General features: G+C 36.3%; 7 protein-coding genes and 1 pseudogene across 7 annotated transcripts; 5 read left to right on the top strand and 3 right to left on the bottom strand.

Annotated features, from left to right (window-relative positions):
* Positions 1 to 1,165: 1,165 nt before the first annotated feature.
* Positions 1,166 to 2,128, bottom strand: LOC129505036 (olfactory receptor 52N1). Its single transcript, XM_055317964.1, has one exon. The coding sequence runs from the start codon at positions 2,126 to 2,128 to the stop codon at positions 1,166 to 1,168; it is 963 nt and encodes a 320-aa protein (XP_055173939.1).
* An 8,536-nt stretch (positions 2,129 to 10,664) lies between these two features.
* On the top strand, positions 10,665 to 11,624 carry LOC129504845 (olfactory receptor 52N2-like). The gene has a single exon (XM_055317724.1). It carries the CDS (start codon positions 10,665 to 10,667, stop codon positions 11,622 to 11,624), a length of 960 nt encoding a protein of 319 aa, XP_055173699.1.
* Positions 11,625 to 23,243: 11,619 nt separating this feature from the next.
* LOC129505095 (olfactory receptor 52N2-like) lies at positions 23,244 to 24,205 on the top strand. The gene is given in 2 exon segments (XM_055318035.1): positions 23,244 to 23,268; positions 23,271 to 24,205. Coding segments are annotated over 2 exon segments (960 nt in total).
* A 7,863-nt stretch (positions 24,206 to 32,068) lies between these two features.
* On the top strand, positions 32,069 to 33,058 carry LOC129504844 (olfactory receptor 52N2). The gene has a single exon (XM_055317723.1). The coding sequence runs from the start codon at positions 32,069 to 32,071 to the stop codon at positions 33,056 to 33,058; it is 990 nt and encodes a 329-aa protein (XP_055173698.1).
* Positions 33,059 to 34,639: 1,581 nt separating this feature from the next.
* LOC129504843 (olfactory receptor 52N1-like) lies at positions 34,640 to 46,296 on the top strand (annotated as a pseudogene).
* A 3,860-nt stretch (positions 46,297 to 50,156) lies between these two features.
* Positions 50,157 to 51,331, top strand: LOC129505032 (olfactory receptor 52E4-like). The gene is given in 3 exon segments (XM_055317960.1): positions 50,157 to 50,465; positions 50,679 to 51,150; positions 51,153 to 51,331. Coding segments are annotated over 3 exon segments (960 nt in total).
* A 5,089-nt stretch (positions 51,332 to 56,420) lies between these two features.
* LOC129505048 (olfactory receptor 52E8-like) lies at positions 56,421 to 57,362 on the bottom strand. Its single transcript, XM_055317977.1, has one exon. It carries the CDS (start codon positions 57,360 to 57,362, stop codon positions 56,421 to 56,423), a length of 942 nt encoding a protein of 313 aa, XP_055173952.1.
* Positions 57,363 to 68,661: 11,299 nt separating this feature from the next.
* Positions 68,662 to 69,600, bottom strand: LOC129505051 (olfactory receptor 52E8-like). Its single transcript, XM_055317980.1, has one exon. The coding sequence runs from the start codon at positions 69,598 to 69,600 to the stop codon at positions 68,662 to 68,664; it is 939 nt and encodes a 312-aa protein (XP_055173955.1).
* Positions 69,601 to 72,089: the final 2,489 nt, after the last annotated feature.

Genomic DNA, 72,089 nt, shown 5'->3' with positions numbered 1-72,089 from the left:
AAGGCAACCTACTGAATGGGAGAAGATATTTGCAAATGACATGTCCAATAAGGTTAATTTTTGAACTATATAAAGAACTTACACAATTCAATACCATTAAAAAATGGGCATGGGGGACACCTAGCGGTAGAGCATCTGCCTTCAGCTCAGGGCGTGATTCTGGGATCCGAGTCCCACCTAGGGGTCCTTGCATGGAGCCTGCTTTGCCCTCTGCCTATGTCTCTGCCTCTCTCTCTCATGAATGAATAAATAAATCATTAAAAAAATGGGTATGGGGGATCCCTGGGTGGCGCAGTGGTTTGGCGCCTGCCTTTGGCCCAGGGCGCGATCCTGGAGACCCGGGATCGAATCCCACGTCGGGCTCCCGGTGCATGGAGCCTGCTTCTCCCTCTGCCTGTGTCTCTGCCTCTCTCTCTCTCTCTCTCTCTCTCTCTCTCTCTCTCTCTCTATCATAAATAAATAAAAAAAAGAAACACTCCTCATACTCTATTCAATCATTCCTCAGGCTTTCATTCTCAAAGTTAAACATCAGCTTCATTTCTAACACCAAAATTAGTTTTGCAACCTTGTGAACTTTATCTAAATGAAATCACACGATGCATATTACTTGGTCTTTTTCAGTCAACATTTTATTTGAATAGGCTACTATTATTTATTCAGTTTGGATGTTGATGGAAATACATTCTGGGTATATATGAATATGCTGCAACTTACATCTTTTAGAAGTTTTCTGGTGGACATATGTATACACTACTAGATATACAGTTGATAAACTTGTGAAAGAAAGTAGGAGAAAAGAACTTGGGAAAGAAGAATGAACTCCAAATGGTTTTGGCAGAAGAATGTTGAGATAAATAAATTAGCACAGACATTGATGAACACAGCTCCTGTTTTGCCAGGGATTTAAATTTTTTAAAAAGTTCAGAACTCTAGTCCTAGTGGTCCAACAATTGTCCCCAGTGAGTAAGAGTCTTTTAAGAACACAGAATTTCAGGAGAGAAAGTCTGCCTAATGGGCATAGTGGTACCCTTTAAAGGAAGTAAAAGAACTAAAGTTCCATGGAAGTATTTCCTGTGGCCAGATATCTGTTTTCATTTGGAGAATTCCTTATAGACTTGGTGATTTCAGCCTGGCTAAGAGAATCCAACTTCTCAAAAGATTCTACTTAAATGCTATGAGAATTGTCCTTTCCCTTAAGCAAGAATCTAATAACACTTTCTCGTATCTGCTTGGTTTTCACCCCATACACAATAGGGTTCATTGTGGGAGGCATGAGCAGATAGAGATTAGCCATAATAATGTGTATGTGTGGAGGAATGGTGTGTCCCCCAAACCGGTGGGTAAAGAAGGTGAAGAAGGCTGGGACATAGGTGATGACAATGGCACAGATGTGGGCAGTACATGTGCTGAAGGCCTTCTGCTGAGCATCTGCTGATGAGAGACTCACAACTGCTCGAAGGATCATTGTGTAGGAGACTGTGATGCACAAGATATCAAAGCCCCCAATCAGAAGGGCAACCATTAAACCATAGATGGCATTGATCCTAACATTGCCACAGGATACCTTGGCCACAGACATGTGGTCACAGTAGGTGTGCGGTATGACATTGCCCTTGCAGTATGGCAGGCGCTTGGTAAGGTAAGTGAAAGGGATAACAAGCATTACACCTCTAAGAAAAGTGAGGAGTCCAGCCTTGGCAATGACTGAATTAGTAAGGATAGTAGCATAGCGCAGGGGGTAGCAGATGGCCACATAGCGGTCCAGAGCCATGAGCATGAGTACCCCAGACTCCATCCCTGTAAAAGTGTGCACAAAGAACATTTGGGTCAAGCAGGCCTTAAAATCAATCTCCTTGAGGTTGAACCACAATATGCAGAGTGTGTTGGGAAGAGTGCTGGTGCACATGAGCACATCTGTGAAGGAAAGGAGAGCTAGGAAGATGTACATAGGTCTGTGCAAGGTCTCTTCAGAGTAAATGAGGTACATGAGGCCAAAGTTCCCTGTGATGGCAATGCTGTACATGGTGCACAAGGGCAAGGAGATCCACAAATGTACTTCTTCCAGCCCAGGGATGCCATTTAGGATGAATGAAGCTGGAGTTAGGTTGGTACCATTTAGGAATGACATAACATCTGTTGGAATTTCATGGTACATCAGTTACAAAATTGCTCTGTAAGCAGGAAAAAAAAATGGTTCAAAGAGTAACTGACCAGCAGGATTTTGTTCCTAATAATGGAAAATTTGTCTTTCTTGTAGATTAATCACTAGATATGGTCTTTTATGTTGACTATGTGACATATACACTGATTGGGTCCATGTCTTAAGCATTAGATATTGACAAGATAAACTGACTGAATTTAGTGGGTGTGCTGAATCTGGATGTATCTAGGGTGTTTGGTTATCATGGTTTTGTTATCACAATTTGCTGTCCATTCTCCCAGGTGAAGCTGGTTACAAACTGACCAATTGGAGGATCAAAAATTGATTAAATATTTGCCATGTGCTAAGGGCTCATCATTTTAGTCAGAGATACCCATTCCATTCTGAAATGTTAACAATTTTCAATGCTTCTTGTAGGCTCACCTTTCTAAAATAATCAGTTTTATTAATGGGCACCATGACAAATGATTTCAAGGCATTAATTTTAGCATAAATTTCTCCCCTTTTGGTTTAAAGGAAACTTAAATTCAGAAAACTACAAATCATAGAATGATCTTAAAGGTAAAACAATAATTATCTTATTAATATCATTAAATAGTCCCCTATTATTGATTTTGGATCACTACCACCGTAAATAGTGGGTGAAGAATCACTGGGAATGCAGTAACTTATGAGACATTAATGTTGTTCTAAGGTTAGAGTCTAATCCAATGTGAATAGAGATACTCATCACTTTAAAACAACGGACATTTACTTTAAGCACATAAAACTTTATTTTCTCTCTGTATTACAGTTTTAGGGAGCCATAGAATTGAATATTTCTCAGTCTACATAATTTTCAAAACTTATACTTTTTCTAGTACAAGGGAGATATTCATACATTTTTAACGCCCATAAAAAAGGAAGCTGTGGAAGAATAAGGACTGACAAAAACATTTAAAAATAGTAAGGAGGATAATATTTGGTGTGATAGTATATTGTGAGGAGATAAGAACAAAGTTATGAGCATGTGGTGGATGCAAATAGGATGCAAAAGCCTGATGAAGTGGGATATGTGGGGCTGGAATATGCTAATTTGGAAAAAAATGTATGAGTAGTGAAATAAGAGGGTAGTCCTATCAAGTTGAAGGGAAAATAGTCTCTGAAAAAAAAAATTTATAGTGTCTCCTAAACATATGAGAGGTGACCTCCCTGCCACTTCAGAGGTGTCTCTGTTGGAAGTCTAAGACTGTAGGTTTTTGGCTCTGCTCTCCTCATATGTCTTTTATAAAAATTTATATCTTTATTTTTTTAAAAGATCAAGGCTGAGTATATGAAATCTAGAAGCGCTTAGAGTTGAGAGATAATTCACATATCATAACTATGAGATGAGATGAAAGCAATTTCCTGAAAGGAAAAGTGAACCAGAAACAGAAAACTATGGAATAAGGCTGTATCACTCTTCTGTTTCCTTCCACTGCATCTTGGAAATACTCGTTTTAACTTCCATAGCCAGTGGGACTGATTACCTCTCTTTAGAATACTCCTCACAAGGATTATATCTCAATAGCTGAAACATTCATGTTTTAATCAAAAGTGAAAAAAAAGCAGCTGTATGGTAGGGTACACTGTGTCTTTTCAAAAGTTAGGGGAATAACCCTACCTGACAAATATGTTATGCCTCATCTCAGCTCAGCTATCATAATTTGCTCCCATTCCCTTAATAAGAATGCACCCCAAATTCAGAAATCTGCTCACCCTGAAAGCTACTGGAGTTCTTCAAGGAACTGAAGACATATCCACAGATTAAGTCATATTCATGTCTATGTGATGTTTTTGGTCCTGCAGGAAGGATCTGAGACCTATTTGAGACCATGAGGAGGTAGGAGGAGGGAAGTTTTCTATTCTGTGTGTCTGTGTGTGTGTGTGTGTGTGTGCATGCAAGTGCATGTATGTGTGTGTTAGGTGTGTGATATAGTCTAAAGTTGGGAGCTGGGAAAACTTAATTGCTACCATCTCTTTCTACTATAGTCTCAGAGGAGAATGATTTCTTGTGTGTGTTCATAAGGAAAAAAAAAAAGACTTAGGAATCAGATATATCTGGGTCCTAAGGACCCTGGCTCAGCCATTGGGAATTGTCTTAGGAATTATTTTCTCCCAAATTATAGTCTAAGACTTTTGAGGGAATATTTTTATAGGTACAACAAAGCATATGTATATCTGAAATAATTTAGACTTTCAGAATGAAATCTTTTTGGGAGAAAGACCCTGTCTTCTACCTTTTTCAGAATTTAGAACAATGTCATGCACAAAATTGGTATGGAAAAAATATTTTGAGGGAAAAATTAAATAATCTTGGTATACAAAAATTGAGCTTTATATGTGATCTTGTATTTAGTGTTCTTGATAAATTTACTTTTTAATGTTAACATTTTATATAGATTATTTTGGATTATCTAGATATATAGCATCTCTTTGTGAATGATGAACATTTTATTCTCCCTTTCTTGTATTTTTTTGGTATTTTTTCCTTTCCTTATGACACTAGCTATAACACTCCTCTTGTGCAATATTTAACAGGAGGAGTGATCAAGGACATCTTTTTTTCTTCTAGTACTAAAGCCTACTAGGGCTAGAGAAACCTGGTTCTAAACAATCGTGAAAATTTGAATTTATGCTATAGCTCAAAAGCACAGCAGTACAACAATAAAAGTTATTATAAAATAAAAAGAGGTCACTTGTTTGGAATAAATCTTATTTGACTAACTACTTATAGTAACATACAATAATTTATAATAATGTGCCTGTGCTTGCTGGTTGATAAATTCTCTTGGACTTTCAGGTGTACCCCCATACCCTCCACACACATATACCTTGATACAAACATTTGGGATGTTCAGGAAAGTGTAATTCATTGCTGAGAAGAAAATTCTGGATTAATATCAAATAAATCACCGTCATGAATATCTGCTATAGATTTTTATAGGTATGTTTTTTTCCAGCTATATTGAGATATAATTGACATATTGTGTAAGTTTGTGTAAGGTTAAGGGGTACGATGTGATTATTTGATACAAAATATTTGCCACAATACTATTGTTTAACATGATTAACCTCATATAGTTACCATTCTATTGTTGTTATTGTGGTGAGAACATTAGAGCTCTACTCTCATAGCAACTTTCAAGCATACAATACAATATTGTTGACTATAGTCATCATGCTGTACATTAGATTCTCTAAAACTTCTTCATTTTACAACTGTATAAGTTTGTACCCTTTGATCAACATCTCCCAAATTTCCCTAACCTTCCCCACTGGCATCCACCATTCTACTGTTTCAATGAGTTTGATGTTCATAGATTCCACACGTAAGTGAGATCATAAAATATGTGTTTCTCTGCCTGACCTACTTCACTCAGCATAACGCCATAATCTTGTCATAAATGGCAAGATTTCCCTCTTTCATATGAATGATATTCTGTCAAATACATATGCTACATTTTCTTTACCCACCCATTCATCTCTACACACTTTAGTTGTTTCCATGTCCTGGCCTGTTGTGATAATGCTGCAATGAACATGACAGTGCAGATATTTCTTTGAGATAATGATTTTATATCTTCAGATATAAACCTAGAAGTGAGATTGCTGGATCATATGGTATTTCTATTTGTAATTTTTTGAGGGAACTCTATGCTGTTTTCCACAGTGGCTGCACCAATTTGCATTCCCACCAACAGTGCACCAGAGTTTCCCTTTCTCCACAACCTCTCCAAAATTTGTTATCCACTGTTTTTTGATAATAGCCATGCTAACAGATTTAGGAGGATCTCCTTGTGGTTTCAATTCACATTTCCTTGAGGATTAGTGATGTTAAGCATTTTTTTATGTTCTTGCTGTCCATTTGTATGTCTTCTTTGAAAAACATCTCTTTAAGTCCTCTGAACATTTTTAATAAAATCATGAGGGTTTTGCTTTTTTTCCTGAGCTATATAAATTGCTTATATATTTTGGATGTTAATCCCTTACCAGATATATGGTTTGTAAATACCTTCTTCCAGCCTTCAGGTTGCCTTTTCATTTTGTTGATTGCTTGTTTTGCTGTGCAGAATTTTTTTAGTTTAATACAATCTCACTTTATTTTTGCTTTTGGTGTCATATCCAAAAAATCATTGCCAAGACTTAAGCCAAGGAGATGGTCCCCTACATTTTCTTCTAGAAGTTTTATGGTTTCACATCTTGCATTGAAGTCTTCAACCATTTTGAGTCCATTTTTTGTGAATATTGTAAGATGGGGTTCTAGGGCTCTTGATTATGTCCCTTTGGTCTAGTCTGTTTTTATGCCAATCCCATACTGTTTTGAGTACTATGTTTTGTGACATAATTTGAAATTAGAGAGTGTGATGCTTCCAGCTTTGTGAGTGTTGGTGACTTATTCTTTTTAATTTGCTTCTTTTATATCATTTTATGGATTTATAATTCATTTATTCACTCACTTGCATTATTGGATATTTTTTTGTTTCTTTTTGGGGGCTATTATGAGTAAACCTGTTCCTGACATTCATAGGCAAGTCTTTGTATAGACATATATTTTCAAATTTCTTATGCATATATCCAGGAGTAGAATTGCTGAGTCATATAGTAGGTGCATGTCTAAGTTTTGAAGCTAGAATTGAGGAACTCCGGGAAGTTCAATATGGTTCTAGATTTATACTGCAATGGACACCAGACAGTTCCTATGTTCCATCAGAGAAAGGTTGTTAAAATTTGGAGATAATTATTGAGGATTTTCCCTCTGGCTCAAATATATTCTCTTTTTAATTTTTTTAATTGGAGTTCAATTTGCCAACATATAGCATAACACTTAGTGCTCATCCTCCAGGTGCCCCCCTTAGTGCCCATCACCCAGTCACCCCAACCCCCTGCCCACCTCCCTTTCCACTACCCCTTGTTCATTTCCCAGAGTTAGGTGTCTCTCATGTTTTGTCACCCTCATTGATATTTTCTCTCCTTTCCCTTTATTCCCTTTCACTGATTTTTGTATTCCCCAAATGAATGAGACCATATAATGTTTGTCCTTTTCCGATTGACTTAATATATTCTAAATTCGTGTATCCTCCACTTTTTGAGAGTTTGTGTTATATCACTTCACTTTTACAAAAGATCTACATTAGTACTGTTTTTACTAAATGAAAACAAAAATGAAGGAGATTTTCCCTTGTACCTAAAATGTCTAAAACCAAAACTAATGGTCAGTGTTTGCTGTGCAATGAGGTGTTATAGAGGCAGCGCACACCTGAGCAGCCAGAGCAGCCCCACTTGCTCCTTCCTCAGGAAACACACTCAGCATCTCAGCATCAAGCCTTCATGGCCTTGAAATGTGTCTAGGAGCATCTGTGTTTTATCTCCATGTATTCTGTGCACCCATTAATAAGATGTACCTTAAAGTATCAGAAAAGCCCAAGAGATTATCTCAGGGTCTGGAAATGCTCACAAAATTTTCTATATAAATTAGTGGCAAATGTCTCTTTGTTTTATGCCACTTCATAGAACACTCTATTTTCAGATAACAGGGAAAATTTGTATAGATCTAGTTTCAACAAAGCTAAATTTTATCTCTTGTCCATTAGAAGAGACCCACAGGACATCTATTTGCGAAGTGTCAAAAAAAAAGTTTTCTTTGGCTTAGAAAATCCCCAGAGAAGCCACTAAGTGCTGATATATGGGATTCCTAACCAATGTTGTACAACTTCCTGAACAATACCACTCAAGAATGGAGACTTAAAAGCATCACACATCAGGGTGAGTTTGGGCAATTCAGAGGAAAAGCATATATAAGATGCACAGAAAATCTGCAACTAAATAGCAGGGATTTGAGTCAGAAAGTGACTGAATGTGAAGGACTAAATTATCTCACTCTAGACTTCTGAATGGATTTACAAACTGCCTGGAAGAGGGAGGAGAAGTGGGGAAAAACAAAGTGCAATTAATAGCACCATAGTCTAATGTGCTAAGGACCAGAAATAATGTTACGAACAAGCAAATATCTGCACCATAATAGAAAAACTCTTCTCTCTGTAGATGGAAGAGTCTTCCTTAGGAAGTGCTAAGATCTCTATGAATGAAAATGAAATAGTCCAAGAGTTGAAAGGAATTCCGGTGACTATGTACCCCAACTTCTTAGCAACATTCATGACACATGTTATTCCCCCTTTGCTTGAATACATCTGATGATAGTAATCTTGTTATCTTACTAGAGATGTATGTATGCATGAATGAATAACAATATTTGATCCCAGACCCATTTTCTTATAACTTTTCTTATTCATCATATGTGTGGTTAAAGTGTGGAAAATAATACAAAGGGCAATTACTTGCACTCCATGTACTTGTGTCAGTTTTATCTCCAGTTTGACTAACAGACAAACAAAATCCCTGTAGGATTCTAGATATCTTGAAGTCATATTACCCACCCTCCAGATATTCTGATTTTTCAATATGCACACTAGTTTGTTAAGGTATTTATATTCAATCAAGAAGACCAACCAAAAAGGACATTTTGAATTTAATTCATTCATTTATTCTAAAACTTTTTTCTTGTGCCAGTTACTACATTACATGCAAGAGACAGAGCAGTGAACAAAGTAGACAGAAATTCTGAGCATATAGATTTTATATTCTAGTGAGGGATTAAGTACAATACTATTTGCTGTGGAATAAAGAAAATCTGGAAAGCAAGACGTTATGCCAAGATTGCCAAGATTGGCAGAGGTCTGGGGCTTGCAATTTTGAATTAAGGTAAGGAAAAACCTTACTTTGAGTCTGACACTGAAACTATTAAGGTATGTACCATGGTATCTGTGGAACAACAGCAGGTAGTGAAAGTGGTGAGTGGAAATTCTGAACTGTGTTCATTTTTGCTAAGTTTGAGAAGCCTCCAGTAGGTATGGATAGACTGAGAGGATCAGAGTTAGAGCAAGGGGAGATTGAAAAGAGTTCTAATTTTACGGGATGTTGTAAACAAATATAGAAATGCTGGCTTTTGCTCCGAATGCGATGTAAGGATACTAGAAGTTTTGAGGGGTGCCTAGACATTGTTTTGTTTCATTTATTTTTTAAAGCAAGATAATGTAATATTACTAAAGGTAATTATGGTAGCATTATATATTTTGCTTATTATATTCCAAGTTGTGAAAATTTCCGCGATTTACTTAACTTTTCCAGGGTTTGTGTAATTTACAGTCAAGCAAATTGCTTCAACAAAATCATCAGTTATAATCCTTTTCTGTTTCTTAGAAAAAAATGCTTTTATCTTTTTTTAATATGTTGGTATTATTTATACAGCATCATTTGAAAAGTTTTCCACTTGTTAAAAGTAATGAGTAAAAACAAACAAATTACTTATATAGAAAAACCTTAGGCTAAATTATCTCCTTTTCTCTCTCCCTCACATACACAGACATACGTAAGACAGAGAAAACAGAAGTAATCAAAACTGAAACTACGGTAAAGACTGTTATACAGGGGAGATTAAAATATAACAAAAGAATATATATTTTTGAGAATGCAATAAAATATACAACATAATGTTGTGGAAAATGAATAACTCAAGTTGCAAACAACTTGAGAAGGACTTTTAAAAAATAAAAGTTAAAGAAAGATTTTTTCAAAACAAAACAGAGGAAAAGATCATGGAGTCATAATTTTAATCAAAAAGCTTTCAGGTTAAATCCATACCCCAGAACATAGAAGAAAGGTAGAAAACTAACTGTTAAAAAAAAAAACTAATAAAGAAAGCTTTCACTACATAGAACTTAACAAAGCAATTGGCTAACTGTAAAAACTAAAATCTTTCATGTTTACCAACAACTATCAGATATACAGTGTAAAATGAACATGGCCATGATTTGTAAGTTGTAACTTATTATGTAATTTTTAGCTCATCAACCCCTCTGTGACTATTCTGAGTTGGAAAATCCAGACTCACAAAGCTTAGACTTATATAGTCTAGATCATACTAAGCCCCATAACAGCTGTGTATAATAAGTAGGTGCTCACATTTCTTAATTGACTATAATATAGTAAACACATCTACAAAGAAAGACCTCTTAGAAGAAGAGAAATTATGTGAGGAGTTTAAAAAATCAGTGTTTAAACAGGGCCTATACATTGAAAATCATTCAAGGGGGCAAAAACAAGCACTAGTGAATGGCCTGAGAATATGAACACATACACCGAGACAGTTTACAGTATAAAACCAAGGGAGATCAGGTCTCTATTATAATGTTTGCATCATTTTTAGTATTCTTTTGATTCATTAAGAGGCCCAAGACTACTTAGTAGGATCACATAACACAGTGTGGGTACAAAAAGATTATTTTTCTCCTAAGTTTATTATTTATGTCATGTAAAATATTTGTTCATCTTTGATCTCAGACTGAAATTAATCTCACTACTATCTTCTTGTGTAGGACATCCATCTTTACTGGCACAGAAGTAACATGCTTAGCAGTTGACTACCATGCATGGAGCCAACAGCTCCAGCCTGACACCAAGATACTTCATCCTTAATGGGATTCCTGAACTAGAAGCCTTACACACTTGGATCTCCCTGCCATTCTGCTTCATGTACATCATCACTGTCCTGGGGAACTGTGGGCTCATCTACCTCATCAGCCATGAGGAGTCCCTGCATCGGCCCATGTATTACTTCCTAGCTTTACTGTCCCTTACAGATGTTAGTGTGTGCACTTCATTTGTCCCTAATATGTTATGTATCTTTTGGTTCAACCTCAAAGAGATTGACTTTAATGCCTGCCTTGTGCAGATGTTTTTCATCCACATGCTGACCGGTATGGAGTCTGGCGTGCTCATGCTTATGGCCCTGGACCGCTATGTGGCCATTTGCTACCCTCTACGTTATTCTACCATCCTCACCAACATGGTAATTACCAAGGTTGGGTTTGCCACCTTCAGTCGAAGTGTGTTGCTCATGATCCCATTCACTTTCCTGATTAGGCGTCTTCCCTACTGCAAGGGCAACCTCATTCACCACACCTACTGTGACCATATGTCTGTAGCCAAAGTGTCCTGTGGCAACATCAAGATTAATGCCATCTATGGTCTCATAGCTGCCATACTGATAGGAGGATTTGATATGTTCTGTATCTTCATGTCTTACACCATGATTATCCGTGCTGTAGTGAATCTGCCATCTTCAGATGCTCGGCACAAAGCCTTCAGCACCTGTACATCACACATATGTGCTATTGTCATCACCTATGTCCCAGCCTTCTTCAACTTCTTTACTCATCGTTTTGGGGGACACACCATACCTCACCACGTTCACATTTTTATAGCCAATCTCTACCTGTTGTCGCCTCCCACCTTGAATCCAATTGTCTATGGAGTGAAAACCAAGCAGATCCGTGAAGGAGTGATCAAATTGTTTTTAGAGAGAAATATTTTGAGGATGAGCTAAATTTATGGTATATAATTCTGTATGTAGCATAAAGGTAAAGAAAAAAGTTATGAAGAAAAAGAATAAATGCAAAATTCATAACCATAAGGTCAGAAGAAAACACTTGTCGATAGTCTGTTACAATATTTATGAAACAATCTCAAAGAATTTATAATTCAAGACCTCTAACTTGATAGAAAAAATAAAATATGAAAAGATTGTATTTCCTATATAGTTTAACTTTAGTTAGACCTGGTGGAATGAATTCATAGAATGGGAAATCTAGAATTTGAAGTAAGCTCTTGATGATTACTCCTCTTTGGTCTAGGGCATTCTGAGAGAGTACACAGAAAAGAAAAAAGCAGGTCAGACAGCTGAGAGACTCCAGAGTATTAGAGAAAGCACTTATCCTAACTGTCTTGGTTATTGTAGGGAAGTCAGAAATATTTCCCCAGAATGTTTGTGTTGAATTCCATAGGTCCTGTCATCTTTTTTTATTTAATATTTAAGTGCAACTTGTATAACTTAAGAAAAACATCTTCCTTGTCTGCTCATTTATTTCTGACATTTTGCTGCCCCAGTAATTATTTGTATTCTTAATAATGTAGTCATGTATATTCAAATGAAGCTGGAGTAGATATGATCATGGGAGTTCATCATAATCTGTGAAGTACCCCTTGGAGTTTATATCAAGCAGAATTTTGGAAAACATAGTACATATATTTGATGGGTATTTTAATAAAGGCTTTATGAGTAAAGGAAAGGAGACTTAAAGAAAATTTATATAATTTTCCAAACAAGATGTCTGGGCTTACCAGCTTTACTTGACTTTAATACAGGAGAAGAAATAGTTGAGTGATCAGGGACAATGAAGATTGAATGAAAAGTGAAAAAGAGCATTTTCGCATGTGCGTGTAGGCCATGTCTATGTCTTCCTCTGTGAGATTTCTCTTCATGTCTTTTGCCCATTTCATGATTGGATTGTTTGTTTCTTTGCTGTTGAGTTTAATAAATTGTTTATAGATCTTGGAAACTAGCCCTTTATCTGATACGTCATTTGCAAATATCTTCTCCCATTCTGTAGGTTGTCTTTGAGTTTTGTTGACTGTATCCTTTGCTGTGCAAAAGCTTTTTATCTTGATGAAGTCCCAATAGCTCATTTTTGCTTTTCTCTCTTTTGCCTTCGTGGATGTATCTTGCAAGAAGTTACTGTGGCCGAGTTCAAAAAGGGTGTTGCCTGTGTTCTCCTCTAGGATTTTGATGGAATCTTGTCTCACATTTAGATCTTTCATCCATTTTGAGTTTATCTTTGTGTATGGTGCAAGAGAGTGGTCTAGTTTCATTCTTCTGCATGTGGCTGCCCAGCCATCAGGGAAATACAGATCAAAACCACAATGAGATACCACCTCACACCAGTGAGAATGGGGAAAATTAACAAGGCAGGAAACCACAAATGTTGGAGAGGATACGGAGAAAAGGGAACCCTCTTGCACTGTTGGTGGGAATGTGAAATGGTGCAGCCACTCTGGAAAACTGTGTGGAGGTTCCTCAGAGAGTTAAAAATAGACCTGCCCTATGACCCAGCAATTGCACTGCTGGGGATTTACCCCAAAGATTCAGATGCAATGAAACGCCAGGACACCTGCACCCTGTATGTTTCTAGCAGCAATGTCCACAATAGCCAAACTGTGGAAGGAGCCTCGTTTTCCATCGAAAGATGAATGGATAAAGAAGATGTGGTTTATGTATACAATGGAATATTACTCAGCCATTAGAAACGACAAATACCCACCATTTGCTTCGACGTGGATGGAACTAGAGGGTATTTTGCTGAGTGAAATAAGTCAATCGGAGAAGGACAAACATTATATGGTCTCATTCATTTGGGGAATATAAATAATAGTGAAAGGGAATAAAGGGGAAAGGAGAAAAAATAAGTGGGAAATATCAGAAAGGGAGACAGAACATGGAAGACTCCTAATTCTGGAAAAAGAACTACAGGTGGTGGAAGGGGAGGAAGGTGGGGGGTGGGGGTGACTGGGTGGCAGGCACTGAGGGGGGCACTTGACGAGATGAGCACTGGGTGTTATTCTGTATGTTGGCTATTGAACACCAATAAAAAATAAATTTATTATTTAAAAAAGTGAAAAAGAATAAGAGCATAACACAAGAAGTGATTGGAGTAATAGAATGTGATCAAGAAATAAATATAAATAGAAAATTAGGTAGAAAACTTAATTATATTAAGATTATATTCTTATTACCTGCTAATATGAAGACTATATTTTAATATTATGTTATATATAGTCAAATGACTATAAAATGTATTAATCACATCATATATTTTTGCAATATAATTTCACATTTGTAAGAAAAATGTTTTTTTAATACTAACATTATGAAAATGCCTCTATGTAATGTAAAATTTAAACTTATAATCAGTAAAGTAGCTATATCTTTGAATTGTGTTTTTGGATTTTGTGAATTTTATTCAATTCAGGAATTTTGTTTAAGAAATACTAGCAATAAAATACTAGCAAACAGATCATGAATTAGTCTTTCCTAAACTGCCATTTTAAAATATATTGTGTCAGGTGTTATAATAATGATGCATATACAGTATTGCATTGAATTTTTAAGTTAAAACTATGGGATATCTATAATTATCCTCATTTTATAGAAGAGGAATATGAGCTACACAAATCAAGACTGGGTAAATCTGAAAACATTAAGACTAAAATGTAAATATAATCATGTAAGCATAGACTTATGCTGTAGGATCGGGAGCAACAACAGCAATAGCAACGAAGCAAAACCAGAACACAAACGTAAAAATCTGGAGAAATAAAATGTAATAAATAACATTTATTTAAGGCACCTGAGTAGCAATTCCCTATTAATTTTATGTCATCTTCCCATTACAAACTCAAAAAATGGGTTTCATGGAAACAACAGCAAAACATTAACTTTGAAATCTAAGACTCGCAACCTAATTAGAATGAGCAGGCCAGAATAATTGAGATTTTTTTAAAAATTAGAAGGTAGACTTGATAGAAATAAATTCTATTCAGTATTCATGGGGAGAGAGAGGAAGAAGAGGAGTAAAAGAGAGGAGAGGGGTGCAGCCCGAGTGGCTCAGCGGTTTAGCGCCGCCTTCAGCCCAGGGTGTGATCCTGGAGACCCAGATTCGAGTCCCACGTCGGGCTCCCTGCATGGAGCCTGCTTCTCCCTCTGCCTGTGTCTCTGCCTTTCTCTCTCTCTGTTTCTCATGAATAAATAAATAAAATCTTAAAAAAGAGAGAGAGGAGAGGAAAAGATGGGAAAAAATGGTGGGAGACACTTTATTTCAAATTCCATCTCCTGCCCTAGAGACCGAGTCGGGAGCAAACCTCAATGGGCTTGGTAGAAAGGCCTAGTCCTCCCACATCAACCTCACACAGTTTGATTAGCTCTAGAACCAAGGCAGCAGGTATTAAGTACTCACACTTAGATTTCAATTTAGTTAAATCAAATTCCTTTTCAAACTAGGATATATTATTATTCCCAAAGGAAAGAAAGTAGAAGGAAATTACATGATAATATAGCATAGTGAAAATGAAAATTATTCTGTGCCTGAAGAATCTCCAGAACCTTTGGCCAACCATTTCAGACTGATCATATGTGCAGATGTATAGAGATAAAGACAAGGTAATGATAAAGCAAACCATACAGATGGGGGGACACAGAGTACAGTGAACATTCTCTATGACCCCTTCATAAGACTCCAGTAACAATTGTGTTTCTGTCTTATTGAACTGGTGAAATTAAGCCAAAATATAATTAGAATCTTATCTCATCCTTTCCCTGAGTTCTGTCTCTCCATTATCAATGAACAGCAAATTTACTTTTCCTTGAAAAAAAAAATGCTAAGGACATAGCTTGTGTTTCAAAATAACTTAAAACTAACTAACTAAATAAATAAATAAATAAACAAACTAAAAAAAAAAAACAAAATAACTTAAAACTATTTTCAAAGCAGTTTTATTATCTTTTTTATTTTTTAAAAGACTTTATTTATTTATTTATTTATTTATTTATTTATTTACTTACTTATTTATGACACAGAGAGGCAGAGAGAGAAGCAGGCTCCATGCAGGGAGCCTGATGTGAGACTCAATCCCAGGACCCCAGGATCATGCCCCGGGCTGAAGGTGGCACTAAACCACTGAGCCACCTGGGCTGCCCTCAAAGCAGTTTTATAAAAAGTCTGAAAAATGAACAAGATCGCACAAGATTTGTTTGATCATTTTGTGAGATGATTATACATGAGAATTTTGAATTTAACATTTCTATATTTGAGATAGGAAGTCAAAGGCATTTCAGTCAGTTGAAAAGAGGTTTCATATGGGTATGGAATTTTCCCTTGATTCATTTGGAGCAATAAATATCAGTAGAAACTAAACAAGTATGCACATCTATCTACCTGTTGGTTACTTTTATGTTAAATAATAAAATTTATTATGTAAAATAATAAAGAGTGATTTGTCCAGGCAATGCCATCTTCATGCACCTGAACATACCTGGAACCTTTGGATAACAATAAGGCATAAAGAGTTTGTAGGCTAATGTGCACAGTATTAAAGGTGAAAAGTGATGCCAGATGCACTGTGGAGGAAGAGTCGCAGATATGGAAAGTGGTATTTTGCTAAATATAACTCTCAAAGGTAAAACACTGCAACCTGCTATAGTGATAAAAACTCTGGTTGCAATTAGAGCTGGAAATTTTGTGGTCATAAAAGAGGAAAATCAAGAAGAAAGAAGAGAATAAGAAAGAAGGATAGGAAGAGAAGGAAATGGAGGAGAGGTTATCACAATCCAAATATTGCACAGGAAGACATAGTATGATGAGATAGAGCAAACAGCAATAATCTTAAGGAAAGAAAAAGGAGAGATTAGGAGGAGGGGTGAAATTATTCTCCTCTTATTATTATTTCAAGTTTAGGTACTCCATTTAGAGTAACATCATAACTCATTATTTTAAATCTCATGCCTCCGAATAGGAAAACCTCTAGTTATGTACTTCATAAAATTGTTGACATTTTGGTGTCAATTTCCTTGCTCCTATGTGTCTCAGTTAGCACTGAACTGGAGAAGAAGGAATGGAGTTGTTAAGAATAGACCTTTGCAGGGGAATCAGGGTGGTTCAGTGGGTTAATGTATGACACTTGATTTCAGCTCAGGTCTTGAGTTCATGGTCATGAGTACAAGCCCCACCTTGGGTCCTGTGCTGGGCATAAAGCCTACTTAAAAAAAGAAAAAAAGAGAGAGGAAAAATAGGCCATTGCAAAACCAAGGTTTTAAGATGAAATTAGGACAAGATGGAAAGATACATGAGTAAGATAAAGAAAAAAATCAAATAAAGCAAAAATATAATTAGCACAGTTAATTTTACAGATGCAATGATGTCTCCAGCACAAATTACAAACATAAGATGTTTCCAGAAGAAATTAGTGTCGAAGTTGATGCTGAAGGATAAACTGGTGGTAATTAGGTGGAGTGAGGCTAGGAGGTGACAATTGATCCGAAGAGAAGAAATGGCCTGTATAAAGGTCTGAAAGGAACTATGGACCACACTCAAGGGACTGGGAAAAAGAGTAAGTTGGTTCAAAGGAGGGGCCAGTTCTTTATCAGTTTATAGCATATGAACACTAAAAGAGATCTAATGCATTACCTTTCTGTTGTTAGTTATTGTTTCTGTTTTGTTCCATACAAAACAAAGTCCTATGCATAGGAAGTCAAATGACTTCATGGAGTCATTTTTTAGACTCCATGGTAAAAACAAGAGAGAAAACAAAAGTTCTAAATAGATAACACAGGTTTTCCATTGGGAATAACAATTTTTCTGTGATGCAGAAAGTTGAGGATTTTTTTTTCCCAAAATAAGCTATTGACAAGAGTGGCTAAAAATATAGGAAACATATTAAAATTATTTGTAGTAGGTGCACCTGGATGGCTCAGTGGTTGAGCATCTGCCATTGGCTCAGGGTGTGATTCTGGGATCCTAGGATGGAGTCCTACATCAGGCTTCCCACAGTGAGCCCACTTTTCTATCTATCCATGTTTCTGCCTCTCTCTGTCTCTCATGAATAAATAAATAAAAACCTTTTTAAAAAAGTATTTGTAATAGATATAAATTAAATCTTGGCCTCAAGATTTCTTGTGTGTGGGAAACAGGCCTGCTGTATCATAAATAGATCTAAGAAAAGAGGCTGTTAATATATGATCCTGAGAAATGCATCCCATGGTGTGACAAAGAGAAGTTTCTAAATATAGAAGAACAGTAAGTCCTTAAGGCAGGATGTAACCAACTGGAACATGAGACTGCACTGTTCATCATACTTGAAATGTGTTTGTGCACTCTGTATGGGAGGAATGTTTGTTAGAAGTTATTTTCGTCTTGCCTCTTTGTATTACCCAACTTATCTAATGTAGATATCTCTCTTTCAAACACATAGGGTTAAGCAATGTACCTAATAAAAGCAGCAACCTTTATGAGCTCAGGACCTTCGCGCCTTTGTGTTGGTCCCTCATCCCAACACTATTTTGTATCTGTCCCTTCTTTTATTCCTAGCACACATTGCTCTTTCAGTTCCTGAAACTTCCAAGCTGAACTTGGAAGCAATACTTGTGTATATAATTAAATATAAAATTAAATTCATAAAAAATGGAAATGAAAAACAACTTTATTAAGAATGGTTAGCTCAAAAAAAAAAAAAGAATGGTTAGCTCTGTCAATTCCTAAACTCAAAGAAAATATTTTTTAGCAAAGTGATAGATTATAGGATACCCTATTACATCTCTTTCTAAAAGTCCCCTAGATTTTGATGCAGTTTAGTATAACCAGTTTGAGGACCACAGTCACCAAGTTAGGAATCCCTTCTCTGTAGTTAACTAACATTCATATTAATTCTTCTTTCCCTAAATTTCAAATCTAAAAGGAGAGGATTTATACCGGGACCCATATGTAATTTTGGAATATAGTTGCATCAATTTAAATTTTATCAAAATAATTTTTTGCTTTATAACAAAACCAAACTTGTTATTTAATTGAAATCTGTCTTTCCAAGTAGTGAATTTGAGAGTTTCTTACAGTTGCCCCCCCTTATCCATAGAGGCATGCATTCCAAGACCCCCAGTGGAGGCCTGAAGCCATAGATAGTACCAAACTCTGTGCATACAATGTCTTTTTCCTATACACAGATCTATGATAAAGTTTAATTTATAAATTAAGAACAATAAGAGATGAACAACAGTAACTCATAATTAAGTAGAACAATTATGATATACAGTGATAAAAGTTATGTGAATGTGGTCTCTCTCAAAATATCTTATTGTACTGTACTCATCCTTCTTCTCGTGATGATAGGAGATGATAAAATGCCTACCTGATGAGATGAAGGGAGGTGAATGATGTAGGCACAATGAATTATGCATTGTTAGGCTCCAACTGACCTTTTGAGGATCATCTGCCACTCGACCACAGCTGACAGGTAATTGAAATAAGAGAAAGCAAAACTGAAGATAAGGGAGAGAATTTTGGTACTCTTTTCTAGCAATATTGAGAATGCAAAAAGCTAAACAAAACAATATCAACTATACAGTTAAGGGATGTCCTGGGTGACTCAGCCATGGAGCATCTGCCTTTGGCTCAGGGCATGATCCTGGGGTTCTGGGATCGAGTCCCACATCGGGCTCCCTGCAGGGTACCTGCTTCTCCCTCTGCCTGTGTCTCTGCCTCTCTCTGTGTCTCTCATGCATAAATAAGTAAAAATAAAAAAAAATAAAAACACAGTTAATACACTAAAATTGTGTTAAATGCTTAATATAAGAAAACTTCTGGAAATATATACACCAGAATTTAGACCTTAATAGCATTCACTTTAGGAGTTAGGTGAGATGTGAGTTTTTGGACTAGTGAAACTTTATTTTCTCTGTATGTCATTGCACATGGAAGGGTTGAAGCATAGAAAATTTTTCCTTCAATAAAAGAGAGGAAAGGGAAAACAATTTAATCTCTGTCTACCATAAACAAAATTTTAAGGCCAAACACTATTTTAAAAAAAATGTTTGCAGACTATGACAGCAAATGGGTTTGTGTTTCAATATTGAAGGTGCCTAGCAAGCAATAAAATACAGACTAACACCTCCACTAAAAATGGATAAGGAGGATGAGATGCCTAGGTGGCTCAGTTGGTTCAATGTCTGACTCTTGGTTTCTGCTCTGGTAGTGATCTCAGGGTCATGAGATCAAGCTTAGCAGCAAGCTCCATGCTCAGCAGAGAGTCAGCTTGAGATTCTCTCTCTCCCTCTTCCTCTGATCCTCCCTCACTCATTCTCTCTCTCTTTCTCAAAGTACAGTAAAATAAAATAAAAACTTTAAGAAAAAATGGATAAGAAGGTGAATTAATAATCAAAATATGAAAACAACTACTGAGCAAAATCGCTTGAAAAAAGTTCATAATCACCACAAAAGAAGTTAATTTTAATTGAAGCTAGAATACCAAAGAGATGTATTCTCACCAATCCAGCTGGGGAAACGAAAACATATAATAATCAATAATCAATATAATATAGAGGGGGTAGCCCACTAACACTGTATGGAAATAAAAATCAACACAGTTGTATGGAGATTATTTTTTTCCAACATTTATAAATATAATTAAAATTATCCATGCCTCTGGTCCCACAAATTTCAATCCTATTTCTTATTATCTTTTTTTAAAGATTTTATTTATTTAATTTAGAGAGAGAAAGCATGAGCAGGGGGAGGAGAAGAGGCAGAAAAAAACTGGCCACCCAGCAGGGAGCCTGCCAAGGGCCTCAATGTCAGGACCCAGAGATCATGACCTGAGCTGAAGTCAGACACTTAACCAACTGCCACCCAGGCGCCCCCTATCTCTTATTATCTTAAGAGAGGAAAAATCAGTAATGCAGAATGGATTACAATATCCATAGAAGAATTATTTTTTATAAAAATAAGAGAAATAATTAAATATCCAGGAGTAATGAAATAATTATATTGAGTATAGCTATTAGGTGAAAGAAGTTTAGCTCTTGAAAACTTTGATTTCAAAATATACAGAATGACATAAGAAAATGTTCACAAAATAATATTATGTAGAGAGGAAAAACTATTCAAAAGCCCATATACCTTGAAATTTATACAAAAACAGAATATTACACATAATAATTATAAAATGAGTAAATGCAGTACAGAAAACTTTTTAGAGTGGTTATTCCTCTATGTTGTATTTACAAGTCATTTTCCAACTTTTTATACTTTTCTGAGGTTTGCATATTTTCCACAGCATGAATGTATTTCTTTTGTAATATTTTTTTTTTACATGATGTTCATCTCCACCAGGTTTGGTGGTCATATTTCCCACTTGGGAAAAGGCATTAATTTTAATGTGGTTTGTTTTTGTTTTCTTTTCTACTCAAAAGCTTCTAAATATAGATCTGTTACCACTAGGCTGAAAGTTTCTTCTCTTTCAATGAGAATCCTTCTGAGACATCTACTTCTGGAGACTCAATCCACCTGGGACATCCTGCTGGAGATTCTCCAGGGAAACTAAAAGTCCTATGTAAGAAGATGCCATCCCAGATTTTGAAGAACTCCTAAATATTCTCAGCCATGAATAGAATTGTGTCTAACACTGAGGTGAGTTTGGGGTTCATAACCTTTGGGCAAAAACAGTTATTTTAGGAAAAATAACAATATTTATGGCTAACAATATAATGGCCTAGAATATGCAGGCAGTTTTTTAAAGGCAATATTAGCAAGAGGCAATGTATTTCTCTATCCCTTTCACTTCTGCAGAGGTAATGAGTCTTTTTCTTCCTTGGTGGCTTCCACATGACTTGTTCTCACTTTCCAGTCACCCATTCATTTCACTGTGGCATTCATATAAAAGACGGTGGACACTGGAGATTGTAATCTACATTTCTCTGGTCTAGGATTATGAAACAATAGTTTCTCTACACAGGGACATTTCTGGAGAAGTCTGGGAGATCTCTCTCATAAAGACATTTATTTATATAAGAGGCAATCACCTTAGGAACCAGAAACCATGAGCCTGTGTAACTTGTATTCTTTTGTATCTTCTTTCTGTGGTGACTTCTATGTATCCTGGCTAGTAAGATTGTACACAACAGTGATTTCCAGGTTATTTAGGTGACAGGAACCTAAGGCTGTTGTCTTCACAGCCTTGTAATACATGTCATCACACTGCAAGTATCTATATAGTTCTGCTGGATGGTAGGAATGTTTGGCATTCACCTTGATCCATGGAAAGGTGCCCATCCTGAGCTTTATTTTTCTCAATTGAAAAAAAATATTTTAAATCTTTTTTTAAAATTTATTTATGATAGGCACACAGAGAGAGAGAGAGAGAGGCAGAGACACAGGCAGAGGGAGAAGCAGGCCCCATGCACCGGGAGCCCCACGTGGGATTCGATCCCGGGTCTCCAGGATCGGCCCTGGGCCAAAGGCAGGCGCTAAACTGCTGCGCCACCCAGGGATCCCTTTTTTTTTAATCTTTTTTTTTTTTTGAAAAAAATATTTTAATCATTTGGTGACTTCAACTTTTTTCAAACATCCTTGAATCTGTAAATTCCTTCAACCATCATTCGGTTCTTTCTACTACCTTTACGAGAAATTGCAATCCAAAAATATGATATTGTCTTTTCTACTAATAATATATCCACTTATAACAAAAGAAATACTATTTAAATTAAAGCATTACAGACATTTAGTAATCCTTAGAACTTCAAGGGCTCCTTAAATGCAAGTCTTGCATTGAAAATGGATAGAAACCTAATTTTTAAAAAGTAGAAAAGCAGAGAAGCCAAATAAAAATGATACTACACCTGATTGAATTCACCCCTTTAATAATTTTTTTACTAAAATTCCATAAAACTTGCTAATGATTTAGAAGTATACTTTTTTCTTCTCAAGATATGTCTTTAAAATACCATAGTGTAAAAAAGCATGATAAAGATGTCAGATACTAAGTCCTTACTAATTCAAACATTCATTTATTCATATATATTTTATTGTGCATCTACAATGTATCATCTTAAGCAAGTTATGTGGAACATTACTGGGAAATTTTACATGCATTAATAGCTTTTTCACAATCTTCAAGGCAGGATGACAGTCCTTTGTTAAGGACTGGTCATATTAGGGTGATCCTCTAAATATACACATATGATTTTAGTGACAAGATTCAGGAGGAATCTGTGGGATAAAAATAGAAATGGCTTATTGGGAGGAGGAGATCATTATAGCACAGTTCACTGGAATGTGGAGGAATAAAAGAGATATGCTGGGGGAAATTTAGAAAGTGAGTGTAGTTACTTAAAGAGAATACCAATGAGACATGGAGTACTACTGTGTAATTATTTTTAGATACCGTAATTCAAAGAATCTCCAGCTAGAGTAGGAGGGAAAAAACTATCCTATCATGACCAGGTTCATGGAATTTGTGGGCATTATTATCCAAACCATTCTCTCTTATCTGGTTTTGAATCCCATTTTTCTCCTATGTAGAAAGCAATCACTGATAAAGCATGTAAAATGCCTACCTCCTATCAGCCATTATGTGTGGGGAAAACAGCTCCAGCCTGGCCCAGGATTCTTTGTCTTGAATGGTATCCCTGGGCTGGAAGCTGCACACACCTGGATCGCCCTGCCATTCTGCTTCATGTACATCACCGCTGTCCTGGGGAACTGTGGGCTCATCTACCTCATCAGCCATGAGGAGGCCCTGCATCGGCCCATGTACTACTTCCTGGCCCTGCTCTCCTTCACAGATGTCACCCTGTGCACCACCACGGTACCCAATATGCTGTGCATATTCTGGTTCAACCTCAAGGAGATTCACTTTAATGCCTGCCTGGCTCAGATGTTTTTTGTCCATATGCTGACTGGGATGGAGTCTGGGGTGCTCATGCTCATGGCCCTGGACCGCTACGTGGCCATCTGCCACCCCTTACGTTATTCCACCATCCTCACCAACCCTGTCATCACCAAGGCAGGTCTTGCTACGTTCCTGAGGGGTGTGCTGCTCATCCTCCCATTCACATTCCTCACCAAGCGTCTGCCCTATTGTCGAAGCAACTTTATTCCCCATACCTACTGTGACCACATGTCTGTGGCCAAGGTGTCCTGTGGCAATTTCAAGGTCAATGCTATCTATGGTCTCTTGGCAGCCCTCCTGATTGGAGGCTTTGATATGTTCTGTATTTCTGTGTCTTACACTATGATACTGAGGGCAGTAGTGAGCCTGTCATCTGCAGATGCTCGTCACAAAGCCTTCAGCACCTGCACGTCCCACATATGTGCTATTGTTATCACTTATGTTCCAGCCCTGTTCACCATTTTTACTCATCGTTTTGGGGGACAAAGCATTCCCCACCATGTGCATATTCTTATTGCTAATCTCTATTTGATGTTGCCTCCTACTCTGAATCCCATTGTTTATGGAGTCAAGACCAAGCAGATCCAGGAAGGAGTCATCAAGTTATTTTTTAAAGAGAAAGATGTCTTAGTTATGAAATAGATTCATGAGTTAATTATCCAAAATCAAGGAAAGACAAGAAATGTTTCAGAGGAGATTCTTGAGCATAAGTTCAAAATCAATGGATTCAATGCAGAAAACAATATTTATTGAACACCTATTATAACATTAACTGAATTATTTTTTTGTAAAATTCATCAACGATAAAAATTTGTTAAATAAAAAAGTATCTCCAGAAACTGAGACTTTTTTTTCTAGAAAGGAATTTCACATCAATGTAATTTCAATGTTTACATGCCTAATGTGTTTTACACATGAAACAAATTGTAAATGGGAAAAAAAATCCTGATCCCATGTTGAGGATTCATTCATTCTTGGCAGGAAACCCATAGTAAAAAGAAGCATCAGCATCTGTTTTCTTTTTTTTTTTTCAGCATCTGTTTTCTGAAGACATTTCACACATGTTTTAGTGACTTCATTAACCCCTATTCTTTTCACTGCATAATTTGGTATGACTTGTTTCAGTTACAGAAATTATCTCATATCAAAAAAAAAAGAAATTATCTCATATCTATCTAACCATATTGAATTTCCACCATCAAGGAGAATAATTTTCATGTATTTCTATCAATACTATATAAATAATAGATGGGATGATAAGCAAGGGAATAAACCATAAAATCTTAAGTCAATTTCTTGAGGATAATTCTGGGACACTTTTGAAGCAGACGTAGAATAAGTCTTATAAATGTTGTGAAGTAGTAGTAGAAAATAGAGGGGATTCTCCAGCAAAACTGGTAAGCATTTGGGTTTGGCTGACTTCATAGTTTTTTCCAACCTTAGTCTTTACAGCTGAAAATTTTCTCCTATAATTTGACTCCCAAGTGAAGTTGGTCACTCAAAGAAAGTTTATATAATGGACAAGCCATTTACAAATATTGGCCTTGTCTCTTGTAACCAGGCCCTGTTCCTACACAGTAAAATATGGAGAATTAAGAACCTGCATTCATGTCACTGTGGGGCACTTAACAAGCCTGAATATACCTTGCATATCGGTTTCTGTTCTCTGTATCCTTCTGCACACTAAGTAAATCTAGTTTTGAATGAAAACTTTCAGAATTTTATAAGGTTATTGCCAAATCAAACCTTATACCAACACTGGCAGATGTGAAATGCACATTTATTATTTAAGTGCACGACTGAAAGTAAGCAAAGTATGCTATCCTTCCACTAGAATGTTGAAGACAGTGATATGTAATATGGAGTTTTCTGAAGTTATATTGCACTAAAAATGCTAGTTTGTTATTACATGATACTAAATTGGTAGTTTGAGGGTCTCTAGCCAGAGTGGCAGTTTAAATATAAACAGGAATGTACAGTTTCCCCAACACTCCAAACACAAGGAAGTGCTAAATTAAATACACTTAAGAAATGATAGCAAGTAAAACTAAAATCAAATGAATTAATAAAGAACTTTAAAAGATAAAAGAAAATCACAGAGGCACTCAGGAATGAGAACTCACAGCCAATACAAAGACTTTTACTCAAATGACTTCAGTGCTGAGACCCTATTGCCTGTGTGTAAAGACTGGACAAAGTGAGAAGTCTAGAATCTGGGATAACTACACAATATTTGCATGGGAACTAAAATATCTATGCCTGACAGCCTAAAGACACAGAAAAAAAAGTACTACTATTATAATCTGATAACACACCTGTGCGACACATCACTAGAGATGAATCCAAACAAGATAAAAACATACAAAGACATTTTCTGGCAATAGCCTTTCTCTATACATTCATTGCATCTCTCTTAACTGCTTACCTCCACATGGACAAACATACACACATCTTCAACATAATGAGAAAAATTGCAAATACAGAAAACAATTATATAGGAAGTAGGTATCAAAAGGGAGGGATAAGCATAAAAGGGTTTATATTACATTTAGTCCACAAGTCTTCTAATAATTACAATAGGTGGGGTTATGGGTGTGATGGACCTTGATTTCAGTAACTTCTGGGAATTGTATATTGTGCATTAGCAGAATGGTAAGAGAAAAACGCTCCTTCAAGTCGAGAGAGACACTGATCAAACTTGGCTAGAAAGTAACATTTGGTGTAGGAATCTGTGTATTATCCTCCTCTTCATGTCTACATATGAGAAGGATGAGGGAGAAAGGAAACAAAGATATTTATACTCAATGTTTGTTTAAAAACACCAAGAATAGGGATCCCTGGCTGGCGCAGCGGTTTGGCGCCTGCCTTTGGCCCAGGGTACGATTCTGGAGACCCGGGATCGAATCCCACATCAGGCTCCTGGTGCATGGAGCCTGCTTCTCCCTCTGCCTATGTCTCTGCCTCTCTCTCTCTCTTTCTTTCTGTGTGACTATCATAAATAAATAAAAAATAAAAAAACACCAAGAATAAACACATCCAGTTGAAGATGAATAAAGAGAGGAAAGCAGCACCATCATAGACAACAATAATTTTATTGTGTCTATAGTAACATCCTGGTAAATAAGAGGAAATGACAAGAGTATCATAGTTATCTAAATTCTTTACTATTAGATTAAAAAGACTAAATAATGTTCCAAAAATGGGGATGATTTCATATGAGCCACAAAGAAAGTAGAAAAATATCATAAAGACAGAAATGCCTTAGGTGATAAGATTAGAGAATGAAATAATAAGGTAGCAGAATGGAATCAAACTGATAAATGGGTAAAAGAAAACTTAATTAGGAAAGTAACATGATAAAAATTAAAATCTATGATTAAAGAGTAAAGAAAATGTTATGCTTTTCAATCAGTAATTACTATAAATTAGTAATTACCAAATATTAGAAGCTATTATACAATGCATGAAGAGGAAACATAAATATCCTTGGTATAGATAAAGCAGAATTCAGAATAACCAGAATAAACAATATTCAAAGCCATAAAGAAAATAATGGTTCTAAAGTTAATATTGATGCATGTATGCAAGTTTAAAGTCTATCACAGGGCACCTGGGTGGCTCAGTGTTTGAGCTTCTGATTTTGGCTTTGAGTGTGATCCAGGGTTCAGGGATCTAGTCCCTCATCTGGCTCCCTTCAGAGAGCCTGCTTTTCCTTCTATGTCTCTGTCTCTCTCTGTGCATCTCTCATGAATAAATAAAATCTTTTTAAAAAATAAAGTCTATCACATACAAAGAAAAGAAAGCACTCCAAGAAACTCATTATAATACACAGTTTAATAGCTGAACTAGAACAATGATAAAAAATACAGTTCACATATAAACAGGAAATAACAGGTTACATGTAAAGAAAATAAAAGATAAGAGAAAATTATGGTACTGGAGAAACAAAAGAAGAGGTAAGGAGAAGAGAAGGGAGTTAAGGGAAGGAAAAGGGAGGAAACAGAATAAATAAGAAATGTCTAGTTATATGCTGCAACACCAAATTTTGGAAAACTGGTATAAGTTGTTCAGAATTTTTTAAAAGACAATGATTATATTTAAAATTACCCATATTGTATTAAGCATTTGTTTGATCACTTTCTTTCCTAAATAAAATGTCAATTTATGAATATGCAATAATTATACTCTCAAATAACATCTTTGATATGCTCCTATGAATAACGCTACTCTGAACATTCTTTTATGTGTCTTTGGGAGCAAATATTTGTACATGCCTTTGGTTTAATATCTAGGAGTGAGATTCTGGATCACACTGTAGTTTTAGGTTCTCTCTTGGTGTACTATATCAACTGTATTCCAAGGCGGTTGTACCAATTTAAACTCTTGTCAAAACTATAAAACTATTTACTCTATATCCTTCCCAACATTTGGTATTGCAAGTGTTGCAGCAGCTCATTTTCATTTTAATTTGCATTTTCCTGATGACAAAGATGATGGAATATGTTTTTATCAGTTCTCTGTTTAGATACCTTTGCAGGGATGGCAGCTAAAACTTTTAACCTTTTCTCTTTAAAATATTCAATTCATTATTGATGTATAAGATTTCTTTATATATTTGGGATGGGATTTTGTCAGTTACATATGTTGGCATATATTTTCTTCCAATCTACTTCCATTTTTTAAGTTAAATTATTTTGATGGGAAAATTTTCTTTATCTTACTGTAGTCCAATTTTTATTTTTTATTTTTATTTTTTAAATTTCTATTTAACTTCCAGTTAGTTAACATACAATGTAATATTAGTTTCAGATGTGGAATTTAGTGATTCGACATTTGCATATGTTACCGGTGCTCATCACAAGTGTACTCCTTAATCCCCACCACCTATTTAATCCATCTCCCCACCTACCTCTCCTCTGGTAACCATCTGTTTGTTCTCTATAGTTAAGAGGCTGTTTTCTGGTTTGCCTCTCTCTTTTTTCCCCTGTGTTCATTTGTTTTGTTTCTTAAATTGTACATATGAGTGAAATAATATATTTGTCTTTATCTGTCTGACTTATTTCACTTAGCATGATATTCTCTTCCATCCATGTTATTGAAAATGGAAAAATTTCAGTCTTTTTATGGCTGAGTAATATTTCAATATACATGTTTATATATAAATATTCAATATTTATATTCAAGGGGATCCCTGGGTGACGCAGCGGTTTGGCGCCTGCCTTTGGCCCAGGGCACGATCCTGGATGATAGTCACACAGAGAGAGAGAGAGAGGCAGAGACACAGGCAGAGGGAGAAGCAGGCTCCATGCACCAGGAGCCCGACGTGGGATTCGATCCCGGGTCTCCAGGATCGCGCCCTGGGCCAAAGGCAGGCGCTAAACTGCTGCGCCACCCAGGGATCCCCTTATTTGTCTCTTGTAACAGTTTTTGACTTATAGGATATTTCAAGTGTATGTGTGTGTGTGTATGTGTATAATGAACATATATGTAATATATGTTATATGCATTGAATATACACACAGAGACACATAGACATACTCAGGGTGGTAAAATGAACCATTTAGGGGATAAAAGGAAACATTGATATTATAGGTGTTTTAGTACATTTTTGGGATTTTATAATTATGTACTCAGACCATTATTTTATAAATCAATAAAAATGGAAAGCACATCATTTTTATGAATATCAGATCTCTTAGAGTCCACATCAGGAGGAAGACATTTAACTTTGATACACTTATTGTTTTATAGTTTCGCTCCTGCTTAAACAGCTGATCAATGTAAAATAACCTCAAAAGTCCCAAAGGACCTTTACTTCAGAGCCCTCTGAGACATCAACTATAGAGATCCAATCATATGTAGACACTCAAATCTGGAGAATCCTCAAAGGGCGCAGCAATACTATGTAGAGGTGGAAACTGGTTGTTATAGAACTCTTACATGCTCAGGAGTCTCAGTCATGTCTATGAATCTGGTTTTTGCTGATACTGAGGTAAGTTTGGGTGATTCCCAAAGACTTACATTTTCCCAAAATGTAAAACTTATAGTCCAAGACATATCAGTGTTTGAAATGTGGTTGATTGTAGGCTTAGTATTTCTTCTTGACTACAACCAGAATAAATGACCATTTACTTAGGGGCTAAGAGGAAAAACAGCATACCCCTACTCATGAAATAAATTTAAAACTACCTCAGAATTCATTCAATAAAAAAGTTTCAACAATAATGGGCTCCAATGGGAGGAAAACAAAAGCTTTTGCCTTAATAGATATCTGTACTCAGAGCTACTTCTGGTGGAAATGGTCTTTGCAAGCAAATGGAAAGTAACTGAAGAATAGACTTGAATCCTAGAAGGCATTGAGAGGAATTTCTGAAAAAAAGGATTTACTATAGAAATCTTCTTGTACAACCCCCCTACCAGGAGCCATACAGTGTCTATGTGAACAAGTCCAGAAATAGGAATCCAGCTATCTCACAGACAGGTTCTCTCTTAATAGGAAGATTTCCTCCGCAAAGGTACCTCCCTTGACTAGAGACTGATTTTCTGTAACTTTATACATTTATACATTTATTCTTTCTCTTCCCTAAGACACTGTTAAGAACAAGTATTCTCCTCTTCCTATATCATAATTAACTGTGTAAGTTAGTTATACCCAGAAACTTTTCCTCAGGATTATGCCCAGAAACTATTCCTCAGGATTAGAATCACTAATTTAGGACAATGGATAGATATTGATTAAACATATGGCTTCAAAGTCAAACCAACTTAAATCTTGGCTCTATCAGTTTTCAGTGTTGTCAACTTACACATTCTATTGAGTTATTGTGCACTTACATTCACTTATATATAAAATGAGGTTAATTACATATATTCATGGCATTATTATAGGTTTGAATTCAAGAGTCAACCCTGCTGAAATAATAAGTCCATTAGTGGAGCAGATGTTGTTTGTTTTGTTCACTAGGGTATCCCCAAAACTAGAATGATACTTTGCATGTATATCAATCAATAAATACCTGTTAAGTGAATAATATGTATTTTAGCATATAATATGACAATTATTATTATTATAATAGATCACGTATACTGATTACTTACTAAATGCCAGGCAACACTTAAAGGATTAGCTCTCATTTAACCATTCTAGTACCTCTAGAGTCTATACTATTATCACCTTTACTTTAAAAATGATGAAAATTGTACAAAGCTTTGAGATTTGTTCAAGACCATCCAGATAGTTAGTGTTGGAAGCTCATGGAGCCCCAGGGTCTATTTTTCCATAAGCAACCATAGAATAAGACTCTGCTCTCACATTTTCAGATGGCAGACATGTATACATCTAATTTTCTTCCTTTTTATGTCTTGAGTTTAAAAATAGAATTGAATATTCTATTCTAGAATAGAATACTCAATAGAATTCACTCAATAGAAGAATTCACATGCATCTTGGGGAATCATCTGAGAGGGATGGTATACACAGAAATATTTTCCTGACAGGGAAAAAGAGCTAGTGCTGTTTGATTATTTATGCTCAATGATTATGGAGTAATTGCTGAGTTATATGGTGTTGATGCTTAGAAGAGCCTGAGAATTTTCCATGACATAATTCATTTTAATTTATAAGCCAGTTATCCAGAATGAAATATTCTTCCTCCTTTGTTATCTTAATATCTTGGTCTTTTAATCTTGTGGCTGTAGTGTTCCCTTAGAAGGAAGTAGGCATCAGTAGTGACCTCCTATGGATACCATTCTCCTTGAAGGGGTTCCAATGGCCACATGCTTAGTTACCTAGAGTTACCAGGAGACTTGCAAGGATATAGCTGGAATAGATGTCCCTGGATATCATTCAAATGACAATAGATATTTATCATTTTTCTGCCTAAAATACAAATTTGAGATATGAGAATATATTTGCTTGTCTTGAAGGCTGTAGTAACAAGTATTTTCTTTCTAAAGTTCAATTCTCAATCATCCAATATAACTAAGGTTTTCAAAATCTAATACTACCTTCACACCCTAAGTGCACAATGACACTTGAACTACAGCAGGGCTCAAGAGCTCCATTTGAATTTATGTACATTAAATAAAATAAATTTGATCACATAGGATGCCTTATACAGAGGTGAGAATAGTAATAATAGTAGTATTATTGCTAATATTCATTGAGCATTCACTATATACTATAAACAGTTTTAGCACATTATATAAATGTATGATAGGATAATTCTGACAACTTTATGGGGTTGGCACAATTATTGTCCTCATCTGAGATTTAGAAAACTGAGGCACTAAAATGACTAAACAATTTGTCCATGTCACATGCAATGTTAAGAACCAAAAGCAGAATCTTATGATAGATATGACTGCAGAGGAACTTACTACTTTTCATTTAAAAAAAAGTGTTGTACTCAGTTTCCAAGCCCCCTACTCACTTTTGAGTTATTTTCTTATCCAGGAAATCACCACTTTTAAAGAATATAAAATGCCTACCTCCTATCAGCCACTATGTGTGGGGAAAACAGCTCCAGCCTGGCCCCAGGATTCTTTGTCTTGAATGGTATCCCTGGGCTGGAAGCTGCACACACCTGGATCGCCCTGCCATTCTGCTTCATGTACATCACCGCTGTCCTGGGGAACTGTGGGCTCATCTACCTCATCAGCCACGAGGAGGCCCTGCATCGGCCCATGTACTACTTCCTGGCCCTGCTCTCCTTCACAGATGTCACCCTGTGCACCACCACGGTACCCAATATGCTGTGCATATTCTGGTTCAACCTCAAGGAGATTCACTTTAATGCCTGCCTGGCTCAGATGTTTTTTGTCCATATGCTGACTGGGATGGAGTCTGGGGTGCTCATGCTCATGGCCCTGGACCGCTACGTGGCCATCTGCCACCCCTTACGTTATTCCACCATCCTCACCAACCCTGTCATCACCAAGGCAGGTCTTGCCACGTTCCTGAGGGGTGTGCTGCTCATCCTCCCATTCACATTCCTCACCAAGCGTCTGCCCTATTGTCGAAGCAACTTTATTCCCCATACCTACTGTGACCACATGTCTGTGGCCAAGGTGTCCTGTGGCAATTTCAAGGTCAATGCTATCTATGGCTTAATGGTTGCTCTCCTTATTGGTGTGTTTGATATATGCTGTATTTCTGTGTCTTACACTATGATATTGAGGGCAGTAGTGAGCCTGTCATCTGCAGATGCTCGTCACAAAGCCTTCAGCACCTGCACATCCCACATATGTGCTATTGTCATCACTTATGTTCCAGCTTTTTTCACATTTTTTGCCCACCGTTTTGGAGGACACAATATCCCCCACCACATACACATCATTGTAGCCAATATTTACTTGCTACTGCCTCCTACAATGAACCCAATTGTTTATGGAGTTAAGACCAAGCAGATCCGGGAAGGTGTGATCAAGTTTTTACTTGGAGATAGGTTGTCTTTACCCAAGACAAATAAATCATCAAATAGACATATTGTTTAGGAAGAGAGGGGCTCAAAAAGAGTGGAGAATACATTTGTAAATGCTGTGAGTAAAATGGTATTAAACATATGAGTCCCTCTAATATGTAGATTTTCTGAAGCCTTTGTAAGTTTATATTATGAAATGTTTCTTCTGTGTAAAGATCTGCCAAAGAAGAGAATACAGAATAAAAAAGAAATGTACCCATTCCTTACAAGTTTTATGTCTTACAAAGGGATTATGTATTTCTATGTCTAGTGAGAACAGTCAGGGAACAGAATGAGGGATGCAGGCATGGTATTGGTGAGTGCACTCTAAGTGAGAAGAGGAGACTATAGTGATGGGGATGTCCTCTCCATAAAGAACAAATTTATACAAATCAAGCACATTGCCATGCATAATGTGGGCCTGCTGTTGCAATATTCTTCAGGTTTTTTTTAAAGATTGTATTTATTTATTCATGAGAAACACAGAGAGAGGCGCCTAGGCAGAGGGAGAAGCAGGCTCCCTGGGAGCCCAATGGGGGACTCTTATCCCAGGACTCTCAGATCACACCCTGAGCCAAAGGCAGACACTGAACTGCTGAGCCACCCAGATGTCCCTCTTCAGTATTTTTTTAATATTGTATTTATTTACTTGAGAGAGAGAGGTGGAGACAGAGACAGAGATAGGGAGAGATAGCAGGAATGGGGAAGAGAGAAGCAGGCTCCCTGCTGAGCAGGAAACCCAACATCAGGGTTTGATTTCAGGACCCAGCACACAGGACCCTGGGATTATGACCTGAGCCAAAGGCAGACACTTAATCCACTGAGCCACCCAGGTGCCCCTATCTTCCAGTATTTTTAAAGACGATCTAGATGTAAATATTTTCTGACATCTCCTGATTTTGATTATTGGCTAAATGTTTTTTTTAAAAAATATTCTAATTTTATTCAAGACGTGTCTTGTAATTGTTTTTTGCCCATTTCATCTGTTTAGGATTTCCATTTAAAATGGCACAGTTGAGGGATCCCTGGGTGGCGCAGCGGTTTAGCGCCTGCCTTTGGCCCAGGGCGCGATCCTGGAGACCCGGGATCGAATCCCACGTCAGGCTCCCGGTGTATGGAGCCTGCTTCTCCCTCTGCCTGTGTCTCTGCCTCTCTCTCTCTCACTGTGTGCCTATCATAAATAAATAAAACAAAAAAAATTAAAAAAAAAAAAATAAAATAAAATAAAATAAAATGGCACAGTTGAGCATCTGACTCTTGGTTTTGGCTCAGACCATGGCCTCATAGTCATGAGATGGAGCCCCACATTAGGCTCTGTGCTCAGTATGGAGTCTGCTTGAATCTCTCTCTCCCTCTCTCTTCACCCTTCCCCTTACGCATTCTCTCTCTCTAAAAAATAAATAAATAAATAAATAAATAAATAAATAAATAAATATCTTTAAAATGCACCTACAAAATGTAATTGTCATGTTATCAGTGAAACAGACAAAAGCAACAGTTAAATGACGAGTATGTGTTATAATTCATTCACTTATTCACTCATATTGAGATACTTATTTAGGTCATATTATCTGTCATACCTTAGGTTTAATGAGAGAGAGAGGCAGAGTCGACTATGAGGTAATCCCTGACCTCAGGGTGCTCAGAATCTGGACTCAAGCCAGGAACACATGAGATGAAACATAAATGAAGGAAAGAGGAGAGATGATAACAATGGACACAGTATAGAGAGAATAAAATGTTAGTTAGGAAAGAGTTGGGGGAAACATAAGTTTTGTATTCATATAGTCCCAAGATTTAAATCTTATGTCTTCATTTCTAGGCACTAGACTTTAACAGGCTATTTAATCTCTCTAAATTTCAGCTTCTATACTTTTAATAAAATGTGAGAAAAACATACTACAAAGATTTATCTGGCTGGTTAAATGCTGTAATGCAAGAAAAAAGAGCACTTAGTATAATATACGTACTAACCACTTCAGAAATTATAGCTGAGATTATTGTTATTATTATAACTTAAATCTTTCAACTCTGATTCATTCCAAACATTATAGTTTGAGGAGAAATCTTTCCAATTATAAAAGTAGTAGAAAATCAGTTTTATTTTATCTCCAAAATGATCATCAAAATCAGCCCACACAGTTTTCTGGATACATTCTATGTGACTAACTCCATGTTATGCACTGAAAAACATAAGTGAACAAAAACACACTAATGAATTTCTAATATAGTATAAGATATAAAATGTGATGGAATCATTATTATAAAATGGTAACAGGGTATTGTACAAAAAATTGTTACAAAATTCATGAAAACTAAATTATTATCAATAGCCATTGTGGCGGTAAGTAAAGATTTTACAGAGAACGTAGCAGATGAGATGAATCTTAATATAAGTATTTAAAGAGAAAGCCTGGTGGGGATTATTATGTTTTAAAAATGAAACAATATATGCAAATTATTAAGGCTAACCAAAGCATAGCCAGTTTAAGCCTAGAAATGTTTTGGAGTGACTGGAGATAAAAGAGAAAGGAGGAGGAACAAAAGACTCAGAAAGACAGATAGAGGTTGGACCTAGAACTGCTCTGTCTGAGTTTCTGTGTGACCTCAGGCATGACAACCTCTGTTCTTGAATTTTGAGAGATACCAAGTTCTTAGAATTGCCCTTCATCTGAAAGTAGCTGCCTGGCTTGTCACCTGCCTAGAATGCTCAGATCTCCAGCATACTCTCTGCCCCTGAAGCCTTTCTCCCTCTCCTTCCTCCTCCATCTTTCTTCTCTCATTGCTGGAAACTCAATTTTTTTCAGTTTCTACTCACTTCTCCAGCATCTCACCTGACTTCTCAGTCTTTGAGTCTTTCTGGCAGAGTGAAGATTCCTTACAAATTCCTCCTGAGTAACTCTTTGTTGAAGGGTTGGCAGCTTGCCTCCACAAAAAAACAGTTTTCCAGAAAATGATAGTAACAACAAAAACATACACATTTATTTTCTAGGTACTTTTCCAAGAATTATATCCTTATTTGATCCTAAAAAAAAACTATGAGGATGATGCTATTTTAGGCTCAGTTTGTAGACAAGCAAACTGAGGTACAGAGAGATTAATGACTAAATGAAAGTCACGTATCCAGTGAGTGATAGAGAATGGACTCAAACCCAGCCAGCTTGGTTCCAGAGTCTTTGATCGTAATGTCTATGATATACTGCATGATGGGGAGGAAGCAAGATACCGGAAGAGTAGGTCCCCTACGTTTTACCAGGTACCCTGAATTTATCTAGATAACCATCAAACCATTTTGAACACCTATGAATTCAACCTGACAAGTAAGAAAAGAATTGCTGGAATTCTACAAATAGAAAACCAAACACTTTTTGCAAGGTAGGAGTGCGGAGAAGGAAAATGAGGGAATATACTGGAAGATAAATGGCTGTGGTTGGGATGGGAGCCTCTGAAAGCCAGCTACTAGAAAGTGATATAGTACCAAAGCACAAAATCGGAACCTTTAGAAATCTACTCCAGTGAGAGATGTCCCTGGCTGAAAGATGCTCAGTGGTGAAGCAGGCCAGAATCTTAGGAGGGACTGTGTGGTCTCAAGATCCCAGAGTCACAGAAAGAACAGGGGTGCCTGATCCAGCAGGGATGGGATAGCAATCCTTGTATCAGAAAAATTCGATTTTTTTAAGTTTTTTTTTTATTTATTCATGAGAGATGAGAGAAAGAGAGAAAGAGAGAGAGAGAGATTTGTCTCTACACAGGCAGAGGGAGAAGGAGACACCATGCAGGGATCCCGACATGGGACTCAATCCCTGGTCTCCAGGATCACGTTGTGAGCAACGCCGGCGCTAAAGCGCTGAGCCACTCGGGCTGCCCAAAAAATTAGATCTTAAACCAAAGACTATAGTACTAGATGAAGAGGAGCACTATATCATACTTAAAGGGTCTTTCCAACAAGAAGATCTAACAATTATAAATATTTATGCTCCTAATGTGGGAGTAGCCAGTTATATAAACCAATTAATAACTAAAATTAAAGAAATACATTGATAGCAATAAAATAATAGTACAGGTTGTTAATACCCCACTCATAGCAATGAACAGATCATCTAAGGAGAAGATAACAGGGAAACAGGGCTTTGAATGACACATTGGACCAAATGGATTTAGGAGATATATTCAGAACATTCTATCCTAATGCAAAAGAATACATATTCTTCCCTAGTGCCCATGGAACATTTTCCAGAATAGACCACATACTGCATCACAAATGAGGTCTCAACTGATACCAAAAAATGGGATTATTCCCTGTATATTTTCAGATCACAATGCTTTGAAACTTGAACTCAATCACAAGTATAAATGTGGAAGGAACATAAACACTTCAAAGTTAAAGAACATCCTACTAAAGAAAGAATGAGTCAACCAGGAAATTAAATAAGAATTTTAAAAATTCATGGAAATAAATGAAAATGAAAATGAAATTGTTCAAAACCTTTGGAATACAGCAGAGTACATTGCAACACAAGCCCTTCTCAAAAAATTAGAAAAATCTCAAATATACAAGCTAACCTTACACCTAAAGGAGCTGGAGAAAGAACAGCAAATAAAGCCCAAACTCAGCAGGAGAAGATAAATTATAAAGATTAAAACATAAACCAATGAAATAGAAACCAGAATAGCAGAACCAGTCAATGAGATTAGAAGCTGGTTCTTTGAAAGAATTAAAAAGATCAATAAATCCCTAGCCAGACTAATTGATAAGAAAAGAGAAAGGACCCAAATTAACAAAATCATGAGTGAAAGAGGAGAGATCACAATCAATGCTAAGAAAATAAAACAATTTGAAGAATATGTTATGAACAATTATATGCTAACAAATTAGGCAATCTAGAAGAAATAGATGGATTCCTAGAGACTTATAAACTACCAAAACTGAAACAGGAAGAAATGGAAAACCTGAACAGAACCATAACCAGCAAGGAAACTGAAGCAGTCATCAAAAACCTCCCAACAAATAAGAGTCCTGGGCCAGATGGTTTCCCAGGGGAATTCTACTGATCATTTAAAGAAGAAATAATACCTATTCCTTTGAAGCTGTTTCCAAAAATTTTTTTTATTTTTTTTATAATTAATTTTTATTGGTGTTCAATTTACCAACATACAGAATAACACCCAGTGCTCATCCCGTCAAGTGTCCCCCTCCGTGCCCATCACCCATTCACCCCCACCCCCCCGCCCTCCTCCCCTTCCACCACCCCTAGTTCATTTCCCAGAGTTAGAAGTCTTTATGTTCTGTGTCCCTTTCTGATATCTCCCACACATTTCTTCTCCCTTCCCTTATATTCCCCTTCACTATTATTCATATTCCCCAAATGAGTGAGAACATACACTGTTTGTCCTTCTCCGATTGACTTACTTCCAAAAAATTTAAATGGAAGAGAAAAATCCAAACTCATTCTATGAGGCCAGCATTATCCAGATCCTAAAACCAGTTAAAGACCCCATCAAAAAGAAGAATTCATCTCTGATGAATGTGGATGCCAAAATACCTACCAAGATACTAGCCAATAGGATCAATAGGATGCAATAGGATCCAACAGTATATTAAAAAGATTATTCACCATGACTAAGTGCAATTTATTGATGGGCTGCAAGGGTGGTTCCACATTTGCAAATCAATCAGTGTGATACAGCACGTTAATAAAAGAAAGGATAAGAAACATAAAGACTCCTAACTCTGGGAAATGTACTAGGGGTGATGGAAGGGGAGGAGGGCGGGGATGGGGGTGAATGGGTGACGGGCACTGAGGGAGGCACTTGATGGGATGAGCACCGGGTGTTACTCTGTATGTTGGCAAATTGAACACCAATAAAAAATAAATTTATTTAAAAAAATTTAAAAAGGCTAAATAAATAAATAAATAATTCTTTAAAAATGTAAACACTTCTAACTTCATTTAGAAGATGTTATTTAGGGCAGCCCAGGTGGTTCAGCGGTTTAGCGCCTGCCTTCAGCCCAGGGCCTGATCCTGGGGACCTGGGATTGAGTCCCACGTCGGGCTCCGTGCATGGAGCCTGCTTCTCCTTCTGCCTGTGTCTCTGCCTGTGTTTGTGTGTGTGTGATGAATACATAAATAAATAAAATATCTTTAAAAAAGATGTTAATTAAAAAAAATACACCCCTACAGAATTGTTCTAAGAATGAAGCAAAATAAAGTATTAGGCCAAAAAAAAAGAAAGTAACATGCAATCCTCTCAATTGATACAGAAAAAGCACTTGACAAAATACTAGCGTCCTTTCTTGACTAAAACTCTTCATAGTGTAGGGATAGAGGATCTGTACTCTAAAAACTACAGAACACTTATGTTCCATTTAACAAAGAAATGGAAAAACATCCCATGCTCAGGGATTAGAAGAATAAATATTTTTAAAATGTTTATGCTACCCAGGGAAATTCACATATGCAATGCAATTCCTATCAAAATACAATTGACATTTTTCAGAAAGCTGGAACAAAGAATCCTAAAATTTGTATGGAACCAGAAAATATCTGAAATAGCCAGAGGAATGTTGAACAAGAAAACAAACCTGATGGCATCACAATGCCAGACTTCAAACTATATTACAAAGCTATGATCATCAAGATAGTGTGGTACTTGCACAAAAACAGACAAACAGGTCATTGGAACAGAATAGAGAACCCAGAAATGGACCCTTAATTCTATGGTCAACTCATCTTTGACAAAGTAGGAAAAATATGCTCTGGAAGAAGGACAGTCTCTTCAATAAATGGTGTTGGAAAAAATGGATAACCACATGTAGAAGAATGAAACTGGTCCATTTTATTACATCTACACAAAGATAAACTCAAAATGGATGAAAGACCTAAATATGAGACAGGAATGCATCAAAATCCAATATAATAACAGAGGCAGCAACCTCTTTGACCTCAGATGAAGCAATTACTCCTTAGACACATCTCCAAAGGCAAGAGAAACAAAAGCAAAAATGAACTATTGGGGCTTCATCAAGATAAAAAGCTTGTGGGGGCCCCTGGGTGGCTCAGTCTGTTAAGTGTCTGCTTTTGGCTCTGGTCATGATCTCCGGGTCCTGGGATCAAGCCCCATGTGATGCTTCCTGCCCATCAAGGAGTCTGTTTCTCTGTCTCTTCCTCTGCCTCACCCTACCACTCATCCTCTCTCTCTCAAATAAATAATTTTTTTAAGGATGAAAAGCTTCTACACAGCAAAAGAAACATCAATAAAACTAAAAGGCAACCTACAGAGTGTAAGAAGTTGTTTGCAAATGACATATCAGATAAAGGGCTGGGATCCAAGATCTGTAAAGAACTAATAAACTCAACACCCTAAAAAAAAACAAATAATCCAAAAACAAAAAAACAAATAATCCAATCAAAAAATGGACAGAACGGGCACGGAGGGGGACACTTGACGGGATGAGCACTGGGTGTTATTCTGTATGTTGGTAAATTGAACACCAATAAAAATTAATTTATAAAAAAAAATGGACAGAAGTCATGAACAGACATGTCATCAGAGAAGACCTACATCTGGCCAACAGACACATGAAAGATGTTCCACATCACTTGGCATCCGGGGAACACAAATCAAAACCACAATGAGATACCACCTCACACCAATCGGATAGCTAAAATTTACAAGACAGGAAACAATAAATATTGGTGAGGATGCAGGAAAAGAGGAGTCTTCTTACACTGTTGGTGAGAATGCAAACTTGTACAGCCACCCTGGAAAATAGTATGGAGGTTCCTCAAGAAGTTAAAAATAGAACTACTCTATGACCCAGCAATTGCACTATTAGGGATCTACCCCAAAATGCAAATGTAGTGATCCGAAGGGGCACCTGCACCCCAACGTTCATAGCACCAATGTCCACAATAGCCAAACTGGGAAAGAACTGAGATGTCCTTTGACAGATGAGTGGATAAAGATGTGAGATATATATATATATATATATATATATATGTCATGATGTGATGTGATATATATATATATAATAATCCATGTTGTTGCATACATCTGTGATTCTACAATGTCTATTGCTGCATTGTAATTCATTATGTGAATATACTACATGTCTTTCAATTAACTCTACCATTAATAGGCATTTAAGTTCATTCAGGTTTGAGCTATTATGAATAACATTTTTACACATTTCTTCCTGCTAATATGCATATAATTACCCTGATCAAGGTTTATTTCTTAACAGTTTCTCCAGAATACTCAGCCATCCAAAAGCAGAGACCAGTTTTTGAACCTCTGATATGAGACCATTTTGTTGGGAGAAGTGCCCAGCCAATTGTTGGTGGATTCCATGATGATGTGAGTAATAGCATGAGTGACATTTCTTTATGTGAGGAGATATGAATGTCAAATGCAAATATGTCTTTATTGTCTGCACTACTACTCATAGAAACACAACATGTGGTTAGGGGTTCATATAACATTATTCTGACTCCAAACAATTGATTTCTCAAATACAGAGTTGTAACACTCTAATTACGCCCATGGAAATTCATGGTATTTGCAATGTATTTATCTCCCAAAGCATATGGGCTAAGAGAATAATGGGATAGATTATACAGGATAAAGAAAACTGCCAGTTGGGAAAAAATCACCTCCAAATGGAGGTGCTATCCTACAGTATGTGGCATATGCTTGAATAAGAACAATTGGACAATTTATGGTGCCATATTCTCTCCAGCCAGATTTATAACTCTAGTAGCCAAGGGATAGTGTGCAGAGTAAACTTTCTATTACATGCCATAACTGAGGGGGTTCAAGGCAGGCAACCACAGTATATGCCTCTTTGGCTTGTGGATTATTTAGAGCTAAAAACAATCAAGGCCCAGTAGACTCAGGAAGAGCTTTTTACCAAACCCTTAACTTCCTAAAAGAATTTAGATGACAGGTCTGTACTAGGAAGAGAGCTATGATCAAAAATAACTTCTTATATGGGAAAGACTTATTTGCATGATGCAGCAACCTTTGTTTACCAACCATCTATTTTCAGCTTCCTGTGAATTCCTCCCCTTTAAGACCTCCTCTCCCTCTCCCTTTCTGCTTAGCTCAGCATGGTATATAGGTTTCCCTTGCTTTCCAAAAGTAGTGCATTTCTGTAACATCTTTGGTAAGCTGAAATGGCATAAAACAAAGAAGCAATAACCTTTAACTTACATGAAAATTTTTTTGAGTAATTCCCAGAATATATCTTCCTATCTTCATAACTATGGATTTGGAAGGTTGGAAGTCTTAGTTACCAAGAGAGATATACTTCTACTAGAAAATACAGCCATGATTCTATTTAATTAATATTTAAGATTCCACGCCCCCCTCCCCCCGCCCCAGTCATTATGGATATGTCATGGCATCTTCCTAGTTAGGATAGTTAAGCCTGATTATCAAGAAGAAATTGTATTGATTTTACACAGGTTTTAAAAGATGAAGTTAATTTATGGCTGTATTGGAAACATTGCATATTTATATCTGGAGATATTGGATGTATAGTTTTTAATTCATGAATAAGCTAAGGACAGTAGGATTTATGATGTATCATTTAAAGTCTGAGTTTTCCCTGGTGACTCTAAGGTCAGTTTGCAACAGTTCTCACTGATTAACAGACACTTCTTAAAAGTAGAAATTTATATAAGAAATAGTGAAAGGGATTAAAAGGGAAAGGAGGGGAATGGAGTGGGAAAAATAGAGAGGGAAACAAACCATGAGAGACTGCTACTCTGGGAAACAAACAAAGAGTTGCAGAAGGGGAGGTGGGCAGGGGGTTGGGGTAACTGGGTGACAAGCACTAAGGAGGGCACTTGATGGGATGAGCACTGGGTCTTATACTATATGTCGGCAAATCAAACTTAAATAAAAATAAATGTAAAAAAATAGAAATTTAAATAGCCAAGAAATAAATAACAAGATTTGAAACCTCATTAATAACAGGGAAATGCAAATTAAAATCACAATGACATATCTTGACATGTGTACTAGCTTGCTAAATGAAAACACTTTCAATATGGACAGTTAGAAAACAGAGCAATGGAAACTTCTATTCTGTGAATTCCAAGGTATAAATTGGTATACTCCACTTTGGACAATATTTTGAAATTATTAAATAAATAGATAAATAAATAAATATATATATATATATAATCTCACAGACAGAATTATGAATTTCATTAGAAATGAATATATATGTATAAACATATATATATATCTTTAACTATATATATAGTTATATATATCACAGAATCATGAATTTCATTAGAAATGTATATATGTATATATGTATATCCTACGACCCAAAAAACTTCACCCTCAGGGATAGATTCTAATGAAAGTCATAATTCTGCCTGTGAGGATCTGGTTTTACTAAAGAGGACTGCAGATTGCAACATAATAATCAAAAGTCATGATGATCAATATAATTATTTATCTTCCAGTGAATGTATGGTTGAAGATCATGTGTGAGGCAACCCTCAAAACTGATCCCCCCTGGGGTACCTGGGTGGCTCAGTCAGTTAAGAATCCAACTCTTGGTTTCAGCTCAGGTCATGATCTCAGGGTCATAAGATGAACCCTGTGTCAGGCTCCACATTCAGGACATAGTCTACTTGAGATTCTCTCTCCTTCTCCCTCTGCCCTTCCCTCTTGTGTTCTCTCTCTGCTAAAAACAAAACAAAACAAAACAAAACAAAAACAAAACAAAACCCACCTGATCTCCATCAAATGAATTAGAATATTCTCAGCATCCTGGGGATAGTAAAAGTGAAGAGTCAACAGTGGCTACACGAGAAAAAAGGAAAACCATTTCAGATACACATTGCTTCTAACCCTGGAACTTCTACTACTAAAAAAAGAGTTGTGAATCTGAGTGGCATTCAAAAGAGATATATCTTAGCTTTCTCTTTTGGAATTTGGGAGGTAGAAGAGGCATGGAAACAATGACAAAGATAAATGATCACACACAGTAGTCATGAAGAGTTACGAATCAACGAAATATTTAAGGAAACTATATGCTAAACTATATAGTTTGGAATTGTTCAATTTCAACAAATAATTGTCAAAGAATAATAGTTTGTTGAATAGCTGTTGAAATTGTTAAGTAATTATTGAAATAATAATGTCTACAAACTTAGGGAACAAAACAGGAAATGAAGGCAATTTGGAGTCTGTAATGCTTCAGTTGTCCAGGAAAGAGCTTTGGGGGCCTAAAACATGGTAAAAGGAAAGATAGGTTATAAGAAACATTTTTAAAAGTTAAAATTGGTGGGGGAGGGGGGGCGCCAGGGTGGCTCAATGAGGTGTGTCTGCCTTTGACTCAGGTTATGATCCTGGGATCCCAGGATGGAACTCCACTGGGCTCCCAATGGGGGAGCCTGCTTCTTCCTCTGCCTATGCCTCTGCCTCTCCCTCTGGATTTCTCATGAATAAATAAATAAAATCTTAAAAGTAAATAAAAATATTTTAACATGTAGAATGTCCTATCTGAAATAAAGTTCTATTATTTTCAGAATGAAAATATTTAATTTTGTCAATTTCTTTCTTCCAAAATGAAAATTCAACCCCTTCTTTCCTCTTGGCTTACCTTTTTGTTCACTTAGAATTCCACTCTTTCACTTTCACACACCTTGGATTTTAAGTGGGTAATATGAATTAAAGTTTTATTTTCAACACCTGCTTCCACATGCCATCACCCAAATGGAAGTAATTAATTTGCTCTTCATGCCTTGAGGGACAAAATGAATGAATACTTGTTTTGCATGAATTTGCTCACTACTTAACAAAATAACAGAGATTCCTCTCCTTGTGATGCTTGAAGGACTTCAGTACAGTGGTGTAAACTTTTCTCTGGATTCCATGGAATACAATAAGCCAGTCCAGTCTATTGTCCTGCAAGGAAACTTTGGACATAATCACTCTTATAGCAATAACTCTTCAGTTTCAATTGTTTGTAATATTAGGCATATTTTCTACCACTTTCTTAGGAAGAAATATTGAATGAAAAAAAAATAAAAATTGAAGGCAGAATACAGAGATCAGACTAAATAAAAGGCAGCTTTTAGTAACAGGTATAACAGACAAGATTATCTTGATCTCTTTCTCCTCCTGTTAATATGTCCTGCCACCTAAATTTATGGTACCATAAAGTGAGGGCAGTGTATTATATACTTTGAAGCTGCCCTAGATCCACACAAGTGAAGTGAGACCCTACAAGTAGGGTGGCAGTGGGAAGGAATTATGGAATACCTGGCTTAGTAGTGTTTCTGCTTTAAACACTGGGGAAAAATTAGAGAGGAAGACAAACCATGAGAAACTCCTAACACTGGGAAACAAACAAAGGGTTGTGGAAGGGAAGAGTTGGGGGATGGGGTGACTGGGTGAGGGGCACTAAGGAGGGCATTTAATGGGATTAGCACTGGATGTTATACTATAAGTTGGCAAATTGAATTTAAATTAAAAAAAATAAATAATTAAATAAAAAAGTAAATACTGGGGAAAATAGTTTTTGAAAATGGAGGTCATGATCCAGGGATCCTTAACAAAATGCTGTCAGCTTCAATGCTTGTCTGATCCAGATGTGCTTTCTCTACACTGTCTCAGAGTTGGAATCTAGGGTACTCATGCTCATGGCCCTGGACTGCTATGTGGCCATCTGCTTTTCCTCTTCGCTATGCCATTACCCTCACCAATTCTATCGTTGCCAAGTTTCTCACCTTCCCTCTAGGTGTGATACTCGCCATTCCTTTTACATTACTCACCATACATCTACCCTACTGCAAGGGTAATATAATTTCCCATACCCACTGTGATCACATGACTGTGGCCAAGTTATCCTGTGGCAATATCAAGGTCAATGCCATCTATAGTCTGATGGTTGCCCTTCTGATTGGGGACTTTGACATCCTGCACATCACAGTCTCCTAATCCATGATTCTCTGGACAGTGGTCAGCCTCTCTGCAGCAGAGGCTCAGCAGAAGTCCTTTAGCACCTGAACTGCCCAAATCTGTGCTATAGTCATCACCTATGTCTCAGCCTTCCTTACTTTTTTTCACCCACCATTTTGGGGGTCAATACAGCCCTCCACAGCTTTCATATTTTTGTGGTTAACCAATACCTGCTCCTGCCCACCCACTCTGAATCTTATTGTCCATGGGACAAAGACTAAACAAATACAAAAAGGGATACTCAAATTTTTCCTTAGCAAAAGACCACTGAAGAAGGAGATATAAGTAAATCCCAATGTAACAAAAGGAAAATGATTTCAAAGATGAAGAAGGCATCTATACTAGACAGACAGTGGATATGTGTTTTGACAGTGACTAACCAATCTTCTTAATTGATTATTCCTATACTTTTCTAAGACCTTATACATCAACTTGAAAACTTTTCTTTAAAAAGGACCCAGAAACCAATTTGATAAAATCCAAGAAAACTATTCCTAATGCCTTTTTATTAATTGCATGATACCAGACTTGGTGCCATTATAGTAATACATGAGATAGAGTTTTGTCCCTGAAGAATTTCCCAACTAGTAGATAAAACTCAAGAAAGGGATTATGCCAGTTATTAAAAACACTGTTAATTTCTAGTAAAAGCACTGGCCTTAGGACTTCATAGTTTTTTGCTAAACTAGAAAATATACTTTCCATCAAGGAATAAACATGCAATGTTATCACTCATTTGTTTATTAATATATACCATAAATATATTTTGAGCACTTACTTTCTTAGGACATTGTAGTACAAACACTGATAAAAATGGATATTGCTACATGTGTATACACACATGAAACCATCAATAACTTGATTACAACAAAGTTAATTAACATATTCATCACCTTCAAAATTTCCTTTTACATCTTTGTGATCCAGCCATTGCCTGAACCTGACACCACTGACATGCTCTCTTTCACTATAAATTAGCTTCACTCTATAAAGATTAACTCTATAAAATTCTGGAATTTTATATAAATTAAATATTACTGAATGGGACCTTTTTAGCCCTGGCTGCTTCCATGACCACTTTGAGTTTCATCAAATTATCATTGTGTTAATCACACATATATTTTTCTTGGAAATACCAAAATAAATCTGTTATCTGTTGTTGAACATTTTGTTTGTTTCCAGTTTTTCTGTATTACAAATAAAATTGCTATGATCATTCATGTGCAAGTCTTTGAACAAGCATATACTTTCATTTCTCTTGGGTAAATATCTAGGAGTGAAATAGCAGATATATATAAAGATTTTTTAAGAAAATGACAAAATTATTTCTAGAATAGGTGTATTTTACATTCTCAACAGTGGTACATAAAATTTCTTGTTCTGCACCCTCACAAACATTTAGTATGGTTAGTTTTTTTAAAAATTTAGTCATTTTAGAAAGAGTCTATTGATATCTTGTGTTTTTGAGTTATGCTTACCTAATGACTGAAGATGTGGAGCATGCTTATGTGTGCTTATTTGTCATCTGTATCTGCAGAAAATTTGTGAGATTAGAAATATTTGTTTTAAGCTGCTAAATTCTGGGGTAATTGAACTATATTTTTATTATTTTTGAAAAATCACCACAGTGCCTATAGTTAACAATACTACATTGTATAATTAAACATTTGCTGAGAGGGCACAGTACATCTCACATGAAATGCTCTAATTGAGGAAAACATACATATTAAGTAAAGAAGTTAGGATAAAAATTTTGGAAGTGATAGATATGTTTGTTTTTTTCTCTTTTTTTTTCCTTTTTTTAGAGAGAGAGAGAGAGCTTGATTAGGGGAAGTGGCAGAGGGAGAGAGAGAGACAGAGAATCTTAGGTAGGTTCCACTCCCAGTGTGGAGCCCAACATGGGCTTGATCTCAAAACCCTGAGTTGGTGACCTGAACTGAAATCAAGAGCCAGATGCTTGGGGTGCCTCAGTGGCTCAGTCAGTTAAGCATCTGCCTTTGGCTCAGGTCATGATCTCTAGGTCCTGGGATCAAGCCCTGTTTCAGGCCCCCTCTTCAGCCGGGAGTCTGCTTCTCCTTCTCTGCTTATTCTTTCGCTTTCTCTTTATCCCCCCCCCACCTCTGTCAAACAAGTAAACAAAATCTTCTTTTTAAAAAAAAAAAGGCAGATGCTCAACTGACTGAGCTACCCAGGCACCCTGGAAGTGATAGATATGGTTAGGTCATTGGTTATGGTGATGGTTTCACAGGTGTATATTTATTCCCAAGCTCATTGTCAGATACATTAAATATGTCTGGGCTTTTTATGTCAGTCATGCTTCAATTAAGTTAAAAAAGAAAACTTAAACCAATTAAAAATAAATTCTCACATGGGAGTTTATAAAGTGTACTTTCTATCACTAACTTCCATTCTTCAGGTCTCTTCCAAGAAAAAAATGACCAATGTTAGTTTCTTGTGATCCCTTCCAGAACCAATTTATGTCTTCATTTCCTTTGAAAGCTACATAGCATCACATTGTATTGATATACAATAATTAAATGTAAATAATTATCATTTAATAATCATTTAATTTTTATCATCTCTACAAAAAATTATAATATATGAAGTCATTAATGTTCAAGACTAGCGTTTAAATGTTTAAATGTTTAAATGTTTAAATGTCTTCTTGTCAAGTAAACAGAAAAATAAAATTGTTTTGAGCACAGAGATGTTAGCACCAAGTACAGAACTCATTAAAGGGAAAGAAAACCACTATAATAGCATGATTTTTTTGTTCAGTAGATAATTCTTAGAACATATCAGGTGCTAAATAAATATTTATTGGAAGGATGAATGCATGGATGGACAACTGCTAGTCTATGAAATAGGAGTTCATTCACCAGCTGGAAAGTCAAATAGACTGAAATTAAAAGAAGTTTTAGAAGACCTTCTGCATCATAGATAATAAGATAAAGTGGAATATTAAGGAAGTTTGAGATCTACAATCAAATAGAGTTTAAAAATAAGGTTTAATTGAAGGATTTTCTCCATGCATGCATTCCAGAAATACAGTTGGCGTTTAACACACTGCCATGGAAAACAGTCACTGTTAAGTGCTCAAGTTTGATATTGGTAGTATCCTAAGAGGCAGATTAGAGCACTTGTCAGCCATATTATAATCAGCAACAACAAGGTTTGGCTGCAAGCCCTTGGGTAGTGCTAGAAAAGTGTTTGATTCTCATCCCCTGATACTGAGTGGCAGAAAGGGGTGAGTGGTTAAGTCTCTCACATGACATACTGCTAAATCAGCATTATTTGGAGCCCAGCCCTCTAATGACTCTAGTAATTATTCCCCCAAACAATGAATGTAAGCTGATGGAATAAAGTTAGAAGCCAATTGTCTAGCCCATCTTATTCTCTTAGGTCCCAGTCTCTGCTTATCCCAGGCAAGGGATAGGTGATTTAATATAATTTAAGATCCCATAGCCCAAGGGTCAAGGTTCTTTTCCTAGAGTCTAACATCTGGCCTCACAAAGTATCTGAATATTACTCTAGAATACAATTGACAAGGAAAAAAATCCACATTCATGCTACAACTCTTTCCTCTATAAATGTCTTCCATTAATTTTTTATCCTAAAGGCCTATCAGTATGCTGTCTGTCACCATTAGTTCAGTGAGTTAGGTATCTGGTCAGTCAACTCTGTGCCTTTTGGAAATGAACCAACTGAATGGATATTAGAGAGCCACTTTAGAGGTAGGAACAGTCTGCTTGAAGTGGCAGTAACAGTCAAAGTTAAGGAATAGAATGGGGAGGATGGTCATCAAATATTTATGGAAACTTGTTTTCCAATATGTGCAATTTTGCAGTAGTGAATCTCTCATAAACAGAGACAATATTCCAATATTGTTTTATCATTATTATTTTTAATGGCTCTGAAAGGACCTAACCAGGTTGTCACAGATAAGATTTTCTTAAATGTATTTGCTACACTTAGCAGAATTATTATTTTTTAATGTCTGAATGAAAGGCTAGCATAAAATCTCCCTCACAATTTCCTGCTAATAACCACTCCAAGTTTATTGTATTCTTTTATTAGATGTGGCTTGACTTTTTAAATGTTTAATAATTTTTTTTTCTCTGCAATTCCAAAAGAACAGAGAGAGGATGTCCCCCTCAAATGATACCAAGTCCCATCCCTCCTATTTCCTCCTACTGGGAGTTCCAGGCCTTGAAGAGATGCACATATGGATTGGGTTTCCTTTTTGTTTTGTGTATTTGATTGCCCTTGTGGGAAACATCATTATCCTGTTTGTGATCAAGAATGAACACAGTCTTCATCAGCCTATGTTTTACTTCTTGGCCATGTTAGCCTCCATCGATCTGGGTCTATCAACATCCACTATCCCCAAAATGTTGGGCATATTCTGGTTTAATTTAAAAGAGATTAGTTTTGGATCCCTGGGTGGCGCAGCGGTTTGGTGCCTGCCTTTGGCCCAGGGCACAATCCTGGAGACTCGAGATCGAATCCCACATCGGGCTCCCGGTGCATGGAGCCTGCTTCTCCCTCTGCCTGTGTCTCTGCCCCTCTCTCTCTCTCTCTCTCTCTCTCATAAATAAAAATAAAACATAAATAATAAAAACATAAAAATAATAAAATAAAATAAAATAAAATAGATTCATTTTGAGGGCTGTGTCACCCAGATGTTCTTTATTCATATATTCACTGCCATGGAGACTGTTGTATTGGTGTCCATGGCCTTTGACCGCCATGTTACCATCTGCAATCCTCTGAGATACAGCCTGATTCTCACTAACAGGATGATTTGTCTCATCCTTGTTGTGGTTTTTGGTGTCAATTTCATTTTGGTTATCCCTCTGGTGTTTCTCATTTTGAGGCTTCCCTTCTGTGGACACCAAATAATCCCACATACGTACTGTGAGCACATGGGAATTGATCGGCTGGCCTGTGCCAGTATAAAAGTAAATATGATATTTGGATTATTTCTTGTATCAGTGGTGTTTGTTGATGTTGTTCTGATTGTCATTTCCTATGTGAAAATACTCCGAGCTGTCTTCTGCCTTTCTTCTCAGGATGCCAGACTCAAGGCACTTAATACATGTGGCTCCCATATCTGTATTATTCTAGCCTTCTTCACTCCACCTTTTTCTCTGTCTTGACCCATCGTTTTGGCAGGGATGTTCCCATATACATATACATTCACATTCTCCTGGCCAATCTATATGTTGTTGTTCCACCTGCCCTCAATCCTCTCATCTACGGAGTAAGGACAAAGCAAATTCGGGAAAGGGTTTCAAGTATCTTTTGGAAAAAAGACTGATATTAGCTCAGATATATTCATTTAAATCTAGGGAAAGAGATTGTGTTTTTCAACTGAAGAATCTCACAACAGAAAAAAATATTCAGACCTTACTATTATTTCATTGAGAATTTCTCTAGGTATACCATCTAGAACATATAATAAGATTAATGTCACAGCAATCACTGTGAAAATATATGGAATACCTAAAAGTTTTGGACACTTAGTTATGAGATTTTATTACTTTCCTGTATAACCTTTACAGAGCAGGTCTTGTATTTCTACAATATATTTTCTACTATATGGAAATGAAACACTTTTTATTTGCAAACAGTTAACTCTGTTGGCCACATTGCTATATATATATATATATATATATATATATATATATATATAATCTCCTATATATATACATATATATCTACATCAAGGACTACAGGTATTTAATACTTATGACAGATTCTTCATTCCTTTCTTAATTGCTTAATTGTTTTTATCCATAATTGTATTGATACTATATTATATGCCAGACACTGACATCATAAAATATAAAAATAAAAATACACATTACATTTCAAGATCTTATAGGAGGAAGAATTTGGAGAAATTTACCCTGTGACTCACTCTGTGTGCAATCTTCCCAGGTTCATCACATCTATGCAGATCTCCAATAAGTGTTTTACTGTTCAAAGTGAACCAGTAAGTCTTTAGATGTATGTATATGCAATATTGTAAAACTTATATAATATAAATATATCTCTATCTCTGTTGTTAAATGGGAACTTCATAGAGGCATCAGTATGATAAAGAATTTAAGATGCTCAGGAATGAACGCCTCTAAGTGAGTGAATTTCTGGATATGTCAATTACATTCTCGAAGGTTGAATCTAATGCCATAGATAGTAGTTACTCTCTGATTCACAAACTTTAGTTATTTTCATTTATCATTTATTAAGTAACTTGTCCAGCACTTTTTAATTTGCACTTCTTCCTTGTGTCTTATCAGATAAGCCTGAGTATCCTACCCATATTTTATAGTTTTTGATCAATGATATGTATTTGGCCAATGTTTATTTCATGACATCTTGCAACTCATATAGTAGGTGCTTAATAATTGTTTACTTAAAAGAAATTATCTTCCAAAGGTACTTGAAAATGTGCTTAGCTTAACGAATCATCAGGGAAATGCACATCAGAACTACAGTGAGATAGGGGTGCCTGGGCGGCTCAGTCAGTTAAGCATCTGACTCTTGGTTTTGGCTAAGGTTATAATTTCATGGGTGGTGAGATCGAGTCCCAAGACACACTCCATGCTCAGTGAGTGGTCTGTGGGTGGATTCTTTCCCTCTACCTCTCTCATACTCATTTTATCTCTCTGTCTCTCTCAAATAAATAAGATCTAGAAAAAAACTACAGTAAGATATCACCTCAACTGTTAGAATAATTATTATTTTAAAAAGACAATAAATAACAATTATTGGTGAAGGTATGGGGAAAAATGAACCCTTTTTCTCTGTTGGTAAGCATGTAACTTGGTGCAGCTTCTAAGGAGAACAGTATGGAGTTTCATCAAGAAATTAAAAATAGAACTACCGTGTGATCCAGAAATTCCACTTCTTGGTATTTATCTGAAGGAAAGGAAAACACTAACTGGAAAAGATATCTTCATCCTCATGTTTGTTTCGACATTACTGACAATAGCTAAGATATGTAGAAATCTAAATGCCCATCCATGAATGAGTAGATAAAGAAAATGTACACACACACACACACACACACACGTACAAATATTATTCAGCCATAAAAAAGAAGAAAATCTTGTCATTTGTGGCAATACAGATGGACCTTGACAGCATCATGCTGAGTGAAGCAAGTTAAAGAAAGATAAATACTGCATGATCTCACTTATATGTAGAATCTAAGAAACAAACAACAAAACAAAAAGAACTCATAGATCCAGAGAACAGACTGTTGGATGCCAGAGGTGGGGGAGTGAGCGAAATGGGACAATAATATGTTATAGGGATATAATGTACAGTATAGGGACTATAGTTAATAGCATTGTATTATATATTTGAAAGGTGCTAAAAGAGTAGATCTTAAAAGTTTCCATCACAAGAAAAAAAAGTATAACCATGTGATGAATGTTACCTAAATTTATTGTGGCATCACTTCACAATATGCTCAAATATTGAATCATTATGTTGTTCACCTGAAGCTAATAAAATTTATATGTCAATTATATCTCAATAAAAAATTTAAAAGATATTAACAAAAACTTATCAAGTACAATATACACATAGTAAAATGAAAGAATCTTACACATATCATTTGATACATTGATATGCCATTGATATTACTTTTGTAATGTTATTGTGATATGGATTTTTATGAATGCACAAACTATGTATGGTCCTATACTTTGGAATACCATTCTTGAAAGTTTCTAAGTCCCTTTCCAGTGGTTGGAACTAGCAACCATTCCCCAAACTCAAAGTATCCCTCTTAAGCTCCTTCTCTGTTTCTCCACTTTAAGAGACTCCCTTTTGGGCCACTCCTCAGCCTAATGTTCTGCATTGATGATGTTGAACAAATGCCCAAAGAGCTCTAGGGGTAATGCCTATACTTTCCCAAGGCCTTCTAAATGGTCTTTATTCTAGCATGGTGGCTTGTTTCACTGGGTAGTACAGTATTTATTTCATGGATTGCTAAGGGCCAGTTTACCAAAATGGTGCTGGCATGCTGAATTAGAGTGATTCAAATTGTATATGTGGTCAGAAGGCCCATATAAAGTATTTGCTGAACACTTGTACACCTTGTGGGCAGCCCAGAACCTATGTAATTACTGCTCAGATGAAAATACATGGCATTACCAACAATCTAGAAGAAGACTCTGTGCCCTTACCAGTGAATAATTTCCAGAGTACATCATTTTTTATATCTAGTACTATAGATTGGATGGTTTATGACTTTAATATTAATATTAGTATTAATTAAATCATATGATATATGTCTTTTGTGATGCCTTACTTCACTCAAAATTATATCTGTGAGATTAACTCATGTGACTGTATTTAACTGTAACTTATTACTTTTTATTATTGCATGGTATTACAATTTATAAATGTGGCAAATTTAATTATTATTTCTGGATGGACAATTGAGTTTTATCTCATTTTGACTATTTTGAATAAAGTTCTGTGTATTTATTTGTTTGAGAGACATTTCCCATTGGTAATAATTGTTGAGAGATATTCATGTAATAATGTATGATTGCTGAGTGACTGAGAGGGTATGTTTTTATCTTTATTAGAAAGCTCCAACAGTTTTCTGAAATTATATGTATAATGTTACATTTTCATCAGTTATATAGAAGCCAGTTGCTGCACATCCTCATCAGCACTATTGGTTTTGTATGTGTGTTGGTGCGAGGGTGGATAGGTATATTTATTTTTTGCCATTATTTGTTAGCATCATGTAATGTTATTGTGATGTGGCTTCAATATACACCACCTTACCATTAATGATGTTGTAAAAACTATAACTATTGGCCATTCTCTTTAGTTCTCTTTAGTGGAATACCATTTTATTTAAAGTCTTTAGAATTGTGTTATCTTTTCCTTAGGAAGTGGTACACGTTCTTTTTATAGTCTGTGAATAATTCCTTTCTCAGATATATATCCTGAAAATATCTGCTCCCACTAGATGAATTGGCTTTCAACTCTCTACAATGTGTTTTTGGAGGAATACTAGTTTTCATGTTCAATAAAAATCAAATTTATTAATGTTTTACATTAAAATTATTGATCTTTGTGTCCTTTTGAAGAAATGTTTGTTGAACTCAGTAACACAAAGACACTCTTTCATGTTACCTTTAATATTCTTTTTTTAAGTTTTTATTAAAATTCTGACTGGTTAACATGAAGCATGATATTAACTTCAGGTGTCCAATTTAGTGATTCAACATTTCCAAACAATATCCAATACTCTTCAACAGTAAGTTCACATCTTTTGAAAATAAGTATACATATTTCTTATTTTGATGAAGTTCTTACAGTCCCAATAGCAACTTTGTAGGTCAGGTGATCAGTGGATCTCCTAATCATCTTGTGGTTATTTCCCTCCATTCCAGAATGTATAATTGGAATAAATATACTCAGCAATTGCCATAATCCCTCTTGCTCCATGAAGGTCAGTCTTTTTTCTGTACAAGGCTTCAACTGATTGGGTAAGGCCCACACATATTATGAAGGTCCCAGTTTTTGCTATGTGACCAGTAAGTTTAAAAAAAAATTCATTAAACTTGTGTGTTGGCTTGGGTGAAACAAAGGTATCTTTCCACATTTTTAGTGGTTCACAACAAAGATGAAGTTCATTGTACAACTGAGAAAAGGTCCTAGGAGTTGTGCCTGAATTTTTTTTATCTTTCTGTTTACCTGCTCTATTTCTTGTTCCTGCTATATTTTACTTTGACCTTACTTAAAGCCTAAATGAGTATACCCTGTGAAGACCCATGAATCAAATATTTAACTCTATGTAGTTGCTGTAGTTGTTATTTTAAGACTTATAAAAATGGAGTACACAATGCTGTCTACGCTATTTTATTGATTATTTTCTTCCCTGTGGTTACATGATTAAGGAAGTCAACTGTGCCAAGGGAGAAATAAAATTGATATTTGATGTCTTTAATTGTTGCTCCTGGAACCAACGCTCAACAGCTTGTCTAATCAGTCTCATAGCTATGATGGTTCTTGGCAGCTCAGTACTCCACCATAATCAGTGAACTCTGTAAAGAGACTAATTGATATTACTCCAAAAAAAAATAGTACTTGAGTTGCACTAAGACTTTATCCTTGGATCCGAATTTTAGTATGATTTACATAAATAAGTGATCTGTATTTATTTAACAATAATATTTATAGTTAGTCTAGGAACAATTATCTGTTATGTCAATTTATCTCTAATTTGATACTGCACATAATGAGGAAACATTGTGTTTAACATCATATACTGTAAAGCATTTACTCTAAAAAAGCTTAACAACACTTGCCTCTTTTATGGATGAAAAGGAAAAAGATTTGAAGACTCTTTCCAAATCAGGTGTTTGTAGTCAAACTTCCTTAAAAAGGAAGATCATCACTACCTGCTCTCGGATCTGCTTGGTTCTCACCCCATAAATAATGGGGTTAAGAGCAGGAGGGATGATTACATATAAATTAGCCAAGAGGATGTGGATGTAACGTGGAATATTGTGGCCAAATCGATGAGTCATAAAGGAGAAAAATGCTGGAGTGAAAAAAGCTAAGATGACACATCCATGGGAACCACAGGTATTAAGAGCTTTGAGCCTAGCCTCCCAGGAAGGGAGTCTGAAGACAGCATGTAGAATCTTCACATAGGAGAGAGCAATCAAAACAACATCCAAAAGTATCATAGAGATGAGGATTAATCCAAACAATACATTGACCTTTATGCTGACACAGGCCAGGCGGGCAATGCCCATGTGCTCACAATAGGAATGAGGTATAATATTATTCCCACAGAATGAAAGCCTTAGAAGGAGAAACACAAGTGGAAGCACCAAAGCAAAATTTTTCAGCATTCCTACTCCAGCAATAATACAAATAGTTCTGTTGGTGAGGATTGTGTTGTATCGAAGAGGGTGGCAAATGGCAACATAGCGATCAAAAGCCATGGCTACAAGCATGAATGTTTCAAAGCCTGTAAACAAGTGTATGAAGAACATTTGAGCTAAGCATCCCCCAAAGTCAATCTCACTGAAGCCGAACCAGAAAATGCTCAGCATTTTGGGAATGGTGGCAGTGGAGAGGCCCAGGTCAGTGACAGCCAACATGGCCAATAAGTAGAACATGGGTTGGTGAAGGCTGTGCTCAGTCTGAATCACAAAAAGGATGATGACATTTCCCAGGAGGGCAATCAGATACACCATACCAAATGGGATACCAAACCAAAACTGCATATTTTCCAGTCCTGGGATTCCCAACAGCAGGAAGGATGAGGGGTGAATACATGAGGTATTGGCTGGAGACATACTGGCAAAGGCTTCTAATTGTTACAGTCCCCTCACTTGAAGGAATCCTTAGTTCTGTATGAGGCTTCCCAATGCCTCATCAATACTGCTAATGCTGAATAAAAACAAAAAAAGATGTAAGTACTACATTTCCTCTAGGAATACAGAACATGTTTTCCCTCATACATCTTTTCCTCTTTACTTTCTTTTTTCCCAACCATCTCGTTTTATTTTAATTAATTAACTAACTAATTAATTAATTAATTGTTTCAGAGGTAAAGTTTAGTGATTTGTCAGCTGCATATAACACTCAGTGCTCATTCCATCAAATGCCCTCCTTAATGCCCATCACCCAGTTACCCCATCACCCCCACCTACCTCCCCTCCAGCTACCCTGTTTGTTTCCTAGAGTTAAGAGTCTCTTGTGGCTTACCTCCCTCTCTGATTTTTTTTTATTGGAGTTCAATTTGCCAACATATAGAATATCACCCAGTGCTCATCCCATCAAGTGCCCCCAAGTGCCCACCACCCAGTGACCCCAACCCCCCCGCCCACCTCCCTTTTCACACCCCTTGTTCGTTTCCCAGAGTTAAGAGTTTTTCATGTTCTGTCATCCTCACTGATATTTTCAGTCATTTTATCTCCTCTCCTCTTTATTCCCTTTCACTATTTTTTATATTCCCCAAATGAATGAGACCATATATGTTGTCCTTCTCTGATTGACTTATTTCACTCAGCATAATACCCTCCAGTTCCATCCACGTTGAAGCAAATGGTGGGTATTTGTCGTTTCTAATGGCTGAGTAATATTCCATTGTATACACATACCACATCTTCTTTATTCATTCCTCTTTACTTTCATTGATACATACATATGACAAATGAAGGAGAATATTGTTTAAGAAACGACGGAAATCCCTGGGTGGCACGGCGGTGTAGCACCTGCCTTTAGCTCAGGGCGTGATCTCGGGATCCTGGGATCGAGTCCTGCATCAGGCTCCCAATGGGGAGCCTGCTTTTCCCTCTGCTTCTACCTCTGCCTATGTCTCTGCCTCTCTGTGTGTGTGTCTCTCATAAATAAATAAAGTCTTTAAAAAAAAAGAAATGAATGGTTATTTGGATATTGTATGAGATCATCTAAATTAATTTTAGTGAGAACAATGACTAAGCCATTTGATATAAGATTCAATATTAGGCTCTAACTTTTAAAAATATTTATAGATTGGGAAAAGATATACACATTGATATCCCACTGATAAAATAATATAATCTATGAGCACTGACAATATTGTAGGTTTCAGAAGCATTTTTTAAGATCATCTATTTAAAAACAAACAAAAAGCAGAAATAGGCCCATAAATACAGAGAACAAACTGATGGTTGCCAGAGGGCAGGGGTATGGGAAAATGAACAAAATGGATGAAGGGTAGTAGGAGATACAGGCTTCCAGTTATGGAATTAACAGAGATAAAAGGTACAGCACAGGGAATATTGTCAATGGTAATGTCATAGCATTGTATGGTGACAAATGGTACTTACACTTGTGGTAAGCACAGCATAATGTATAAATGTGTCAAATCACTATGCTGAACATCTGAAACTAATGTAACATTGGTCATCAACAATACTTCAATAAAATAATAATAATACAGTTAAAGAACATTTAACTAGAAATATGAATCCAATATATTCCTCTGTTCATTTCCACTTACAACATATGGACTTTTATTTCTGATACTTAATATGGCTTGTCTTTCTTTTTCAACTTGTTTGTAGATAACTCTCATCAAAATTTCAGCATATCTTTTGCTTTTTCTAAATTAATGTTACTTTTGTCATTAAGGGATGAAGACATTTGCTTCCTTCTTTAAAACAAAGACCTTGCTTGATGAGGCCACAGAGTTCACAAAATTCAATTAAACATAATTAATCTTAGATATAAAACCGTTATTAAAATATTTACTGAGGCATAAAGCACTGACTGAACCATTCAGGCTCCTCATTTATGTACCTTATTCCTCATAGCAGACAAGTTGGGTTCACTTCACTTCTAAATAACCCATACTATTTCCAAGTTTGTCCCAAAATGGGAACTCATCAATATTGTCATTGCTATTAGAAGGCAGAGAAGAAGTACAGAAATAATAGTGTTATATAAGCATTTAACATTATTTATTTGAATTTCACAAAGAAATTTCAGACAAATTATACCACTTGCTACTCACATCAGCCACGTGGGGACAACAGGACAGATTCCGGCTCTTGAATCAGTAGATTTCTTTTATGTCTGGATCACAGGAACACATCTCCATCCTCAAAACAACTGCTTGGTTGCAGTCACCACCCTCTGATCTCCTTGTATTCCTAGGGTTCTACTCAAATTCATGTATTAATGGGATTTTCATATTGTCTCAAGCATTTAGCCCATTATTGGGCTTCTTGAATTACTTACCCTCACAGTCAGCATTCCAAATTTCCTGCCACCTTCCTCTTCTACATTCTCTACTACTTCTTGCATATTTTACTAATATAATTTCTCTAAATTTACATTTCTAAAAAATGAGAACCAAAGATAAATGTGTTCTTAATTATAATCAATAAAGAATAGCTCTCTGAAGAGGATGGAAATAGCATTAATATGAGACATGACCTCTTCCTACAAGCCAAGGAAGTTTGCATATTGCACAATATACTATGTACTTGAGATTGAGGACAATCAAGGTCAATTTTAAGAATTAAAGAGGACCTGAACCTGTGAGTATGCTGAGAAAGATGAAATCTCTAAAAGTGGAAATGTTTAGGAGAGATCCTCCAGACAGGTGTGAGGAAAGGGAGGAGGAACAAGTATCATTCTCCAGTTAATCCTCCACATCTTACCTAAGTTATCCACTCTCAAAAAGGCCATCACTGAATTCAGTGTATTAGCTGGTAAGAGTCTCTTTTAAGACCCTCTTATTCTACTACACAGCTTTCTGTCTACCTACTTTATCAACGTCTGAGTTCCCATTTAATTGTAAGCTTATGCAGATTGCAGAGGAGGCCAGAGAGCACTTTGGTCATCATTATTTCTCTAGCCTAACATCTGGCAGATAGCTGCCACTCAAAACATTTGTGAATGGAAGACTGGATAAGCAAGTAATTGTTAATTCTAACTCCTTGTCAAAAGTCATAATGTTAGGGATCCCTGGGTGGCGCAGCGGTTTGGCGCCTGCCTTTGGCCCGGGGCGCGATCCTGGAGACCCGGGATCGAATCCCACATCGGGCTTCCGGTGCATGGAGCCTGCTTCTCCCTCTGCCTGTGTCTCTGCCTCTCTCTCTCTCTCTGTGACTATCATAAATAAATAAAAATTAAAAAAAAAAGTTTATTAAAAAAAAAGTCATAATGTTAGAAGGACGAGAACAGAAAACACTGTGTATGTGGCAGTTAAGGATAGAGAAATGAGATTCAAAACCATGATCCTTATCAGGAAACTGCGAATATATAAAATAACTTCTTGATCAGAGGCTTTCCTGACAAGGGGTCTATTAATGGGCCTCCGGTATAGCAAAGAGAGAATACAAGGCAGACACTGTAGGAATACTTAGCAAAAGCAGGTGGTATGACAATAAAAAATAGGCAATAACATATGAATGATAACTTTATTTTGTATATCTTATTCTTCACATGGAAACCCTTGGCTATTGTGGTGCTCAATGGCATTAACTGATATAAAAGTTTCATAGTAGTGCATTTTGCAAAATCTGAGCTATTCAGTCTTTTACAATGCCAAGTGTTTTCACATAAAATCATTATTTTGTCTAACCTAGAATGCCTAACTAAATCGAATTTTTCAAGGGCCAAAAGGATGAGGCCAGACACTTGTGAAATTTGTAATCAAAGCCTTAGTATTGCAAGTGAATTTAAGAGACCTCAAGAAAAGAGACTAGGACAGGAGGTGGAAAAGGAATGACTGAAAGACAGCCTCATTCTGCATGCCACCTATCCCGGAGATGCTTATGCCGTCTATCCAGGTCTTTATCCATGTGTAGTATAAACAATAAAAACTCAAGAACTATGATAAAACCAAAAACACATTCTATCAGGTATTCTACAGTGCTGAGTAAAGGGAGAGCCTTCCCTGAGATAAGAATTGTTTATTTGCAAACCACGGAGCAGGACTAGTTTAGAAGCAACTACCATGTGCCAGATTCATATCAACACAAATGAGATCCACCCTCCTAATCCAGACCAAATAGGCAGATAGATAGCTAAATAAATACATACGTGTTCATGATGTGGGGGATGGAAAGAAGATCATCTTATTTTTTTTTTAGATCATCTTATTTTTAGCAAACTAGGCCCTAGTATTAGGAAAATAGTAAAAGATAGATAGACTGGAAGAGTCAGTGAGTAATGACTGAGTTTTGCCATTAGGAAAGTTATATCTTTAAATGAACATCATTTTTTCAAATGTTTTGCATTTTTATCCACAGCTTATATATGTAATGCTACAATTGCTTGATAATAGGGAAGACTAAAATAAGAGTGAATATATATATCTAAACATCTAAACATGTGGCCATATAATATGCACAGGTCAGAATAAAAACTAGAAAATATATTGAAAAAAATTGAGAATATCATTTTTTGATATTAAATACAAAAGAAATTCTGAAATAAGCAATCACATAATAAAGTTAAGTAGAATTAGGCTAAAAGAGCTTTAGAAATGGGAGGGAAAGGAAGAGAGAGAAGAGGAAAGACAGAACAGAGATTGGGAGAGATAGGAAAATGAGGCAAGACAGGACAGAATGGGAAAGAGAAAACAGAAGAGAGAAAGGTCATAATACCTCCACAACATAAGTTTTTTGCTTAGTTTATTCCTTATCATTAAGGTAGGTATGCTTGTTGTGAAAAAAAATTGTAAAACACTAAAATATTCAAAATTACCTGAAATTCTACCAATTAGAAATTCCATGTAAAATATTTTGGTTTATGGCTTAAAATTAATATTTATATCATATATAACTATATATCATAAATTTAATGAAGGGATTAGATCAATAAACCCAGCCCAAATCTTCCTAACCTATATGTTTAAATACAAATAGCAGCCAAGCATATATCCAACTTACCAGCTTCAGGAAAAGCCAATATTGAAAGAATCTACAATCCTGACCAATATCTGCTCCAAGTATGTCTTAGCACCATAACTTGGATTCAAGGAGAAAAGTTTATACTGATATTGAAAATCTTCTAACTGAGAGTAGCTGTTCTTCTGGGGCCACACCAGAGAGAACATGAACAACAATGAATTCACAAGTTCTCAACACAGGTTTATGGGTAGAAAAAAAGCACAGGGGCAACAGAATCCCTTGGGACTTTCAAGTTTCTCCTCTTAGATTCCCAACTTGAAAGAATTTCTCATTGTCTACAATCCACTCTCCCTAATTATTCTCTTGCCATCAGCCCCACAAAAATGATATCTAAGGCAGCCCGTAATTTTTCCACCTCATTACCTATGGCTGTTCTACACTCTAATGATTGTACCACTTTTTTCCAGCAAATATCATTTACTTAATTTAGAAGTCAAGTTAGCCACTGAGCACTTATTTAAAATTAAGTATGTGATCAATAATATCTTGCATCCATAAATCTTTTCCCCAAGAAGTTTATATTCTGGTTGCATAGTTAATACTAACCACATATGACTATACAAATAACTAAGTTTTAACATATATGGGGCATTTTAGAATTACAGAAATTCAAGGAACTGATGAGTTTTCTAGGCTTCCTAACTCAATTTCCTTTAGAGGAGGCTTTGAAAGTGGCACAATAAAAACTGCAAAGCAAAGTAGCAACATATATCATTTGAGGACATCACAGAAAGATTATGTACTGTATTTAGCCTGGATAAGTATAAAATCATGAAAGACTGGCTCTCTTCTGAGAAAGAAAAAAGCAGTTCTAATATCTGTCAGCTGATAGCTATCCAGACACCAATATCTTGACCATGATGATGTCCAGTTAATATAAACATTTTCACTAAGTATGAGCATCAGGCAACGTCACTTTGTTTGTGCTGATGGAGTGTAACAAAAACTCTTCTTTTGGGGATCCCTGGGTGGCTCAGCAGTTTAGCACCTGCCTTTGGCCCAGGGCATGATCCTGGGGTCCTGGGATCGAGTCCCACATCAGGCTCCCTGCATGGAGCCTGCTTCTCCCTCTGCCTGTGTCTCTGCCCGCCCCCCTCTCTCTCTGTGTCTCTCATGAATAAATAAATATTTAAACAACAACAACAACAACAACAACAAAACACTCTTCTTTCTCTAAGTATGTCTGAGCAGAGACAAAAGATACAGTTAAAAAAAAAGTTTTCTCCTAGCTAATGTGACTGTGGCTATTTTAATAAAATATATCTTGAGCCCCACTCCATTTCTCCTACCTTCTATTTAAAAGTTATTGATAACCTATAATAGAATTAGTCCTTTTTCTTAAAAGCATCTGCTGCTGAAAAATATCCCCTAAACAAGTACAAATCCAATATCAAGCCCTTCCTTGAACACTCTTACTGAGATCCCTAACATTTCACCACAGCATGTAGCGTCTCTTGTGCAACAGGTGGTAAACTCTCCTTTTTAAAAAACTATAATCGTATTCCTGGTGACTGTTGGCTAGAGATCATTAATACTTCCTATGTATGAGAGTGTCAGCTGGTCCACGTGCTTACCAGTAATTGGCGTTCTTGGGGTTTTTTCATCTGAATAGGTTCTAGTGCTCCCTCATTGTATTTTAGTGTGCATTTCCCTGAAGTCCATGATGACAAGCATTTTTCATGTATTTATTTACCATCCATATAATTTTCTTTGCTGAAGAGTCTGTTCAAATCATTTGTCCATATTTTAAATTGGGTTGTTTCCTTAATTTTGAGTTTTGAGAGTTCTTTATATATTCTGGATACAAGTCTTTCATGACATATGTGTTTTGCACATATTGTCTCCTACTCTGTAATTTGCTTTTTCCTTCCCTAAATAGTAACTCTTTTTCATATAAATTTATTTTTTATTGGTGTTCAATTTGCCAACATATAGCATTACACCCAGTGCTCATCCCATCAACTGCCCCCCTCAGCACCCACCACCCAGTCACCCCCATCCCCCGCCACCTCCCTTTCCACCCCCCTTAGTTTGTTTCCCAGAGTTAGGAGTCTCTCATGTAACTCTTAGGAGAAAAAAAATTTTATTTATTATGTTTTTGTTTTAATTCCAGTATAGTTAACATTTAGTGTTATATTAGTTTCAGGTGTACAGTATAGTGTTTCAAAACTTCCATCACAAATGCACTCCTTAATGCCCATCATCTATTCCATCCATCCTCCCCCACCTCCCTTCTGGTATCCATCAATTTGTTCTCTACAGTTAAGAGTCTGTTTCTTGGTTTCTCTCTCTCTCTCTCTCTCTCTCTCTCTCTCTCTCTCTCTCTCTCATGAATAAATAAATAAAATCTTTTTTTAAAAAATTCTATATGTAGAAAATCCTAAAATTGCAACCAAAAACTACTATAACTGATAACTGAATTCAGTAAGATAGATTGGTAAGAAAGAAGTAATGTTTTCATTATTTTCTAATGATATAATACTATGCATAGAAAACCCTTAAAGATTCCACCAAAAATCTACTATAACTGATAGCTGAATTCAGTAAGATAGCAAAATCAGCAAACAAAAATCTGTTGCATTTCTATATACTAATAATGAAGCAGCAGAAAGTGAAATTAAGAAAACAATTTCATTTTTAACTGCACCAAAAATGATAAAATACATAGGAATACACCTAACCAAAGAATTTAAAGACCTATACTCTGAAAACTATGAAACACTGATGAAAGAAATTAAAGGTGACACAAAGAAATGAAAAAGCATTACATGCTCATGGATTGGAGGAACAAATATTGTTAAAATATCCATTTTTTTTCTCTTGCACTCTTGGTGGCTCAGGAAAAACAATTGCTCTAATTAATTTCCATTGTAAGTTTACTAGTAACTAGACATCCTGGTAAGGATAAGTCACTGCTATTGGTTTATATGAATCTAATTTGACACTTGCGCCCTTGTAGTAACACTCTATTCTTGAAGTTTAAAAGATGCATGTGTATAGATGTAGGTAGATACATGTGTGTATATTTTTTCTGTTTGGTTTATTTGTTGTTTATACTCACAGTTTCCATTCTCATTGGTACATAGTATTTCACTGTTTGAATATATCACACTTTCTAGTGTGATATTCTACTACATTCTAGTATTCTACTACATTCTAGTATCATACAGTGTGATATTCTACTACATTCTAGTATTAATGTACATTTGAGCTGTCTCAATTGTTTATTGTTACATATAGTGCTTCTATGATCATTGATGTACATGTCTTCCAGTGAATTTATGTAATACTTTTATTGGGTATTATTTTAGGAGTGGAAGTTTGGGATCATGGCATATGCATATGACTAGTTTTCTGTGATTCTGCCAATTTTCAAAACCTTTTTAAAGATTTTATTTATTTGAGAGAGAGAGAGAGAAAGGCAGAGAGAGAAGCAGGCTCCATGCAGGGAACCCAACGTCGGACTCGATCCTGGGTCTCCAGGACTGGGCCCTGGGCTGAAGGCAGAACTAAACCACTGAGCCACCTGGGCTGTCCCTAGTTTTCTAAATTGATTTTACCAATTTACCTTCTCACTAGCAATGTCTGAAGATTCTAGTTGCTCTGGATGCGTACTGCTACTTAACATTTCTAATTTTATCCATTCTGGTCATCCATAGTAGACCTAGTTGGTAACTTCAAATGCATTTTCTTTATGTTTAAGGAAGTAGACCATCATTTTGTGTTCACTGGCATATCCTCCTTTATGAAATCCTATACAAGTCTTTTACTAATTTTTCTATGTGGTGATGTTCTTTTTCTTTTCTATCTATAGGAGTCCTCTATATATTCTGTAAAACAAGTCATCTGGTTTGTCTACTTTCTCTGTTAATAGTGTCTTTGATGAAAGATAATCTTAATTTGAACATACACTGACTAGTCAATATGTTCCCAATATTGTTAATATATCTGTATGTATGTGTGTCTTATTTTAGGATCTTTCCTTATTGTAAGGTTCTGAAGATATTCTCTTCTTTATTCCCTAGAGGCTCCATTGTTTTTTCCTTTCAAGCTTACACCTACAATTCATTTGGGAAGGATGTTTGTGTAATAAATATCAAGATTCATTATTTTTTCATGACTCTCCAATCAATCCGGTATCTTTTATTGATACTATATTTTGTCATGGTAGTGCCATGTTATCTCTGCCATAATTCAAATAAATATGTATCTTGGGGTCTGTTTCTGGACTCTGTGCAACCTCATTGGACTGGTTTTCTACAATTGAGTCAAAAGCAAACTATTCAATTACTTTAGCTTTGCTATCGGTCTTTATCGCCTTTCAGCAGGTCTTGTGTTCTGTCAGAATAGATCTTCTAACTTTGTTCTTCAGGAAAAACTTAATCTTAGCTAAGCATATATATTTGGGCTCTTTCTTGTCCATGAGTGTGATATCATTCCAGATACTCTCGATTATGCTGAGGTAACACCCATCGTCTCCCAAATTTCAGTGTGCTAAACAATCAAAGGTTTAATTCTTGTTTAGATTACACAACTAATAGAGGTTTTGGGGTGGGGAAAGATTCTATTGCAGTCACTCAAGGATCTATTCTGATGAAGGCACCAGAATTTTTGATAAAGCATATTAACAAAAGCCTTCAGGGTACACAAGAGTAAAGGGAGGGAAATGGAGAAGTACATAATCACTCTATAATGCTTCCTCTCAGAATTGACATATGTCAGGTCACTGATATAACAAGTCCCATGGCCAAGTGTAACTGCAAGAATTTGGACACATGTAATCCACTCATGTTCCTAGAAGAAAAAGAAAGCTGGAAATATCAGTAAACACCAGTCATGTCTAACTTAGATGTGCCAAGCAAATATTTTTAACCTTTATCCTCTTATTACTAAAAAAAAAAAATGTAAGCTAGATGTCCTTCCTCAAAGGAAAAGAGGCACCTGAGTGTCTCACTCAGTTAAGTCCCTAACTCTTGACTTTGGCTGAAGTCATGATCTCAGGGTCTTGAGATGGAGCCACATGTCTGGGGTCCTCACCCAATGGAAAGTCTACCAGAGATTTTCTCTCCTTCTCCCTCTGCCCCTTCCCACCACGTGCACCCCCTCCCTCTCTCTAAGGAAAGAAATCAAAACGAAACAAACAAAAAATAAAATCTCCTTTATGACTAGGTCAATAATTTTCCATATGACTATTTTAGAAATTGAAAAAAAGTCAAATACAGTTCTAGCTTCATGTGGCTATTTTTAATATATTAGCCCAGCTTCTGAATATTTATTTAATATTATTACAAAGTTTCTATAAAGCGCCTCCCAAATATAAGTTAATATGTAATCCTATAGCATGATGTTCTTTGCCTTAGTAGCCTAACTGCTTTCATTGGTTTCTTAGAATATTGGATCCTGTCTTTCCATCCGTCTATCACCAACCAGCCACGTATCATTCAGCACATGCAGAAGTTAATAAATATTCACTTAATGAATGTATCTTTCATAATCATGTACCATATTTTCTGCTCTCTTTATTTCATTTCTAAATGCATGCCTTCTATTTCTCTAGATGCCTGGGGCCAAAATATCAATCATACCTTTTTATGGAGAAGTTTTTCATCTACAGTTTATTTATATGAAAATACAACTATTAAGTGATTACATCATAGGATTCACATAAGACATAAGTGTCTTACTGTAAGTAGATTATTTAGAACAGTAAATCATAGTAAGTTAAATAATGTCATTAGTATTTTAAGAATTCTGTCACCAAATTATGTATAATCCTTGAACAAATTTCATTCTGTTGCTTTCATATTTCTTCTGGTGATTCAGAAACTAGTATAATTCTAAAACTACCTGACTTAAGAATCTATTCCTAGCAGCTGAATTTTCAGATGAACAATTTAGCAATACTCAGCATCAAGCTCTCACTTGAAAGCTTGTGAATATAGTAATGACTTTATAGGACTACCTTGATTATCAAATAGGATAAGTATAAGCACTTTGTAAAAGATGCAATACTTAAAAATTGTAATATTATCACCAATAAATTTATTATTATCTGTAAACTCAATGGATTACAGAGAAAGAAATGTTCATATTCACCTTTGCTACTTCTATCTTTTAAAACGATAACCCCCTTCTAATGAGTGAATGGAGCAAATATGAACTGTAATTCTAGGACTACCAATGGTTAAATGTCTTTAAAAAAAATCCTCAAAACCCGCTCTCTAATCTGCTTGGTCCTGACCCCATAGATTGCAGGATTGAGAGCTGGTGGAACAACGATGTATAGATTGGCTAAAAAAATGTGGATATATTTTGGGATGTTGTGGCCAAAACGATGTGTCAAGAAAGAGAAAAAGGCTGGAGTGAAAAAGGCTGAAATAACACCAATGTGGGAGCCACAGGTGTTGAGAGCTTTGAGTCGAGCCTCCTTGGAGGGCAAGCAGAAGACAGCATGGAGGATCCTGACATAGGAAAGAGTAATAAGAAGCACATCCAATAATAAAATAGACATATCCCCAAGACCAAATATTATGTTGACTTTGATGCTGGCACAAGCCAGACGGGCAATGCCCATGTGTTCACAATAGGTATGAGGGATGATGTGGTGCCCACAAAAGGGCAGCCTCAGGAGGAGAAACACCAGTGGGATCACCAGGCAAAAACTCCTCAGAATAGCAATGCCTGCAATGATGATGATGATTCTGTTGGTGAGGATCATGGTGTACTGAAGAGGTTTATAAATAGCAATGTAGCGGTCAAAGGCCATGGCCACCAACACAATGCTCTCCATGGCAGTGAAGAAATGGATGAAGAACATCTGGGAAAGACAGCTCTCAAAAGATATATCTCTGAGGCTGAACCAGAAGATGCCCAACATTTTGGGGATGGTGGCTGTGGATAAGCTCAGGTCAATGCAGTCCAACATGGCCAGAAAGTAGTACATGGGCTCATGGAGATTATGCTCAGTCAGGATCACAAACAGGACAGCAGTATTCCCCAGGAGTGCAACAAGATACACAAAGAAAAAGGGAAATCCGATCCAGAAATGCACATCTTCTAGCCCTGGTATACCCAAGAGTAGGAATGAAGAAGGGTGAAACTGGGTATCATTAAGAATGGGCATTGTCTCTGTTATTGTTGGTGACGGGATATAACCATGTTAGATGTCAACTTCCCATTAGTGAATCTTGCTCCAATTTCATCTTTTTCCTGACTCCTGGTTAAATGCAAAATGAGTGTGCAGTATTCATTTTCTCCCATTTCTTCCAATATTATCAAAACTTATCTGTCATCCTTAGCAGAACATCAGAGGGCTCCAGGAATAGAGCAAGTCTCTATTCCTCAGATGATTCCCCTATATTAAAGATTGAACAAGAGAGGGAAGAAGAATATTCATCTATCAGGTAGATATTCAAGGCAGTGTTTTGTTCTTTTAATTTCATGGTGTTACAGGCACTGCATTTAATTTATATGAAAAATGCTTTACCATATGTAATTCAACCCATTCTCTTATTGGGGAATTTGAGGACTATTAATGTGAGTTTTGTGTGTGCTTATGTATATGTATATTATATATGTATATGTGTGCGTTTGTACATATACCTCTCTTTGATTCTAAAACAGAGACAACAAATTTAGTTTTGTTTACTCATGCACCTGAAACTATTGTATGTGTAATACAAATTCTCAGAGAAAAAAAAAGTTTAAGTGAAAGTCAGAGGAAAGTCATAACAACAACCAGCACTCAAGTGAACTAGATTGTAAGATTGTAGAATTGTAGACTGATTTTTACATCCAAAGAAGGAAACCAATCTCATTCCCACCCCTAATTTTCTGGGAGCATTAACCTCCTATGAGTACGTATCCTCCTGAGTGCTTCAACAGCCACATTTCCAAATCAGTTAACCAATAGTCATTTATTCATTCCGTAAGTGTGTGTATACTGATCTATTCTATCAATATATATTCACATATCCTCAAATCTTTGCCAGGTAGAGTGATGTGACTTGGCCCCAGCCTCTCCTCCTGGGGACCATGATTTCTACCGTCCTGAAACAAATTGTACAAGACAATCATTTTCTCAATTCCACATCATGTTACTCATTACCATATTCCACGGCCTCCACCTACCCACTCACCTTGCCCCACATACATAAACACCATTCCATGTCCTGTAAATGATAAAGAAAAGGAGAAATGATTATTCCAGTGTTTTTCAACCAGTGGTCATTTTCTCCCTAGGGTATACTTGGTAATGTCTGGAAATATCTCTGACTGTCAGAATTTGAGGGAAGTGTTACCAGTATCTATTGGGTAGGTGCCAGAAATGCTGCTAAACATCCCACAGTTCATGGAACAGCCCCCACTCCCAGAACAAAGAATGATATGCCCCCAATTTCAATAGTGCCAAGGTTGAGAAACTCCACTGTGCACCTTTTCATCTTATCCATCCCTAATCCCCAGTCCCATGGTATATGCTACTCTGAAATAACCAGAACTACCCACATGCTATCCCATTACTCAGCTACCTTTTCACCTTGGTTTTGGACCCTATTCAAGATAAGACAAAACAAAATGAAACAAACTCTACCAGCATTCATAGTTATCCTTCATGATGCTTCATCCATGAATTTCACCGTTAAAAAACATACCTGTTTATCTAATTTATTAGGCCTGGAAATGTGTCAGTTACCAAGGAAATGTGGTCATTGATCTCTTAATATTCACATTAGTTTCCTAGTATATAAGTTAAGAAAATGTAGCTGAGCTGATACAGAATTTCATTCTGCATGTCACCTGGGGCTGCATGCATGAGACTAAAAAGGCAAAGATATATATATATATACTCATAGGAATATCTGTAACCATGATAGTTTATGAGTATAAAATTTGGTAATGCCCAAATCTTGTTTGTGTATTCTCTTTACCTTTTTCCCTATATTTATGCATTTCCTGCATTTATTTGTATTATGTCCTTACTTTCCTTCCCTCTCCCTATTCTGGGTAAGCCTGAACTCATTCCCCATTTCTCATGCTATTTCCCACAGCCCTAACCAAGGACAACACAGCCTTACCTAGCTTTCCAAATGTCTCTGAGAGGATGGACTTTGGAAACATTGTCTGACATTTCTCGGGATCCACACTTTCCTAGGGAAGGAGTAGGCATTTATATTGATGCAGCTGCCCTGCTTCCAGTGGGATCCGGCTGTACTCTCCCCGGTTTCTTAGCATCAACTGTGATATTCACTGGAGGGTTCTAAAAGACCTCTCCATCTTCACTGGAACTACAGGGCAAGAACCATCTACTCTTTCCTTTCAATTGAGATTCTGTATCTTTTCTGCTTTCAAAATTAAAAGTCTAAGCTCCTGATTAATACTTGAGCTGTCAAGATGTTTATCAGCTACCTTCGCCAATGTTATATTCCATCAGTCTGCCCTTGCTCTTTTGGTTTTGCATCATCTGTGTTATAGCCTAAATCGATGTTTCTATAATTCCTTTGCCCCACTCCTCATGACCTATTCTTGTGAAAGACAAGATAAAGCAAAAAAGATATGAGGAGACAAGATCCTGTAAAGAAGGAAGCTCAAAAGTTGAGCTAAACTTTTTAATCA

Source organism: Nyctereutes procyonoides, unplaced genomic scaffold (assembly GCF_905146905.1).
Source record: "Nyctereutes procyonoides isolate TBG_1078 unplaced genomic scaffold, NYPRO_anot_genome, whole genome shotgun sequence".
In the NCBI taxonomy this organism is placed as follows: domain Eukaryota; kingdom Metazoa; phylum Chordata; class Mammalia; order Carnivora; family Canidae; genus Nyctereutes; species Nyctereutes procyonoides.
The sequence above is the reverse complement of the archived record's forward strand: the minus strand, read 5'-3'. Positions and strand labels throughout refer to the sequence as shown.

Excerpts from the sequence above, each read along its gene's own strand:
- LOC129505036 (XM_055317964.1), bottom strand. The coding sequence starts at position 2,128 with ATGTCATTCCTAAATGGTACCAACCTAACTCCAGCTTCATTCATCCTA.
- LOC129504845 (XM_055317724.1), top strand. The coding sequence starts at position 10,665 with ATGCATGGAGCCAACAGCTCCAGCCTGACACCAAGATACTTCATCCTT.
- LOC129504844 (XM_055317723.1), top strand. The coding sequence starts at position 32,069 with ATGTGTGGGGAAAACAGCTCCAGCCTGGCCCCAGGATTCTTTGTCTTG.
- LOC129505048 (XM_055317977.1), bottom strand. The coding sequence starts at position 57,362 with ATGTCTCCAGCCAATACCTCATGTATTCACCCCTCATCCTTCCTGCTG.
- LOC129505051 (XM_055317980.1), bottom strand. The coding sequence starts at position 69,600 with ATGCCCATTCTTAATGATACCCAGTTTCACCCTTCTTCATTCCTACTC.